The sequence below is a fragment of the Crassostrea angulata genome, chromosome 8 (assembly GCF_025612915.1).
Source record: "Crassostrea angulata isolate pt1a10 chromosome 8, ASM2561291v2, whole genome shotgun sequence".
Taxonomy (NCBI): Eukaryota; Metazoa; Mollusca; class Bivalvia; order Ostreida; family Ostreidae; genus Magallana; species Magallana angulata.
The window spans coordinates 49,338,332-49,391,059 of record NC_069118.1 but is presented as its reverse complement, the minus strand read 5'-3'; the positions used below and the strand labels follow the sequence as shown (position 1 = coordinate 49,391,059).

At 33.1% G+C, this 52,728-nt stretch overlaps 4 protein-coding genes across 7 annotated transcripts; 3 read left to right on the top strand and 1 right to left on the bottom strand.

The window, feature by feature from the left end:
• Window positions 1-5,766: 5,766 nt before the first annotated feature.
• On the bottom strand, window positions 5,767-22,123 carry LOC128159681 (uncharacterized). The gene is made up of 3 exons (XM_052822856.1): window positions 21,665-22,123; window positions 8,599-9,815; window positions 5,767-8,394 (listed from the first exon to the last, which is right to left on the bottom strand). Exons 2-3 carry the CDS (start codon window positions 9,805-9,807, stop codon window positions 6,361-6,363), a joined length of 3,243 nt encoding a protein of 1,080 aa, XP_052678816.1. The 5' UTR covers window positions 9,808-9,815; window positions 21,665-22,123; the 3' UTR covers window positions 5,767-6,360.
• LOC128159693 (uncharacterized) lies at window positions 10,885-18,995 on the top strand. 3 transcript variants are annotated; one of them, XM_052822871.1, is made up of 4 exons: window positions 10,885-11,152; window positions 11,510-11,642; window positions 17,047-17,133; window positions 17,382-18,995. In XM_052822871.1, exons 2-4 carry the CDS (start codon window positions 11,603-11,605, stop codon window positions 17,585-17,587), a joined length of 333 nt encoding a protein of 110 aa, XP_052678831.1. In that variant the 5' UTR covers window positions 10,885-11,152; window positions 11,510-11,602; the 3' UTR covers window positions 17,588-18,995. The 3 variants fall into 3 exon arrangements, with proteins under 3 accessions (XP_052678831.1, XP_052678828.1, XP_052678829.1); XM_052822868.1 differs by having other exon boundaries at window positions 10,887-11,152; window positions 11,492-11,642; XM_052822869.1 differs by lacking the exon at window positions 10,885-11,152 and adding an exon at window positions 11,165-11,247 and having other exon boundaries at window positions 11,492-11,642.
• Window positions 19,550-29,918, top strand: LOC128159683 (uncharacterized). Of its 2 annotated transcripts, XM_052822857.1 has the most exons (5): window positions 19,550-21,278; window positions 22,630-22,738; window positions 25,264-26,205; window positions 27,694-27,856; window positions 28,621-29,918. In XM_052822857.1, the coding sequence occupies exons 2-5, from the start codon at window positions 22,657-22,659 to the stop codon at window positions 29,477-29,479; spliced, it is 2,046 nt and encodes a 681-aa protein (XP_052678817.1). In that variant the 5' UTR covers window positions 19,550-21,278; window positions 22,630-22,656; the 3' UTR covers window positions 29,480-29,918. The 2 variants fall into 2 exon arrangements, with proteins under 2 accessions (XP_052678817.1, XP_052678818.1); XM_052822858.1 differs by lacking the exon at window positions 19,550-21,278 and having other exon boundaries at window positions 22,574-22,738.
• Window positions 29,919-35,264: 5,346 nt separating this feature from the next.
• LOC128159695 (uncharacterized) lies at window positions 35,265-48,640 on the top strand. The gene is made up of 7 exons (XM_052822872.1): window positions 35,265-36,062; window positions 37,770-37,873; window positions 40,158-40,166; window positions 43,032-43,098; window positions 47,042-47,211; window positions 47,560-47,632; window positions 48,104-48,640. Exons 1-7 carry the CDS (start codon window positions 35,753-35,755, stop codon window positions 48,118-48,120), a joined length of 750 nt encoding a protein of 249 aa, XP_052678832.1. The 5' UTR covers window positions 35,265-35,752; the 3' UTR covers window positions 48,121-48,640.
• Window positions 48,641-52,728: the final 4,088 nt, after the last annotated feature.

Here is a 52,728-nt window from a genome sequence, read left to right as displayed (position 1 = left end):
CCCGAGAAGAATCTTTTTCAGATCCACGCCCTAGCCAACATCAGGGAGTCTGACTTCTGTGTTTTCACTTAAGGTTGTATTTTCCTTGCCATGGTCCTAATGTCCTAAAGTTAGGTTGCCTCTTATCCCTTTCATCAACATTCATGCAGAGCTAAAGCGTTCTTCGATCTTTTCAAATTCACCTAAGCACTGTTTCTTGAAGGCCGGCCTTGAAACATGTTTTAGTTGTAGGAGTATATTCAAGCCTGAATTTCTTAATGTCAAAACAGACTTGGCCCCTGTGGAAGTGAACCAACCCCGTACACATGCCGACAAATCTTGCAGTATGAATACAAAACACTTTAGACACCAAGGTGTTTTTAAGTACATGTGCTGTGTGCACTATGAAGTCGCGGGGACAAAAAGCGCGTCAAAGACTATGAAATCTTTATGAACCAACATAAAACTACACCGAAACGGATGTTCCAGCCCGACACAAATTATGATACATACAATACACACTTAATTTATTTGGTTGTTTTACAAAACCAGTTTCCACATATATCTTGTCCTTGAAGCCTTTATTTTAACAATAAATTGCCTTCTTAACTTAGATTTCAGTCGTAAGAAATAGAGGGAATCATACTTAGTGGATGACATGGAATGTAGATACATTTGTATAACATGTTGATATGAAAGTATCTGAATGCAGTAGAGCATGAAAGTGCCCTTATTCTCATTAAGCGGTTATGAAGCATACTATTATTAATAACACAATGCTATTTTCAAAATGAGGTGTACAAATTACGTCATACAATTACAACATACACAATTAACGTATAACATACACAATATACTTATGATCAGTACCTTTCCAAAACAAAGACTGCCTTTAGAATTGGTATTGGTCTTCCTGAAAACCACCGAACCAAATTGGAGAATGTAAAAAAAAACCCATGGTAAACCGACTTTTATTCGCGTCCAAGAAATTTTTGCGAGAATTGCAAGAGTCTCCCCGTTGTGAAAATCTCTCACTGCGAATCAGTTTTTGAATGTATCTATGGTATATTTTTGTCGTAATATTCTTCATCTGAGTGCGAAAATAAGTTGCAAATATGATAAGCCCCCCCCCCCCCCCCAAACCTTATTTTCCTCCGTAATATTACCCTTCAGAGTATATGATTAGATTATACATGATTATGAAAATTGTAACATGTTTGTATTACCAGTACTTATATATTTTTTAAATTTTCTATTTTTTCAATTATAAGGACACACATCACAGTCACTGACCTATAATAGCCCAGCTCTTCTGGCTTTAGAAGCACAGGCACCTGACGTTATATATTTTTCTCATAATAAAAAAAATACTTCGCTTACCTAACTATACACGTGTATTATTAGGTAAGCGAAGTATGTTTTTATTATGAGAAAAATATATAACGTCAGGTGCCTGTGAGTAGAAGATCTCATTCTGAAAGTTCTTCCTTCGACGAAGATGTGATCTGAAGAATCTGTGGCAGTCATCAAGTTTCAATGGATCCAATTCTTGTTTGAATCTTGAGTAAAATGAACAATTCCCCCACCCCCCCCCCCCCCCCCCACCAAGAAAGATTGGAGGGAACACATATCCTTGAGTTTTCCCAAGGGGTGGTCATCTTAGGTAGATAGTCCTGTGGTAAGCAAAGAGACATAACTCTGTCATGAATTTTCAGCAAAAAGCTGAAAAAGATATTTTTTTTCATTAAGTGAAGTTTCAGATTAAGATTTCTGATAGCTTGGTCTGTCATTTTGGAAATATGTTAAAGTTTTTAAAATTGAAAAAAAAGTATGCATTACCATTTCATTTAGAGTTTTTTTTTAGTTTTAAAAAAATCAATTCTACGATATATAATCTCGTTTATTTTATTTTTGTGACATCAAAACTTAAAAATGATTGGCGAGATGCTTCAATTTAGGCATTTCTTTGAGAAGACGCATATCTGCCTGACACTTTTGCATACAATTTTACGGAAAACCTTGTCCTTTTAACAAAATATAGACTGTCCTCGCACATGCTTTGTGTAGAGCATTGTCGTTATAATGGAACTGTCAGATCGTTGCGTATCTGCAAATATTTTAATTTAGGTGAAGTCGAGGTGAATTCCATTTTATACTTATCTGTCCTTTTTATAAATGTCTACGTATATTGTATTTTAAAAGATAGTACCGGACTCGTCCTTCAATGTTTAAGTTAGTTCAACTCCTTGCCATTCATAATTGCAAACAATTGTGCCATATCGCAATGTATCTGCGTGAGGCTGGTAAAAAACGGGAATGTCAGACTATTCGTACATCCAATTAATGTATTACCACCATTATTTTTATTTAGTCAATACATAACTTTTTGATTTATTGATGTATAGGGTCTCTCCTCCTATGAATGAGCATTTATGAATAATATTCTTTGTAGAATATTGTATAACGTTTATACTAATAGTGACGTGTGCTTTGCTTAGAGTGTAAGGATTTGTTTATAATTATATGTATATGTTAAAACTGCTTATAATTCATATGAGTTTTAGCAAATAAAAGATACAATAAAATACTTTGTTTTGATACCTCTGTAAGATATTTAGTTTCATTTTACATATCACGTATTTTCATTTTTGCATGATATTTAGATGAACCCATACTTAAACATTGTATCATATTAGTGAATACTGTGTATAGTGCTAATTGCCACGCTTGCGCGTGATACCGTGTTTATAATACTTCACGAGTTGAATGTTAAAGGAAACTTTTATAAAGTTTCAAAACCAGTAACAGACTTGTAATATATGTTTATATCAAATATCGAAAGACCAAAAAAAAGGTCAAATGATGTGAGAATACTTAAATTCTAACCACTCAGAAACATGTTATAGACACTTTTGGTGTGATGCATGGAACGGAGGCAATCCCAGCAACTCCAGTGGCATGGAGCACTTTTTGTCGTTGTGTCACAATGGTCAATGGAATGGAATGATAATGCTTATTGGAGACCTTTTAAAGCCATATTTGAAAAAGACATGTTTGTTTGTTAATCATAAAAAAAATTAGTTATCTGTTAGTATTGATTATATGTTCTTTGAAACCACCTGCATCTACTGTCCTAGGAAATCTTGATGTACACTATACTCATAACAACATTATTAAAAACATATTTTACTTGTTTTTTTTAACTATATAAATACAGAGAGAGAGAGAGAGAGAGAGAGAGAGAGAGAGAGAGAGAGAGATGAGAGAGATAGAGAGATAACGCGTGCGATTCACCTTGAACACGGTGAATATAAAAAAGGAATCATCAATACATTCAATGATTTAGATAAAGCATTAGATTCAATCTCAAGATGGAAACTTTTTAAAGTAAAAATCTGAGACTTTTCAATAAATTACGCTAAACAATAAAAAATAATATAAAACTAAGGATTTGGCTTACTGAAGTTAAAATTAACATTAAGTGCGCTACACCCTTTTTAATTTGTTCAATTGTACGCAGAACAAACAGCATTTTTTAACTTTGCCAAAAGCATTGTTTTGTTTTGTTTTAATGAAATAAGGTTAATGAAACATAGCTTTCGAAATAATTTATGATAAGGCAAAAAACTTAATAGTCGGCTTCTCAAAAAATAACCGTAAGTAACTGTTAAAAAACTTAAAAAGGCTCGTTACATTATTGGAAAAAAATGACATAAATACCATGTACGTCCTTGAAAAGGTCCTGAAATACGAGGTTTGTTCGGAAATTATTGAGACATTTTCTCTTATTATTTAAGGAAATAAGATAAACCCTTGAAATTTCACAAAACGTAAATAAATATAGAGTTTGTCAATGTAAACAGTTTCTTGTCCAGGGCATGGTTAGTTCATTCCTGGTAAGCGGAATAACCCACCAGTGACCAGGAGGAACCCGCAAACTTTTCGCAGATTTATATAAGTATACTATTTTGTCTTTTACAATTTTTTTCAGTATATATGTATATACCATGTTTTATGACAATTGCAAATAACTTGTTTTAGGATGAGAGCCTAGTAAGTTGCAAGAACTTGTGTTCGAACCCTTTGTATATTATATATACAATAAAATATGTTCGAACCACCTTTTTAGCAACGTCATTTTAATGCTATACTCATTGCTTCATCTGTGTCTTAAACACCTTACAAACGCAGGGAAATAAGAGTTATTCTTTATTTCTCATCTTTTGTTTTCGGTTCAAGATGTCATAATTTACATCTTCTCTCATTCTTGATTTTTTTGTAAAAAAAAAAAAAAATAAAATTCGAGTTATTTGACACGAAAGTCAAATTGTTGTGAATGTCTCCTGCAGTCATTTTGTACATATTTTAAAACTGTTGACAACAGTTAGTGTGTAGAAGTACTTGATATTTACTCCCTTTGTCTTAATTCCAGTCAAATAATTTGTGAAAAAAGATGATGAGCTGATTTTTTTTATCCTTTATTATCGTATAGTTTTTAAGCAATTGCTTGTCCTTAAAAGGTCTTCTGGTGAGATTTTTACCAATTTGATGTATATTCGCGGCGCCGCCTTGACGTCAACATTCAGTGTAAAGTCGTTGTCAGATTTCTATTGCTTGGTAAAAATGTTTTTGTACCATATTCGTATTTCAACTCGAGCATTAGTGAAACTTGGTCGAAAAAAGCAGCAAAATGAACATATTTAATTTGATTTCTTATATCATTAACTGTAAGTATACGGACACTTAGAAAATAGATGTTTAAGTTTTTTAATCTCCGAGTTCATTCCTGCGCCGAGTACCCCGACCACCGACTTGTTTATCTACCGTCGTAAACAATATATTAAATTTTTATTGTTTAATTATTTTTTGGGGTGTCTTCAAGGTTCACGCCACTTTTCACCAAAGTTCGTCACTTAGAAAGGGAAGTTAAAGGGGAGTTGTCTCAATAATATCCGAACAACACTCGTTATCGCAAATGCTAATTTCAACTTGGTCATCTACATCAAGTTTGAGAATATTATAATTATCGCTTGCTAATTTGTGCAACTTCAATTGTTCAAGTTTTAAACAATGGAAACGCCGTGGGAGCGCAGTTTAGACGCTAATAAAAGCAGACGAAACGCCAAAAAGGCGCAATTATCGCAGCAACAGCTCTTTGGGATCGCTTTTTGAACGCAGAAAAATGAAAAAAAAGTTCAAACGCCGTGAATGCGCAATGAGAGCGTAATAGAGACACAGAAACATCGCTGTGAGAAGTCTCTGTGCAAGGGTATCGACTTATCACTGTGACAATACTGCTATGTGCGTTATGTCAGCGCGCCAACCTGGCCCTAGTGACGCTGTTGTAGACATTACGGCGCTGTCACGGTAACCCTATTTCGTTTCTACTCCGTGTTTATCAGAACGAAGAGCTATACTCTATACGCTATAGGTAGAGCGTACTTCATACATTCTCACAGTGCGAGCCGTCGCATGGCGTCGCATTACGATCCTACCACGACAAATGAAGATGCCTCTGCGTTGTTGCGACAATGTATGAGACTTTACTGCGTGCAGCTTAGCGTGTAACATTTTTTTAGGCCACAGCCTTAGTGTGACGTGTTAACATGTAACAGTGAATATTTTATATGAAACTGTTATCCATGAGCATCTGTCAGCATTATTTTTTTTCAAGGAATAATTTTTCTATGCGGATTCTGTTCAATCAAGGGTACAGAGTCAGAGTCCGCCATTTTGTCTATATTCGCGACCACTGAGAGGGAAATAAAATTCAAATAGAGACAATGGTATTTTGTAATTAACATTTATATTAGAATAAACATCAGTAAAATTTAAATCAAGTTAATCACAAAGCACTGAAACAATAACTATAATCATAACTGTATAAAGCTTTTAAAAATTTGTAAACTTAATAAACATCGACGGTCGACTAACACACGTGTAAAAATAAACAAATCTCTAAAATCGTCCGATTAAATATCATTCGATGATATGCTCATAATGTTAATACACTGGTAAATCAACAATTTGCTGGTCAACAAATTTATGTAAACTGTATTTTAAAATATAGAAAATACCATGTCTACATTATTACATCTCATTTCAAAACCCGTCAGTACCTAATATGTAGATGCATAACTAATGCCCTTTCTCCTATCGATCGTGTAAGCGTTGAATACTATATCTGTATTCATTATTTACATACGTTTTATCTACATGATTGAACGTTATTCTATACTTACAATGACTGTTGAAATTTACAACAAGTTAAACACATGGACAAAATGCACTGAAATATACGTTAGACTATTTCATTTACACAAATGACACAACCATATACAAAGTTAAGTTTCCTTCTCTAAGTACTCGGTCTACAATATTTTACGTTCCTTCATACACTTTGGTTCGCTTGAAGAACGGAAACGTTGTCATGCTGATAGGATACGCGATCCATTTCTTACCAACAATCAACTGATTGGTCTGAACGTTTCTCCAGATGCCTTCCGGGAAATAGATCTGCCTCGAGGTTTTACCTTCGCAGAGAATGGGCGCCGCCATATACTCATCTCCGATCAAAAAAGAATCGCCAACACTTCTTGCTATCTCGTCATCTGGATCCATCCACCAGATTGGTCGGATAATGGGTTCCCCCGCTTTGATTTCACTCATCATGGATTCGATGGCTGGAGCGACGTATTTCTGATGCATAAGACCGGCTCTCTTTGCAAATTTGATGATATCTTTGTCGTATTTCCAAGGAGGTATCGAATATTTCATTCCTGGGAAAAACGCAGCCATTTGTATCCATCGGACGTAGAGGTTCCTTGGAAGAAGTTCGTAAGTCTTGTCGTCAGGGTCAAACTTATAGTAGTCGATGCCATCCGCCATGACATACGGATATCCCATAAGTCCTAGCGCCAGTGCAATCGGGATTGTGCCAGTTAGACACAACCCTCCCTCTGTATCTTTCACTTTCGTTGGAACTGAAACAAAGTAAGGAAGGCTTTGGGTGTGCGAAGTTCCTTCAATTATATCTGCATTAAGTTCGTGGAAGGATACCAACATGTCTGTAAAATCTTTCTTAAGTTTATTGGGAGTTATGTCCCGTTTATAAAATGTCGGATGGAATGGAAGCCATGTAGGTTTACCGTACGTCATTTTGAAAGACTGGATCTTGTACCTATCAGTCAGTGTCATCATCTTCCCAGTGATCCACGACCTAGCGGACGGGTTGGTAACGTCCAACATTGCCATGACGTCATCATTCCACTGCACAAGAGCGGGAACTATTCCACTTGCGTCAAGGATGAAATGTTCTTTCGGGTGTCCGTCCGTAAAGCTCTCCGACTTGTAATCAAAGTAAGGGTTGAACGACACCGTCAGTGAACAGTTTGCCGTCGACATGACTGTGGCCAGGAGGGTTGAAATATTTGGAAACCTCTCCTCGTCGAATTGGAAATCGCCCTGAATATCTTCCCATTTCCCATCTATGACGATAGAACCACATGACATGTTGTTTTTCTTGATAGCATTAGCAATGTTTAAGACATCACTCTGTGCGACTTCACTGGAATCCCTGCCTCCTTTTGTTGACCATAGAGGGCTGGTGTAAAGGAATTTTTCTGGTAGACTCTCGGGTCCGGTTTCCAAATGAGTTCTGAAGTACCCATGCGCGACTTTGGGATCATTTCCGTTGCAGATCGTGTAGTTTAAGAAGCGCTTTTTATGTATGTTTGCCTTAAATCCATAGAAATCGCCAGTGTAATTTGAAGTAATGCACCAAGAATCTTTAATCATCGTATTCCAATGCATCACTAGTGGAATATCATCGCTAACCAAAATGCCGTTTCCATTTTCCGATAACCAGTAGTTTTCTACGGCTGAATTAAAGGTCCCTGCATCGAAGTTTTGAGAATAGGAGGCTGAAAAAATGAAATCCGTTTTCTGAGTGATGGGCCATTCCGGGTGAGTGTTGTTGGAAGGGCCAAACCAAGCTTGACTACCGATAGAAAAGCAGTCCAAGGGATATAACTCTGGCGTGAGCGATTCCCAGGAAATATTGTAGCATTTTACTCCAGGAGCCGTAAAGTAACTTATTCTCAAAATAGCACTGTCTTTCCATCGCAAGCATTGAAATTCTTGCGACTCTTCTTCGCCCAAACAGTGGGTCGGTTTCTTCCATGATGGTATTTGGTGTCCCAGGGTTCCGTACATTTGGTCGCGTCCATTTGGGTCAGAGAGGGTAAGTCGTTTCGAATTGGCTTCAAAGAATATTCTTTGGCTGATCATCTTTTCTTTGTTTGCTATGTGATGAAAATGCCAACCAACGCTAACTAATATTATGATGAATACAAATAGTGCCGCCACTCCCAGATGCAGTTTATATTTCTTCAGGATCTCCCGTTGTTTTCCAAACTAGAAAATTTTAAAAAAGTTGTATAATTCATTTAAGAATGAAAGTAACGTTAAGTGTAATATAAACAATTCTTTGTCCGCGCGAACTTGGTGGAACATTTGCAATATTTTCAGTTCACATATTGTATGGAAATCATGATTGATTTTTTTTGTCATGTGTTTAAAGAATGTACATTTTTAAAAATTCATTCAAATGAGTCTTACCCTTTTTGTCCTTATATGCTGTTGGGAATAATGTTTTTGAAGATCAAGAATTTGTCCAAGTTTTTCACTTGTCAGAGCAATAGAGTCTTTCCTAAGATGCTCTGCCAAATGCGAGTTTTTATCTTCAGGATTTTCAGAATTTCCAGCTATGTTAACCTGTCTCGATTTTCCTCCCTTTAAGATCCCTTTTGTTTCGTATCCATTGAATTCACCACTGGCGTCGCCATTTCCGTTAGCCCTCTTGTTAAACCCATTAAGGTCTTTTTCTTGAATATCTGGGTAAACTCGCTGCACTTGAAACGTAACATTGTCTAGGTAGGTGTCATTGTCGAAGCCACGGTTTATGTAGCCGATGTCCGAATGATCTCCTTCGAAACTCACTTTCCTTGGCGTGACACAGGGAGTATCGCTCGATGTTTCGAACATCACTGGAGGCGAATCTTCGTCATCTTCATTGCTTATCTGACGAATATGAAGCGTGCCTGACTCTTCATCAAAACTGATTTTTCGGATTGTATGGTCAGTTTTCGCTTCCGGATTTGAAGACTGCTTTTTTAGTTTCTTCCCGTACCCTGAATCGATGTTGATTCTTCGAATGTTATTCATATCAAGTCCTGTGTCTAAGCTAATTTTTCGGATGGGAAGATTATCATTTTTGTTTTGTCTGAGTGTTGGCATTGCTGTGTCGAAACTGACTTTTCTTTTTGGTTTTGTTTCGTCATAAATGACGTCAGATGCCTTCTGTCTTGGATGACATCTACGCGGCCTAGTTTCGTCGTAAATAACACCTAAGGAGTTTGGCTTCGGAAAAAGATTGGATATTTTATCCTCCATTTCCATCGATTCGTCTAGTTCGTCTATCGTTTCTTTCTCCTCGGCCTTATTGTCCGATTCTTGTGACGAATCAGACGATGACGAAAGCGAAAACTTGGCGTTAGCTTTTTCGTTGTCGTCGTCAGTTGTTCCAATTTTGTTGAGTTTCTCGGTGCTATTGATTACACCGGATCTTCGTTTTCTCGGCGAAGCATGCGGACTAGAGTTAATTGAAATCTCTTCCTCAAAGACCTCATCTTCGCTGCTCGGTATCTTCGGTCGCAGAACCACATTTTCGTATTCCTCTTCTTTGTCGGACCCGCTGTTTAGGATGTCTGGAATTGTGATGTTTGTGTATTCCGGATCCTGATTGAAACGGCCGTCATAAGACGCCATTATTAAACCTGTAAAAACAGAATTGGGCGATTTATTCTTCTTAAATTATATAATTACATATAAACATGTGCAATACATATGTATCTGATAGACTGAAATTTAAATCTTCACAAATCTCCCCCCCCCCCTTCCCACAATGAAGAAGGTACACTGTTAATACGTTTAACATAGTTAATTCGACTGCTTTATTTTGTGATATATCTAAAAAAAAAAGAAAAATTTACTGTGGCTGATTTTTTTGTTGGGGGGGGGGGGGGGGGGGGGGTAGTCGAAAAGGACCGGGCTTGATTTTTAAGCACATCTGTAACTTCTACGTAAACAAAGTCTCACGCCTTGCTGGATGCACGTGATTTTAGCAAGATAAATTAAAGAAGCGTTGTTTGAAAAGATGTCAAGAGGATTTTCCCGAGAGGTTCGTTTTGAATATACATGTATTGTAAAATTTAATACTGTAGTGACACCTGAATATTTATCTTGAGTTCTTAATGGTGTGCATGCATATTTATCTTCTTAATTGAGTGCTTAAATATTCACCTTCCTAATTTTGTACTTAAGACATTGTTTGATGTTGTCAAGGTATGATAAATAAAACGTTCTGCTTTAATATCACTTCAAACGTGACTCAATTCAAAAGTCTAAATCAATACATTACATCAAGATTTATTAATTTATTTACCAATAAATGCTAAAAACTTTACTTCTAATTTTTTTTCCTCAATTTTCTCTTCCTTTTATAAGGAAAGTTTTGTTCAGCCATTTTTCTCTTTCTTAATCAAGTTAATGATCAATCGTTAATAACCTCTAATTTATAAAATCAGCAAACTTTTTTATACGCGATGTGTTTACGCATTGAAAACATATGCATGCATCTGCATTTGAGCGCTATTTTCATTCCTATACTGTGGATCACCAGAGCAAAATTAAATATTTGTTTTGAAACCATTAAACACAGATGCATGTCTGTCTGATTGCACAAGACTGTCTCGAGAGGCCCAGCTGTTTGAACCGCCGCTATTTACTTTGTTGCTATGGCGGGCGGTCTACTGAAAACAGCAGAGGTGTTCCGAGAGCTTTAAAGTTTTATTCAGGTAAACTCGCTACAGGTACACAATGGGAATATAATGGGACACACGTATACGAGATGTATATCGTGCTGGGGTAGGGGATTATTTCATTGCAAAATCGGTCACCAATCTTGTATGAGTAAGGCCCTATTATTGTGAATGTAAACTTTAAAGTGAATAGTGTCAGCAAGCAAGGCAGTATCGATCCGGGCTTTCGATCGATTGGAAATCAATCACCAGCGGTTGATTCAGGAAGAAAAACAATTCACGCAGAAGAGTAGGTAAGTGAAAAACTGAGCAGTCAGGTAGAAGTTGTAAATCATTGAAATTACAGATAAAAGACGGGCGTGATTAGATCACCCAGTTCTGAATGAAGGTACATTATGTGTAGACGAATGTTTTGGTGTCATTTTAAGTTGTATACGAGACAGATTGTGGCCCGTAAATATCATCTTTCCTCGTTTTGAGTTTGTTCAATTGTAGATCGATTAGATCATTCAATTTTTGTTTCCTCTTCTGGCGTACGGTTCGAGTCTGTATTCTTTTAATATCAGTGGGTTATAAACTGTCTCGTGCTCGGAGATCTGTGGACAGATTAAATGTATTGTGTTTAATTCCAGACAATTACTATCCGGTAGTGTTTCCTGGCCTGGATTAACGACTTTTCCGCTAAAGGGAAATGCTGTGGGTGACGTGTAACTGAGGAGAGGGGTGGAGCCTGTCCCCCAGGCATGGGGGTCTACGTGGTCACGGATGACCCTGACGAGGAAGGTAAGACTATCAGACTGGGGGTGTAAACATTTCCTTAGGGTAGGGGAGATAGTTGTGGGTATAGGACTCAAAACATGTGGCTCGACTCTGAATTGGTTCATAATTTAAGCAAGGCGAATTTAAACTAAACCTAGGTCCCATTATCGGAAGGGGGTACATGTAGACCTGAATTTTTGTTTTCTTTTTCCTTTTATGGATAGGTAGGGGGGTGTGGCTGGTGAAGTTAGGGAGATCAGATGGTGTTTTGATTTTTAAATCAAACGAAATTTTTAAAAAGAATAAATAGACAGAATTTAACTGTTTGATTGTGAAGTGGATCGACCCCCCCCCCCCCCTTTTTTTCGTATACAACCTTGATATGGCGAAGATACATTGGTTATCTAGCAAACCAACTCAGATTATCAACTGAAGGTTAAAACTGTCCCCAAGGTAACGAAGGTATTTTAATTTTTTGCGCTTTTCAATCTCACTGTTTATACTTTAAATGTATGTACTCGTCCATGCATCGGAAATGAGATACGTGTAGTATATATAGATGCATAAACTACTACATGTGTGTGTACACGAACAAAAACAGCGTATAAAGGTGTATGCAGACTTTTATGTGTTCTATTTTATTGAATTCAACACGATTATCTGTAGTGTTCTATACCGTATCTTTAGAGGTAAATGTATTTTTGGTTCAGTAACTTGAAACTTTTTTTATTTATAAAAAGAAAACTAATACACTCGTGTAGGGTAACGATTTTGATAATTCCCCCCTTAAAATTCTTGGAAAATGTTATTTTTAACAGTTTAAACTGAGTCATACCAGTACATTGTAACCCCTTTCCTTTTCAGTAAAAAGTACGGGTTATAGAAATACGTGTAATTCATTTAGCAGCATTAAGATTCCTGCATCGTTTATTGCCGATTTTCAAATTCGCATGAATTCTTTGTGTACCTGAATACAATTATGAAATATCATCCTAATTTTTTTTTAGCATTGTATGTGGTATATATTAATCAACAGATCGAACAATATAATAGCAGGATGTTACAATCACCACAGAACAAGTCGATATTAACCAACATCCTCTGGGAATTTAGCGTGTTACGTCAGACTTGACAAGCGTAAAGTGGTCAATTCGTTATTCCTACGTCAGAGCATTATCTCTCGTCTGCTCGCCACCGCAAATTTATTAATGTTGATAAATGCTGGTCGTATTTGTTCGCGGATATCCGCGTTATTACCATTGTGTAGATTAAGCGATATGTACCTAGTTTTATAGATGGAAATAAATTTATACACATTGAGCAGTTGATCAGATGTGATTCTCATATAAAATTTTGGGGATTTATAAAATAGATTGGCATGTGTTAAATTCGAAACATTGTCAATACCTCATGATCTGTTTGATATTTATTTTTTTGCATTTAATTAACACACTCAGGCATGTTTATACTTGTAATTGCATTTTACATGTATATCTCAATTAGCGGTTTTTAATAACACTACGCTTTCGGTCAAGTATATACTTATTACAGGGGTTTTTAGGGCTTATAAATAACGATAATTGGCGGTAGAATTTTTTTTTCGATTTAACCAATAGGGGCAATGAAAACTCGAGATTTCTTCGATAATTGGTGTAGTTGCAATCGTTGAATACTAGCTTATAGTAATCCCTTCTTGACGTGAAAACGAAAATCGAAGACTTTTGAGTACCCTTATACAGATAAAATTCGACTTATTCTAGCATTAAGCATAGAAACTAATTAAAAAATGGCCTCATCTACTGAAGGGATATACCGGTATATAATCTGCTGTTCGGAGCCTGACTTAGAACCTGTTCGATATATTTGAAGCAGTCCTTGTGATATTTTGTTTGTAAGTCTTCTTTAATGGCCAAAAAGGTGCCATTAATAATTTGCATAAGATCTGATTAAAGTCTAAGGCTGAGAATCAATGGGCGAACAAAGACAGTTTGATGCACACATTTTATCGATCCATTAGCGTGTTTGAAAACTCCAGATTTCAAATATACTTGTGTAAGCAACAGACAGATTTGATATTTGCGAATCAGATTTCTGTAAAAACAATCTTTTGCTATCTTATCACAGAAAAATTGATTTTAATTAGTGATTGCCCCAACTCTTTAAAAAACGAAAACAATAACCTCAACCCCCCACTCCCCTAAAATACCGCACCCAAAATCTAAGCACATTTTGAAAAGTACATTTATTGCATAACTTATATGTATACAAGTAATTTGATACAGAAATAATTTCAGAAATTTATGTTTGTTGGGATTTTATTTGTTGTGGGTTTGTACTGTGGCTTACATCTGAAATAGGATTGACACGAATGCTCATCTTGTTTAAACAAAAGCACTGCTCTTGTTTAACTGAATTGTTAATGATATGAACGCAAGAATGGTTTTAACAAATTTATTTTCATTTTTCTCTTTGCGTTGTACATAATTATATAGTAGTAGAATTGGCCATTGTAGACTGCATTAGCTGTCAGCGATACGAGGTATTCCGTGCAAGGTTCCGGTATGAATAGTTTGTACGAGTAGTCGTATATCCATTTCGTCAATAGATTTTTTTATGATGAATGAGAGAGAGAGAGAGAGAGAGAGAGAGAGAGAGAGAGAGAGAGAGAGTCTGAGTCTTTACAATTTACGAACAATTAATGAAGAATTTTCTTATAAGAATAGTGAATAGTATTATATGTATAAAATTGCGGATGCAGCAAATACAGAGTAAAACATTTCAACTTTTAAAACTGAGAATAAAACTGCTTTATTCCACTTTCCATTATCATCTAAAGGTCAGACGAATCTAAGTGAATAGTTTTCTGTAAGAGTTTATATTAATTATTCATCGATCGATTCTGCGTGAATCTCTAGTAGTGTATTGGATTTCATTCAATAGTGTGATTTAATTAGCTACATTCAAGGTATACAATTTGAATGCCTTTGCTACTTCCATTCTCGACTGATCGATTTGCTTAAAAGAAGCATTTAAACAATGATGCTGATCATATAAATGTAAACAATATATTGATTGACTGTAAGTATATTGATATATTTATAACTGTACAGCACGGTTTTTTTTGCAAACATGGCTGAACACATATACATGCATGGTGTAAAACTTAGCAAATACGGCCGGAAGCTTCGTATTTCATTGAAATTGGGAGGAGTGTGTGTTCGAATAGCTTTTTAGATTTGAATGTCTTTTTAAATAATGCTGCACTTGAAAACGTTCAACGAATCAATGCCGTAAAACAATGGGCTGTAGCTGCAATAGCATGTCTTTACTGTGAAGATAACAAGATATTAACGACGAACCATTTTTTTCTTCAGTTTCCCTGGATTATTTTGAAATTTTTTGCAAGTTTTGCAAGAAGGCTTTGCTTTAATTGAATATACACGGCTCTTTTTGATGTATAATGATAGCTAAAATCAAGGAATAATTGTTGCAGAGAAGACAAAATATCATCAGTTCTAATGGCTGACAAGGGAATAAAAGCGATTGACATGGCCATAGATTATAAATCATTTCTACCTTAATTCTCGTTATGGGATATTATCACGTGTTAAATCGGCGAGATTTAACGCTGGAAAGTAAAGCGCTTTTTTTAGTGGACTGTTCTATCAACAACAGAAACGCAATAGCAATGATACACAAACGCTTGTTATTTATTGAAAATTATGTAATTTTACGACAAACAAAAACTGTAACCTGTTTAACAATTGGCCTTGTTTACGGTAATTGCCGTAAAAACGTGATTCATGAAAAGAAGCAACCGGAAGATAGACTGTATTAAAATTGGATTTTTTCAACAAGGCTGTTAAATTTTTGTTCATTTAATCAATCTTCAACGTGTCTTTCTTATCAAAAAGAAACTCAAGGTTAAAAAATTATTGATTTTTATTCTCACTGAATACATCCAATATTCAATTTCAAATACGAATTTCAAAACCCATGGTTGATATGAAGAACTCTATAAGCCCTTTGCTATCATTTTTGTTAATCTACTTGGTTCTTTTGTAATGCAAGAATTGAATACCCCAAAGGAACAGGCATAAAAGATTTCGATAGAATTCTGTTTTATATAAACTCCCAGAATCGATACAGGGTCAATATCTGCTTAATTAGGAACCGGGTACTTAAGCTACGAAATGAGGATCGATTTGAATTTTATTTCAAGGGTATCTAAACTCAAATCAATACTTTAGGCGTACTTAGTATGAAGTTTTAGATGGAGGGCAAAAAAATAGGACCATGCATTGTATTGGTCATACATGTATGTAGGAATAGTAGAACATGTAAATGTTCTCTTGATTATATTTGAAGTCATAATAAGGCTTTAAAAAATTATTACAATATCGTTTATTAGATATTGATATATAGATATCAATAGATATGAATATTATTGTTGATAATCGATACTAGTATTGTTGAAAATAATATTGTTGTTGATATTTAGAATACTAGTACTTTTTGTGTAAATATATAAGAAAAGTTGTTAAATGATTTGAATATTGTATTTAAACAATAACCCGCTGTCTCCTTCCACAACCAACCAACTAATTGCAAACAAAGACAATTGATCTTTTCTCAATAGAGTTAGAGAGGTGTCTATTTCTATGACTACAGTGCATCATGATTAAGTCAAAACAATTAAACTGTGTTTGTCCGAATCCGAGAAACCGTACTCAATTCTTCAATAAGCCCCAATACTCAGTAATCATATTTAATTTTACTTTCAACAATACTCTTCTTCAAGTTTCTCTCATTTTATCCAGTATTTTTTAAATAAATCTTTTAGCTTTTCATAATGTGTGGTGTTATTTGATAAGGCTAAAACAAAAGTAAACGGATTTTACTTTAAGGAATAGTTAAATCATATTAAGTAAATTTTACGAGATTAAGAAGTGGCAGAGGGATCAAATCGACCGAGCCCCCTCTTAATCGCCTTAATTTTACTTAATATGATATAACTTACTTAGAAGGTAACTAACTTTTTCATTGGCTGATCAATAGTTCTGCGCCAATCAGACATTATCTCTCTTTTTTCACGGCGCTCTTAGCTGTCAATCGAAATGTAACGTCGCAATTCTTAACGATTAAAAACATCACAATACAACATTAAGCGACTTCTGATTGGATGAACTGGTTGGTTATGTAAATTGTTCTAAACAATGTAAAAGCATTGAAACAATCTTGTTCTTGGGCACCAAATTTTAGATTTATTACGTCACAATTAACCCTCCCCAAATGAAACGTCAAAATCATCTCCTCAAAGTATGCGAACACGCTTATTAACACATTCAAACAAGGCCTGGCTAATATACGGGTATTTGATATATTTAATATAAAGCATTCTATGATGTATTTTCCGTCAACTTTTCAGATGAGCCCTCCTCCAGTATATGCTGTGTGGGAGGATGTCTGACCGGATGTGCATTCGCTCTATTGCTGCTCGTGATACTCCCTGCAGGTATATCAACATTATTTTTATGCTTTAACACCCCCTCCCCCACCCCCAACTCACGGAAAAAAAATATTTAATAAGCACGAACAGACAAATAAAATAATAACCATAATCATAAATGGTTTTTCATCAACGGTATTCAAATTGTGTTTGATACGAAACAAAACACCTGCATGAGATGACCTAATTTGCAACAAATACAATTTTCATGGATTTCGAATATTCATATCCTTAAATTTTTTTTTTGCTTTAAGGTGCTCTGATAACGTTTTATGCCGGAAACAACAACGACTATGGAATCCTGTCGGTAGGAATTTGCATGATCGTCATCCCAATCCTTGCTGTTCTGATGTCCATCTTTATATATATGAACCGGAGACGGATCCGTCGATTCCGGAAAACCAAGGTCAATGGGACCACCAAAACCACTGCGGGGAAAGACGGAAAAACTCGCTATTGATGACGTCATTATAGACATCGTCAATGACGATGATATAAAACGTCATGTTTCGTCTGGTTGTGATAAGGAGAATATACATGAATATTCATGAACCATAACAACGAGATTCCAATCTTACCGGAGGGCTTTCTCTCAGCAATATGTTTCTAGAAATGCTTCAACGAATTGAAGTCCAAAACAATTCCTATTTTAGTGACTTCATATTTGTACAATTACATGCCTGTTTTCACCATCATCATGTTTGAAAATATTCAATACATTAAACATATTGTTGATTCAGTAACAACAAATGATACCCCTCTCTTGACATGTATGTTGTTCCATTAAAACATGTATTCCATTTTCTGATAAAGAGAGGGTACCTCAAGTTGGAATTCAATTGCTTTTACTGTAGATATTATTACATTAATTCATACGCTATATTTTTCATATAACACCTGGAAAATACTGCATTTTGTCTTAAAGTGTCGTCTAAAGCTGCTAAAAACTCAATCCTATTGATATCATTTTGTTCAAGATTATGTACATGAGTTAGTCTCTAATTGTAAACACAAATAATATTTATGAGAATGTTCAATCTTTTGTTTGTATTTTTATTTGAAGTCTACTCTTCTGAATTAATCTGTTGATTATAATAAGAATATCTCGTCCAACCACTAAATCGCGTGTTCGAAATTCATGTAATGTCAAGTATTTACATCCCAATTTGTTGGTTATGGTGATGGTTCATTCTAGTATACTAGTACTAACTCTCACCAATCAACTTAATCAATCATGTTCTACAGTTTACTTAGCATATAAAAAATTAATATATGTGTACATGTACATGTAGCTACTATTAAACGAAATCCATTGTTTTCTGTTTGTGCCAAATAGCGTTTTCTATTTTTTATTTACTGATTTCCTTCGTTTTTTTGCAATTCTATTTTTGTAATTTTTTTCTGACTAACTAGGGCTTTGGCTCACATTTTGTGTTTGTTTCTGTTGATATAAACATGTATTTCCTATTAGCATTATGTTTGTTTATAACACTCTATGACTAACTGTTTGTTAACAGTGTCCGCCATGATCAATTGACATATCAGAGAGAGAGAGAGAGAGAGAGAGAGAGAGAGAGAGAGAGAGAGAGAGATGGAAGAGAGATGGAAGAGAGAGAGAGATGGAAGAGAGAGAGAGATGAGAGAGATTAATTTGTTGATATTCAAAGATTTATAATGATGATAAGATATTTAAAACTATTTTTTTATAATCCTTGGCTCTTCATATAATTCACAAACCAATGTTTGATACTCCGTTATTTTGTTCCTTAATTGTTTGAAAAATGTTTATTAATCTTACATGGTTCAGGAGGTATCTTTATATTGTATTGTTCTTTTTTTTATTGAAATAAACAATAACATTATCACGAGCTGCATTCTTAAACAATTTTTTTGCTACTTCTCTGTAATTTATGAGTTTGAAGCTCGCTAAGGCTCTTCAATTTTACCTTCCTTTCTTAGACTTAAAAATGCATTTTATCGTCAAATAATGTACATGTACGATTTGAAAATTTCAAACGGTGTATATATTTTGATTATAAATTGAATACAGTTTTATGAACGCGTAAGAAAAGGTAAAAAGCCCATGCATATTTCTTTCACTTCCAGGCCACCTAATGTGTATCGGACTTTGCTGTAGATTTTTTGTTACTCAGTCGGTGGAGTTATTCTTTTTAGATACTATGATTAACCATACAATCTGCTTTCGTTTGGGTAATAATCGCTTCAATGGAAATCAAAATGGAATAAAGATCGAAAATCCTTAAGGCAGGTTAAGAAGATGAAGATGTTTAGACTTTGTTTGAGACCGGTAAACCTGGATTTCTAAATCAAATGCACAGAGATTATTAGGATATTTAAACATTATTGGAGAAGTCCGGGGGGGGGGGGGGGGGGGGACTTGTTTTTAGTGGATTAAAAAAATCCTATGGGCGTTAACGTTTATATGACTATGGAGTGCTCAGTGGCACAACTACGGTAAAAGTCTTTTATCATGACTCTTCATCACGAGTTATCTCTCTTGTCAGTAGTAAGAAGGAAAATGTACCGTAAAGGAAAATAATTTCCAAGAACTGTAACAGAGTACCTGTTCTTTGTTTATATAATTTTATATTCATTCTACATGAATCCAAATGTACTATTATTTATGAAATATTAATCAATAGAAAAACTGCATTTGTATGAAAAAACAAACTGATTTCAATTTTTGGGGGGAGGTGATTAAAAATGATATTGTTTGCTGCCGGAGGTACATATAATATTTAATTGGAGAATTTTGTGAACCTAAGAAAACATTGGTTTTGCGAGGAGAAACCATTTTGAAAGTAACCGTCGCTTCAACGTAGCATACAACATACACACATTGTACTGAATGCTATGTGTATAAAATGTGTATAGAATCTTATTTTATTTTTAAATGCCGTCATGTCTACATCTTCTGAATCTAGGTTATTTACAATAAGATTGTAAAATTCCTTGTGTCAGTGGCTTCATTATTTTTGCACCCGGAATGATAAAGAATTATGGCAAATTCTATAATGAGTATGAACAAATTGATTTTGCACAGTCAATATTTTTGTTAACATCAATCGGAGATATGTAATAAAACTGATTTACAAATAAGCAAGTTTTTTTTCTGAATAATATTTAAAATATGGAATATATTTAGTAAAGAGATTAATGAGATAAGGTCAACATCATTAAGTCAGTTTCATATATTATTCTCGAAAAAATCGCAATTTTCAAAAAAGGTCGTACACGTGAATTAAAAACCTCACGTAATTTATAATAATGTCACGCTAACACCATTAAGAGCAAGTTATATTCATAAGACGTTCATCAGTTTGTTTGTTTTTGTTCCGTTCTATAAATTAAGGCTCCAGATGTCCCGTTCTATCTTAGCCTATAGATAGCTTTAATTCCTCCTACTGCTGTTAACGTTTCTGTCCAACTGAATAACTTAATTATTTTGCTATTTTATTTTATTATAATTATGATTATTTTTTTTTTTTTTTTTTTTTTGCTTTTTAGAATTAGCCCCTTCTACCACACACTTCGAAAATTTTCTTTACCGGTTTGATTCTAACAGAAATCGAATTTTAGGTTTTGATTAATTTTAATATCACCTGCTCCAAAATATGTCCGAAACATGTACATGTAGCTATAAATGAAATAATAAACATACACAGGAATGATAGAACATCCTGTCAATGTTATATTGTTTATGTCGAACAATTTGACACTGTCCGGTTGTCAAAACGCACGAGACGGAGAAAACGGGCATCTCTATGGAACAATGACCATATTTATTGTATGTCATAACCCCTACTTCCTACCCCCCCCCCCCCCCTTTCCTATTCCAGAAATGGCCGAATGCATATTTTATTTTTGTCCAACTCTATGATAAATTTAACTTTATTGTAAGATTATTATTTCGTATTATTACGTGCCCGATCCATTTTAATTTTACTGCTACCTTGTTAAGTCGTGTAAATTATAATGAAATATTTGTATGCTCCGCCGAGTTTTATCGCACAATGCTGTCGAACGCTGTCCTAGCATTGTGGTTTTTGAGGGTCGGTGTTGGCATGTGAATACAGCTTTACTGTTTCCTTGAATATAGTCTCCGCTACAACGCCCAATACATTATGCAGGTAAGCTCTTAATTCATTATAATGCCATATTTTATTTTTCAAAATACAGCAAAAATTATCAATTCAGTTTAACTAACATGGTCTATATGTCGTAATATTTATCCAGAATACTTAATAAAGGTCAAAAGATAATATGATGCTTAGAATTCCTGATTAATCTTTGGTATTTGATCAAAACCTACGTTACTTCGTGCTATTTCTACTAAGGTATTGTATAATGTTACAAAATGTGTATTGAATATGGCAATTAAATTTAGGATTTTGAAAAACATATTTATTGGCTGGTTAAAGTTATTCAGTTGAGCAAAACATAATATACATAGGCATTATGACGTCGACAACGACCACGAATTTCTCAGACAGAAGAAAAAAATTATCAGACATACCTTGGTTTTCTCTTTCACACACCTCTTCAAAAGTCAATTAACCACATCACTTAATTAACCAAAGATTGATTGTTGAAAAGATAACGAGTTAATCCATGATTTCTTGGTTATCTAATCTCTTAACACTATCAGCCAGATTTTAACAAGCCCGGTAACTAATAGGTAAGACTAGCAGTGCAAAGGACACACGTTGATTGATGTGCGTGCGCGAGAGCCTTCCCCCGGGGCTCTTGTCTAATTTAGAAGTAAAACAATGACAAGCTAAGGTGCCGTAGACTTAAATTGCTTATGTGACCATATCGTCATGTATTTTCAGGAGAAAATAAGATGTGTGTCGTTTTTATTTATATCCAACTGCATGTGCCAAGAAATAATGCTGGAAGTTATAACAAAGAGATGTTTTCAGCGGTGCATTGTTCATTCTAAATTTTCATGATTTGAAAACGCGTTAGAATTTCATTTTGTTGGAAAGTAATGTTTTTTCTCAGATGCATTCAAATATGCATATAATTCATGTTCTTTTTTTTATATCAAGTGATATCAAGTTATAACGAATGATACCGATTGCTTCATTGAAAATGCAATTAATTATCGTAGTCGATATATATATATATATATATATATATATATATATATATATATATATATATATATATATATATATATATATATATATATATATACTAGTATATATATATATATATATATATATATATATATATATATATATATATATATATATATATATATATATAAAAACTCAACTGGAACAACCCCCCCCCCCCAAAACCCACGTAAACAGGAAATAATTAATTCAGTATATCGCATACTTTTAATATATGCCATGACTACCTTTCTGCTTAGCTTTTTTTTTTTTTTTTTTTTTTTTTTACAGAAATTCATCTTTTTCACCACATGTAATTTTGATTTTAATTTTGAATAATTAAAAATCTCTTTTTATGTAGAGTGACCCCTGAAATAACCCAGAAACAATGAGATTGACCTTCAGACGAACAACATACACCTGTGTTTCCTTGATGACATGCCTTGTACTCTATAAAACATTGAAGGAAGGTAATCCAAGTGTCAATTGTCATGAAATGTGTGATATAGCGTGCGGTACGCATACCATCTCTAAGGTAAACTGGAGAGCGGTGTAAAGCTGGGGCCCGTTTCACAAAGCATACTTAGGACTAAGTTGTATCTTAGGAAAGAACTTTTTCCTAAGTTCATTACTTATCCGTTTCACTATTCCAATCTTATCTTATGAATTTCCTAAGTTGTGTCTTAACTTTAAGACAGGTAAATCGATGTCTTAGGAACAAACTTAACATGGCGACTGTCTATCTTAATTGATTAATATGCATATTAAGGTTGAACAAAGCTATTATCAAGATTTTTAATCTTTTCAAAAAGACGCAATATATGTTCCTTATAATGTAAAAATTAATGACTGGCCATAAAAATGCGAGATTTATATGGTATATGGTAAAAAATTATTCATTTCAAAGCTCCGTCGATAGATACATTACCCTAAACTGCAAACTTAAAAATTATCAAAATATACCTATATTTCTTCATGATCAGTTAAATTTGTGGTGTAGACTTCTAATTTTTACATTTTTTAGATTATCTGATCGCACACGCAGATTGATAGCGGGTATACTTACAGCTAGTGCACTGATGTTAATTAAACTATTCACGCCCGGGAATCACTGATCTCTTAAATCGTTTGATAAAATCAGGAATACATACTAAATAAATACCCAATTACAGATTGACTGGATGAATTGTCCTATCCCTCCAAGATATAAGCCTTTTTTTACGGGAGAAAATTTAGGTACTAGGTGTGTGTGTGGTTTTTTTTTTTTGGGGGGGGGTGTTAATTGATTTTTTTTTTGTTGGGGGATGGGGGTAGGAATGACCGGGGAGTGTTTTAGGAATGTCGATGCTAAATCCTTCATAGGGATGCTGTTTTACACAGTAACTGAAAATCTTGCCTTACATCTTCGTTTTGTCTATCAGCCGAGATGCATTTATTTGCGAATTTCGATTTTTTTTCTTTTTTTGTATAAAACTAAACAAAACACACCATTTTTATATCAATCATTACAAGAAAACTAGCGTTATATAAAACTTAGTTTAAAAGTTCCACATATGTCCATTCCAAATCCTACTTGTCACTGCATATGATTATTGTATTCCATTTGGAACATACCCTATGAAACAGTAAAATCATCTGGATATTTCAACGATCGTTTTCAGATTTAGGAATAAGCATACAATGTATTAGTATACGTTAACACAAGCTGTTTAAAATGGACCAACTAGACAAAAAAACTCACACTCGAACATTTATAAAAATAACAGAAATTATAGCAGTGACCAATGTTTTCCATTAATTTATGCGGTCCAAAAAATAATATTAAACTATAAATAACGAAATACATGTATATATAGCTAAAAAATATAGTACGATCTATCCATTCAAATAAAATAAAATAAAATAAACTATACGAATTTATTACGTAATTTTGTTCTACTCTTTTATGCATGTGAATGTAAAAATATCATACAAAATTTTAGTACATGTACATAGACAGTACACTACTTACATTCTATTTACACGTTTTACTCTTTTTTCTAAGATGTTTCTAGGTGAATAAGGGAATGAATTTTTACATTCATTGAAAAAGTATATATACATTCGTCTCATATTGAAATTTAAAGAATTTAAATAAACGGTATCAATTAACAATTACCAATATGATATGAAAGTGGCTTACATTGTATCTTAAGATAAGTCAACTGCGATATGCTAAGAAAGTTTTGTGAAACAGCTACGACAATTCTTAGGAACTTCCTAAGTTATAACTTAGGCATATCTTAAGTTCTATCTTAGGAAACATCTTAGGAAATCTTTGTGAAACGGGCCCCTGTTTTCTAGAGAGGGTTACAAATTATGTGAGCCGCGGCATGCATGTGACAACTTTGAATTTTGGCAAAAAATTGACATATTCTAATTTTCAAGTGGTTGACAAATTTACCATCATATCTACCTTAAATTTTCATATATGATTTAATTGTTAAGCTATAACCTATCATTTAGTAAAGAAAACTTCATAAATTTTAGCTTTTAATTTTGAGTAATATCTTGTATCTTTATACATGTACAGAGCCCTTTTTTGAAGGAGATCAACGCAGTTTAAAAATGGCTCGTCCATACAGCCCTCTTAATTTTGTTTTTATGTTTTGTGTTCACAAGAAATTTAATTTACTATTGGTCTATACTGTGTTACATATTAATGGAATTAAAACGCATTTTGTGAGTAACTGGTACATGTATGAAATTTTCCGCATCACCCATTTCTGCAAAATTGCATATAAACGATTTAGTCCTTAAAATCAACATTATTTTATCTGCTTTTGATTATAATTGTCTTTGGAATATCTTAATTATTTTATGATTGAAGATGCATGTACATTAAAGTATTTTGATCCCTATTGAGCGAAGGAATATACCGTTATGTACAATACTTTTTTAACGATTTATTAATATCTAATTATATTTACAATTAATTATTAATGTACATTTTCAGACTTTGACGTAAGAAACAAAGATGTGAAGGATTCTAATAAGCCCCAGAAAACTAAACATGGTTCATCAAAGAACTTTGAGACGAACTACAAAAAAGAAGACACGGACCAAAACGGATTTCCAATATCAGGGTCATACAGTGATATAGACAATCTGAAAGACAATTTTATTATGAAGTCGAGATTAAATTCAAACAGTGAAAAAGATTTCAAGATACACTCAAAATTCCTTAAAAAACAGACATTTAAAATGACTAATGATATAATTTTACCCGACAAGGCCTGGAATGGACTCGGAAATGTTCCAAAAATAAATGTCCTTCCGGATGTAAATTTTATTCCGGATATTTATGTTAAGAGAAATGCGTTTTATCCAATATATAAGCCGGCACCAGTTCCAAAACAGCAGATAATGCCGGAAAGATTTCAGAATGTCCCTCCCGTGAATTCGTGGAATTCTTTCATTGGACAAAACAAAAATATCCTCCCTGGTCCACCGCGTGAAATCAACAAAAATATGGTCCTCATGCCTCTACCGGGCAAACTAGATCTCCCAATTGTGAACAAGGCACCGCTCAACGTTCGACATTCGAACCCGTATCCAATAGAAGGCAATTTACACTTGAAGACTCAGCGCTCGAACCCGAATCTTGTAGCACACAATTTACCACTGAAGTCTCCGTTTGCTATGAAAGTGGCTGATAGAAGAATGGGTATAATACCACAGAATCCCTTGCCCGCAGGTTTAAAGCAAAACGTGGTTGAAATCTTTCCAAGAAAGAACGAACCGATCAGAGTGAACATGTACATGGACCACAAAGGAAACGTGTCGTACCACCACGTGAACTTGCTGTGGGAGGACGGTCAGGGGAGACCATCCGCCCCGATAAAACACAACAATATCAAGCAGGTAGATGAGGCGCAGACTCTGACAAAGGAAGACGGTTGGTAGATACTACACAATGTCCAAAATCAAAAATACCATCCATTTTGTGTGACAATGTACAACAACTATCCACAGTTGGTTTTGTTCTGGGTTTTATTTATTTCTTTGGAAATACCTGCATGAGCGGATCCAGAAATTTTTCCCTTGGCGGGTCCGAGAGGAAATAATGTTATTGTGTTTGCGGGGGCATATTTGATTTATTGACTGTGAAAGTTAAAAAAAGTAAATCCCCCCCCCCGACTCTAATCTAGATCCGAACATGACGTACACATGGCCAGAATCATTGTTAAACTTGTACGATATTTCCCAGCATTTTAGTCACGCCAGGTCACCCTTGCCCTCCCGAGTTCTGGCATATCAGTATATATTTATTTAGTTATGTTTAAAGTGCTCTAGAGATTATCTTTTATTTTAAACCATTTAACTTTTATCAAAGAAATTCTACCTTCTGTAGTGTAGTTATCTTACAACATAACATCAAATGTCAGAGAACAAAGTTAGGACACGTTAAAACAACGATACGAATATAACCACTCAAAGACAAAAGAATAAGCACTACGGTGGCTGCCATAGGACATATGCTTCAGATATCTTTTTTTAAATTTTGTTGTAACTAAATGAGAATTGAATGGGTTTAACAAGTAATATATTAAGTACTTCGTGTAATATACTACTTTTATGTATTTCACTTTTTTAGATGGTCAATATACAAGTTATTTGTTTATTATGACTTGTATTTATAACTGTTAGAACTTCAGATAGGAAATAAAAGTTTGTTAAAAATATACTAAATCCCCAGTTTTATCCATAGACGAATCCATATTTGATGTGACCCGTAAAACACATAAAAAATCAACTAATTCTTGTTAATTTTTAGCCCAGCTGACTTTATCAAATCAATATACATCCCACTGAAATAAGAAAAAAGTGCTATATAAAATGTAAGGTATAGACAAGGCTGTAAGATCTTACAGTAACTGAAACGTGAGCACAACTTGTTCATGTTTATTTTGCTATTATCTGCTATTAATTTATTTGCAATTAGACAATGAAAATCATAGGTTCTGTTTTTGTTACAAAAATGTGTTACCTCTTTAGATAACATTTTTTTAAAAGAAATTATAAAATACTAAAGATGAAACTTTTGACATATTATTCGATAAACTTCTTTAATTCTAATTTCATTTAAAATTATTTATTACGTGGGAACGACTTTTATTTCGTGGCCACGACTTTTATTTCGTGCAACGACTTTTATTTCGTCGCCACGACTTTTATTTCGTCGCCACGACTTTTATTTCGTCGCCACGACTTTTATTTATTTCGTGGCCATGACTTTTATTTTGTGGCTAAGAATTAATAAAAAAATATCTCAAACATATTTCCTATGGCAGCCACTGTAGAACCCACATTCTTTCATTGTAAAATAATTTCAAAATTTTAGAATCTATGAAATACACGTCAAAACCCTTTTGTTCTTTTGCAGAGGTAAAGTATACGTTGATTATGACGTATATGAGGAGCGGATCCACCATTACTTCTCGCCTCCTGAAGACCAACGATACTTTCTTTTTCTTTGAGCCGTTCCAGGGTCTTCTTCGGGACCACAGGACCAACCAACACGTCTGCTACCCTCACGGATACTGCAGGTTTGTCTGGCAGGGGTAAACAGCTTAACGCCTCGTGTCCATTTTAGCGGGAAATATTGTCAGCGGTTTCAGTAATATTTTCGTAATTTTAGAAAAACCTTTTAAGAATGCGTAAATGTGTATCAATACAGTATTACTAGCATTAAAAATTGCATAAAAAAATAAACTTTGATTTTTTGGTCCAACTTTACAAAGCACTACACGCTAATTTGAATTTGATGAATCTTGAAGAAACCACGCCTCATGTTCAAAATTTCAACTACCTGTACATACATTTATGTAAGATTTTACATCAATAAAACTTCGCAGGATTTTAAGGTCCAGTTATTTCGTAAAATTAATGATAACCAATATTATGAAGCACAATTATGAAGAATAAATGTATAATTTGTTTTGGAGGGATGGGAGGTTTGCAGGTTCACGTGTTCGGAAAATTGAATCCTAAGTTTCAGATTAGTTCTAGTTTCCATTGGTTGAATTATTTTTCCATTTGTAGACAGCTTTGGTAATTATCATTCTTTGGTATTCATTACCTATGACGTTTTAATCATTTGATTACGTTTGATTGATTTCTGAGGTAAAATAAGTTCAATCACTCAACTTTCACATGGTTGATGTAAGTTATTCAATGCAAATTAATTTCTTGTCAGGTTATTTTATCGACAGTTTTCATAAAATTAAGCTTATTCTTTGAAAGAATTCAGAACCGTATGTGGTCTCATTACTTCGTCATTCCAGCTTTTGAATTATTTTTTTTTTCACAGGAAACCCGATGGATTCTGGGAAAGTTCAAACGGTACAGTTCTCCTTATCAAGAATCTCTTAAGCTGTAACTTCATGGATGTTCCCGTTGGAGCCATTGAGCCATTACGAACATTCTCAGCTAGCAGCTATCAGCAAGAGTTCAAGAGTTGTTTTCCTGTTAATAAAACGGACTGGAACCACAGACTATACACATTGTCGGAATACCCCGAACAATACAACAAAACATGCATAGAGAGGCTTCAACAGCTCTGTTTACAGTCATCTCACCGTTTAATAAAGACTATAAGAATGCCAGGATCATTTGCAGAAATGTTTTTGAGCTATATTCCGAATTTGAAAATTGTTCATTTAGTACGAGACCCTAGAGGTATACTGAACTCAAGGGCGCAGGCCCATTTAATCAAATATGAAGACAAAGAAATAAGTATTGTTTCTAATCACCTGTGCAGCAGAATTTGGTTAGATATGCAAGCCATTAAAAGACTACAGCAGGATTATCCGACGCGAGTGTACCACGTGACCTATGAATGTTTAGCTCTTTACCCAGAAGACACCGCGAGAATGTTGTATAAAGATTTGTCTTTAGACTTTACTCCCGAATTACACGATTGGTTGCAAATGGCTTTCAGGAGTAACGCAGAGCAAGAGTTCAGTCTCTACAAGTATGGACAATCCTCCAGTATTTCACAGAACTGGAGGTCTAATATCCCTGTTAATGCCAACGCAAAAATTAATCAAATGTGCATTAAGGTGTTTTTGGAATTAGGATTAAAGAAATTTTCAACTATGGCGGATTTAAGGGATCTGAGGAATCCAGTGTTTCATAACAGTCGAAGAGCCTGCTTAAATCGTGCATAATATACCAAATATATATTTGAATTAACACTACACTTGTATATATTCTTCCTTACTATCAAATAATATGTATTTATGTTGATTCATTTTAACAAGGCCTTGGGCTATCGGTAGGAGGAAACAATCTTCTTGCATTCATAAAGTTGAAAGTAACGGAAATTGATACAGATTACGTCCGTACGAGCAATAGAGTCTGGCAAAGCTTTTTGATGTCACTGAGCCAAGATAATGAAATAGACAGGCCTACGTCATATTGCTGTCTGACACAGCTACCCTAAGTCCAAGGTCTTATTAAAAGTGTCTCAATTTTGTGACTTCCAAATGTCTCATTTTTCAAATAAAAAAATCCGAAAAGATCTTTCAAATGATTGTGAGACGGTAATTTCAAACATTAATCCATTTATTATAAGTGCAAATGTAACAGCTTAACTGTTATGAACAAGTAAACAGTATGCTTTAAAAAATAATGATTTTTTTTCTGTGAATATATCTTGTCTGCTTATTTGGGTAAAAGGAAAAAAGAAATAAAAAGTATGCCTTTGCAAAACTATTATTAAAATAGATTTGAATTAAAAACAATCAATGGGCGTGTATGTCATCTTATTTCCACACTTGTTTCATCCATCCAACAGCAGACAACCGTCACATAGAAAATCTAGATTTAGAGTATAAAACCGCTCTGCCCATTAAACAATAATTGCATGGTAAAATGCATCACAAAGATGAATCGCTTGTCTATTTACTAGACGTTGTAAACAACTTCATAGGTCTTTGAAAGAAACTAAGTCTCGTGGATTATCAAGATCTCTAAAAAAAAATCGAACACACTTTTTATCCTCTGTGACAAATGAAGCATGTAAATTGCTAGATACTTCTAATGCTCATTATCTTATTTTTGGCACAATCTACTTTTCCATCTTTCCCAACTTGAACAGTAAATAAGATTCGACGAGTTATGAACTATATTGTGAAACGTAGCTACAAAGAAACATTCTTTCCTCAAAAAGAATTATTCACTTCTCACCTACATTAAAGAAAAGAGAGATAAATTGATAACTTTCCAATCACTTAACTAGAAACGCTTTCTTATTAGAGAGTGAGGCGTTCAGTTGAGGTCATTGACGCAAAATGACGAATTGTTGGTGGCATATTTTTGCAACGACCTGTACTGATAATTTTGCAACGACCTTTACTGTATCATGCTATGTTAATGAGCCATGCCTTACAATTTCATGATTGCTTTGCATGTGACATCCCCCAAAGAGAAATACAAGGGGGAGACTACACACATTACCCTATCATATCACAAAAATCCAGGGATAACGAATTTTAGTAAATAAGAAAAAAAAAAGTTTAAAACAGATTTTAAGTTATGCCTTTAGTTATATAACTGTATAAATCATTTAGTGTTTTTTTTCTATTGTTAACACGCAGACAAAATGTTCTAGACACATGTCGAAAATCACATTCATTTGGTTAGATTCCAACCATTTGTTAATTACCGGTAGTTATATTTTACTCTTTAACTCTTTAACAACCCTTGAATATAACTATTAGAAATCCCTTAATATCGAGTATCTAAGTAAAAAAAAAAATAGGGAAAATACGAGGGTCAATAAAAAATACGAAGACTTTTGCCATAACTATGTTATTTAACGTTTTATAATAACTAAAAAAAATTAGTAGACATAATTCAGCAATTGTTTTAAACAAATTGAAATTAAAAAAAGTTCATATATTCCTTTATTTCTAAGGATTATTTAGAATCTAATACTGCAAAAATGTGGTTACTGCGCACGGTCTAACTTTGTGTCTTGTCAACAATAAACCATATTAAGTTGAGAGTAATATAGAATTTGAAGATAGTATATTTCTATTAACTGTGCGTTTGTCATTTTGACGTCATGTTTTCATCGTTGCTGTGCGCCGTGGTGACAAAATATATTGATTTTAAAACCGGGTAACAAAAATACCTTTTCATCAAATGGAATGAAACTTCTTTTATCAATAAAATGTGTGTTGTTACGTAACTTAATCTGTTAGTTATGACTTTTATGAAAAGTATATGATAGACAGTACAATTGTCCTCGTATTTTTTGTTTGACCCTCGTATACTCATTAGATGTAAATGCTATCAGTTATATTTATCTGTAAAGTACAATGTCGTGTTTATTTTACTGCAAGCCTGGTGTCCCAGAATATCTGATACCATTAGACATTCATGTAAATTAATTAATACTTGGCCAAAACTTGTAGATTGTGACTCAAATGAAAAGTAGAAAAGTTAAATTTTCACGTCGGAAAAGCTTAGGAGAAAAAATCATTGAAATATGATGTCTAAAAATTGTACCATATTTCTTTGGTTGAATTGAATGTTTTTTCAAGACGAATCGGACATGACAGCAGGTACATGTATCTTCCATTTTAAAACTTGATTTTCAAACACAGACTCCGGGTTTAGTTGAATGAATTATTAAATAAGAAAATCCTGGTAAAAAACAATAAAACAATCAACATATTTTTTAAATAGTAAGAAGATGGGTTCCGTGCAGGTTGTTGTAGAAAATTTTACTAATCCAATGACGTTATGATTGATGAAATTTTTCGGAAACCTATAAATGTTTGTGAAATTTGTTGAGTTAAAATTTACATCACATGCCGTTATGAATATGCCTTTGATTTTTTGTTAAATAAAGTTAATCAAAAGTTTTTTTAAAAGAGAAAACGGGATCATATATTTTGGGGCACCCTGTACAATGTCGTATTTTATTGAACTGCTCTCCTAATTAATTTTAAGCATCAAAAGTCCTGATAAAAATCATAAAAGTTCTGAACATGCAAATATTTTTTGTGTAGTACAGTGTACCATAGAGCGTAATCTGGTGTTTTGGATAATTGCAAATTATGGCGCTCCTACTATATAAAGTTGGATTCATCACCCCTGCGAATGTGTTCGGAATGTTTCCTTTATCGTAGCTAAGTATGTAATAAATCCAGAGATGCTCGAATGAAAGTTCACGAGACTTCACCGAGATTCAGTTCCTGTGAAATTTTGAGCGGAAGTGTAAGTGTTCGGATAATATTCTCAAAATACGTACGTTCTGGTCATTTTTCATATCATATCCTACTTTGATTTATGTTAAAACATAAAAATCTGTTAAGATATATGTTTTGTTTCATCCTCTAGAGGTTATTTAAACTAAACGATAATATTTAGAACAGAGTTATCGTTCGTGTTCAACCACCTTACACGTGGTTGAAAGTATAAACATTGGTTGCCTAATAAAATCATAGCCATGTTTGATGCTTTTAGCGTGCAATACCATGCTTTTTAAAAAAAGAATGGGTGCCTGGTTTGCATAAAAACTTAAGCTTAAGATATCGAGCTATGTTCAAGGAATATTCTGCATGAAATATTATAGTCTGTTTTACAATTGATGCTATTACTAGGTCAGGCGCGGATCAAACATTAATCCTAAAAGGGGAACAGTTACTAAGCATGTTAATTGTTGCAATAGCAGAAAAAAATTATAATTTCTATATCTATTTCTAGAACTCGTTTTATCCTCTAATTAATGAAGATAAAGTTTAAAATCAATAAATGCCTAGATTTTACATTTGACTACAAGTACCTATAAATTCTAAGAAATAGACTATCATCATGAGGCACAATTTTTACTGCGAAACTAAAAGGGTCAAATAAAACCACGTGGTCTAAATTTAAATGACAATAACATTCGCAGGGGTGTTCATGAAATATTCAGAAACTCATAATCTGACGTAGCTTTGATCAACTATTCTCACTGATTGAAGAAAAGATTAATACTTTATTTGACTGGATCTTTATACACTTTAATTATTCATTAGAGAACGATGGAAAATATCGGTGTTTTTTTGTTTGACGCACAAGATTTATCATTTTCCCTGTTCTTATTCATACTTCGTATCAACAGAAGAGTAATTAAAATCTTTCAAATAATTCAAAAGATCGTGTTTTCATGAAGTTGTATAAAGCCTTTATGTAAAATATTAAGCCTTATAAATAAAGACCATGTGTTCTCTTTACATGAAAACAAACTAGGAACATTGTTTTATATTGTTGGAGCAAAGAATGAAAAATTGATGCTAATAAATCAAGCAATGATAAAAAACGTTGCACGATTACTTAAGACACGTTGAACAACCGTCTCATTCCCGAAAAACACACAAATAGACAGCTGCAATTCATTTTACGACCTTTAAAAATCGTGCATCACTCGTGCGAGTGCACAAAACGTTGTAAGACGTTCGTATTGATGTTCGAGCGTTACATTGGGATAATTTGAATCGCATTATTTTTTTTTTGGTCGCGTCTGAACAGTATGGACGTCTACTAAATCTAGGATACTTGATGCAACCACTAAAACGCACGCAATGAATGCGATACATCGTGCATTGTATGCGAAAGCTTATGCGAAGCTAGCACGTTCCGATTGCAAAGTGTTGTAAAATGCTCGTGTACCTAATTATGAAAGGGTCTTTAGACATTGAAGGGAAGATTTACAATACGCAGAAATATTGTTTGTTGTTATTATTATGAAAACAGGATCTGTCTAAAGACAAATAGCCGTCTGCCTCTCTCAGATGCATGCCATATCGCTATGACGTTGATCTAAGGTCAGGGACATGTAAGTTTCGTCGGCCAGAGAAACCTTTATGTCTTGTTTAAACTTCTGCTAGAGTAACGTATTGTATGCGCAACTTGCGGTCAGCAGTATAGGTTCTTTATCAAACCACTTCCTTTATCATTGCTATATTATACACCTATTTCGTATACTGAAGCCTCATCCAAGAATCAGCGACCGGTTTGCCAGCGTTTAAAAGAGGCATGGTAACGATTTTGGTCAAATTCTTATTTTTAGATTTTATTATTTACAGTGCTTTAAAAATGAATTTTTAATGATTAAATGAAATTTGAGAGCCATTCATGGAGATATTAGAAAGATACAGAGCTCACAATTCTTTGTCATGTAAACATGGCTCGTGCCCTGTTTTTGTTTAATACATAGGTTCAATATACCAATTAAAATATTTTTAAGCTGATTTGTTTATCTTTTTATTCATTTTAATCAGAGATAATCAGTTCCTAGCGTTTAACACATTTTTGTTCTAAAACTGAAATTTTCACTTCATCATTCAAAATGTAAACAACCGCTTTTTTTACATAACAAAAAATTTAAGCTCTGTAACTCGCATTTAACTCAACTAATGACACTCAAATTTTAGTTGACTATTAGAACTGCCTTAATGAAGCATTGTTAAAATTAAAATCGGAAAAATGATATTTGACTAAAATCGTGACATGCCCCTTTGAACGATCATCATAATCATACACGAGATCAGAAAACCCAACCTTAGGACTTCAAGAAAACGAACCGGTCATCAACATTACCCTTAGAAGTGAGTAGACCCAAAAATTGCTGACCAAGGGGTGATTATACCGCGGCGACCGAGTGAAACCGGAAATCATTCTCACGGCGAGGACCCTGATGAATTGATATCCGTGGAAAATTGTAAATTTACGAGTGGTTTAAACTGGATCATCACGTAACTTCAACGAAATTAGTCATTAATCAATTAATATTATGATATGAGCATTTGCCAGAATGAATATATATGTTTCAAGTATTATTTACTTTAATAATGTTTTTCTCTTTAAAAAATAATGAAAGAAAAAGAGAAAGAAAATGGAAAAATTTTACCACAGGACTACGTACAATGGTCTGGGTACCGCTTTATATCAAACAAAACGAGATCGACCAATCATTTAACGCAAAAGCTATGACGCTTTTCGATACAATTAAAGAGCATTGATTATTGAATTATCGTATAAACTCAGGGAGATAAAACGCCCTGGCTTTACGCAAGTTTTTAGAAGAGTTGCAGTCGATGCAGTTATTCATAATCTTAATGTGGTTGAAAATTAGAGGGCTCCTTTTCAACTTCAAGGTTGTTTACTTTTATAACTTCCTTCCGTTTTTTAGGCATCATCTGGGTATATCCCAGTTGTGCCGTTGATCATTTGTTGTTCAAATCGCCATGGAGTAGAAAATCACCCAGAAGATTATAATAGCCTGAAAAGTTCGATCCCCGTACGAGATTTATGGCTTTATTAGTTCTAGGCATACTTTTAGAAGCTTAGTTTGATCTTCTTCATTTAAAACTGGAAGAAACAAGTGAAGGTTTGTCTGTTGAACCTCTGCCTTTTTTTGCACGGATAGGTGCATAGCAAATGACATGGCGTCTGTGAAATGGCTGCAGTGGATTTTCTTGGAATTCTTCAGTTTTACGATGTGTTTAGCCAAATACTTTACCCTGGTTCTCCCCCATGCCGACAAAAGCAGCACAGTAATTCCCATAGGAGTCCTAACATCACAGACCAAACTTCATTGCGCCACTCTGTGTGACCTGGTGCCGTCCTGTTATAGTTTCACGTACTCCATAGACTCTTTGGCAGACAATTGTCGTCTGCTTCCATCTACCGCCAAATCGTCGACCTTTACAGTATCGGCTGCTGGAAACAAGCATTATGAGAGAAAAGTTGATTGTAAGTGTATTGTTATTCATTTATCTTAAATTTTCATTTCAACATTTGTCATTATACGTAATATTAAGTAAACTCAATGTTCTTTTGTTTTTGTTCGTTTGAAATTTAACAATTAGTAGATTTTTATTCTCTTGCTGCATGGGATATAAATTTTGAAAAAAGGACAAGAACTATTATATTTAATTGGTAGAGATCTCAATTTCATAGAGATAATACCATGTTTACATTTATATGAATTTATAATTTTTTTTACGTCTAATTAAGATAATGTTACTCTTATTTATTTTGGTGAGGTTTGTTTTTATCTATATATTTTCAAACTTTATATTTGAAAGTAAGATGCGTTTTACAGATTCCATTAAGCCACAAATGGTTGGAGTCTAGACAGCCAAGTAACCCTGGAAGATAAAATATATATCATAATTTATTTCTAAAGAATACAAATATGTAGAGCGTCTTTTTTATTCATTAATACAATTTTAATACTATACAAACATACGAACAAAATTATAAACATATAAAATGTTATATCATCAATAAAGGTGACATAAAAAAACAAGAATACTTTTATGTTGGCATATGTTTATGATCTGATACATGTACAAGTACATACCGCATTGTTATCACGAATAATGCCATCAAATATATAACAGTTTCAAACGTTCCCAAAGCCATATCGTAATATTATTTCTCGTAGGTGTTTGGAGTATTTCTATTTGAAATGTCCAGATGATCAACCACTTGGCAATATTTTCATCATATTATTTTCTTTTAATAGCTTGCGTATCAATTTTCTAAAAAAAAAAACCCCAAAAAACGTTCACTAATTTTATGTCTTGTACATATACCGTATATTATATATATGTATTTTTAATATCTTTGATATTTGACATTGATTTGGAAAAAAAAATCCTTTTGTCATGTGGTGTAATGAATAGTTCATAAACGAAAAATACTAGTGATACATTCTCAAATACATTAACTTTAAAACGATTGCATACTTTGAGCTATATATCTCATTTCATTTTTTCTCAAATAAAATTTAAGCATGTTTAAAGTGAAAGAAAATAAAAAATACCGATCTCTCATGCAATTTACTTTTATTTATCTAACAGTTCTAATGAATAATTTACAATGAATAATATAGTAATGCTGATATACTAAACATGATTAGCTATTCATGCATTCAATTTGATGTTGTTTGAAAATTGTTACAATAACGTATGGAATTAATCAATTTATACTCTTATCTTTAATAGACAATTGCAAAAAACTGGATGGAAAAGTTAAAAGATTGAATAGAGACTTTTTAATCTTCTGTTAAAAAATACCTTTCTAAAATACATTTAGACCTTTTGATCGATTACCTCTTCAATTAGTGTGGTTTCATTAATATTCAAGGGCATCAGTTATCGTGGATAAAGTGAAAATCACAGTTTCAAGGATACGTAAATTCGTGGCCAATGATCATATCAATACAAAATGTTAGTAGAGATTGCACTTCAATGAACATTAAATTTCATGGATCAACTTCACAACGAAATCCACGAAAATTGGTGTTCAACGAATATTGGTGAAACTAAGTAATTTAATATTACAGGTGATGCATTTTTTAAATTTTCTCGATCAACAAAGCATTAGGTCATTTGTTGAATTAATATTTATTACTTTCAATTAATAAAATTTTTAATAATTTATATCTTGCAGGCGGTGCGTGTAGTACAGCAAACTACACTTTGGCGATGACGAATACCTTCAGCTGTCAGTTACAGCAGGAGACGCCTCACCCAAGTGGATGGGTGAAGAGTGACGTAAGTACAGGGGGGACACACCCGGGAGGGAGGCAGTGAGTGATAGATGGCAAGAGATGAGAAAGAAAAGGAACGACTAAGAGATAGAAATACTTTCAGTAAGAGAGTTGAGCGGGCAGGCCTTGGGGACACCTCAGCAGAGTGGATGGGTGTAGAGGGACGTAAGTACAGGGAGACACAACCGGGAGGGCAGTAAGTGATAGATAGTAAGAGATTCGAGAGAAAAAGAACGACTAAGAGATAGAAATATTTTCAGTAAAAGAGTTCAGAGGGCAGTCCTTTGGGACACCTCACACGAGTGGATGGATGTAGAGGTGCGTATGCACACGCGTACAGGCAGACAGAAAGAGAGCTGGGAGTGATAGTGAGGAAAAGATTAAGACAAAAATACATCATTGATTGAACATTACACGCTGAGAGTAACAGTATAAAAGGCATAGGAATAAACGCGTTTTATTAAAAATGTTATTAATGTTTTTATTTGTTTGAGAGAGAGAGAGAGAGAGAGAGAGAGAGAGAGAGAGAGAGAGAGAATGAGAGAGAGAATGCGAGAATGAGAGAGAATGAGAAAAATGAGAGAGAAAGAGAGAGATATATATACTCGTTGATATTATTTTCAACGTGAAAATGTTTTAATTTAGCTAGTTTTTAAGTTTTAAAGTCACTAAAAGGCTACTTTAAAAAGAACATTTTTTTTAAACGTGTATAAATTCTTCCTTTTAAATTGCTCTCTAAAGGTGGTTTAAAGAAAGTATGATATTTGGCACTTAAAATATTAAACTAATTGATGACTTAAAGTGTGGGTTCACATTTTAACACGTAACTTGTATAAGCTACCATAAGCCATCTTCCTGGAGCTTCCTAAAGGGAGGTGGGGGGGGGGGGGGTACTCCAAGTCTTTCGACCGGGATGTCTAATCTGGTGAGGCCGTTTTGTTAAAATGAACAATTATATTTGGTTAACCACAACTACGACATGCACAAATACAAGACAATTGAAAGGACGTTCATAACATCATTGTTAGATCACAGAGCCAGCGCATTGGTATGATTAACCGAAATTGAGGGAAGGTTACAGGTGTTTTTCTGTGATTGTTCAATAGAATTTCCCTTGTGAAATGAACTTAATCTCTTGTTAGATGACTACAGGGACATGTTATTTTATTGTTCGAATTATCCAGATCATCAAAGCATTAGGTGTTGAATGTTGTAATCTGGATTTTTGAAAGTGTGCAATCTTGTAAAAAATGCATCCGTCCCCCTTTCAAGTTTTAGAACCTTCCTACTCAAAATTACTCTGGAAATCACGAACCACTGCAGTAATCAAATGCTACATAGCTAAAAGCTGGATATGAAATTATTAGTGCAAGCACTGATCTTCCTTTTCGTGCTAATCTACCTTAAATTATGCAATGCTACATATTAATGGAGGAATTATAAATGTTATAAATGAATTTAGCGATCGATTTGAGTTTTATTCTGTTCTTTGCGCAACGGATATTTTTTTATTTTCCTTTGTTCAAGTTTTCTTTTTGGATTTAACATAAATAGCTAATATGAAAAATATATAAGGCAGTAGGCGTTAAAGAGCTCTATTAAAATGTCGGTAAATGTGTGTGTGGAGAGAGAGAGAGAGAGAGATCTGAGAGAGAGGAGAGAGAGAGAGAGATCGAGAGAGAGAGAGAGAGAGAGATCTGAAGGGATAGCTCGATGAAAAGAGAGATCAATCTCTATTTCTTTTTCATTGTTCCTTTTGTTTTTAAGAAAAAGAGATATTTGCATTCAATCTAAACAGTTCGTTCTGTAAAGGACTTAAAGAAAAATGATTTAAAGTAAGGAAATGTTTTAGAGCTTGATTGCTAAAATCTGAGGAGATTCGTGTATCCTCTAGGCTTGTGATACATTCTTTAATACAACTCCTTAATGAGAAACCTGATAGATAAGAAAGTAGAAAAACCGAATTTTATGAACAAAAAAATTTTCAGCAGTAATAGAAGAAATTCTGGGTACATGTATATTTTTGTATGTACATAATTTAATTATCAAACATACAATTATCAAATATTTCTTTTTCATAATACGCAGTATGATACATGCAGATTTGTTTTTATTTAAAAAAAAAATTAATGATCAAATGCATTTTCAATAAATTAAATGCTTTTTGTCTTTTGAAAATTTGCTCTACTTTGTATTTTTATTTCAGCGTTTCCTTGTGTATTGTTTTTGCAATAATCAACCAAACGAATATCAATAATATAAGTTTTCAAAATAATTTTGCTTTTCAGTTTATTGAGGTAAGTACATATTAAACTTATTATCCCAATTTATTGAAGTTAAAGACACAAATACATTAGAATTTTTTTCATAAAAAAGTCCTTTGTATATGGGCGCTGTAAAGCTTTTTTTATAACCCTTTTTTTTATCTCGACCTTTATTTTGAAATGTGTTTATATATATATATATATATATATATATATATATATATATATATATATATATGCTGGATTTTTCTTTTCCTTTCATTCTCTCGTTCATTATCTTTTTTAATGCAAAGCATTCTTTTTCTTAATTTGACTAAACTTAAAAAACAACATTTTACAGATAACCCAGAAATATATTATCAATCTGAAATTACGCAACTTTGAAATATGAAACAATTTAAAAAAAAAAAACCTGTTTGTTTAAATTAGCTGCATTGGCAAATTTAAAAAAAAAATCAACTTGCGTCAACCACATCAAAAGGACTGGCAACAGCATTTTGCAAAGAACCTCTTTTCTTCGTAATTTTGATATCATCAAATATTGATTATTGTTTCCCATGATAGGAAGTATAATTTTAATTTTACACAAGGGAATCCTAGTTTTAGAAAAAAAAATCAGAACTACGAATCATTTAATGTATTATTAACCAAAACGTGATTAAACTAGGATTTTTGAGAGGTTCTAGCCTTTGTGCCTCAAATCATTGCTATCCTTCGCCTTCATATTTACAATTATATGTTCAGTTGTCTACATATTGACAAATTCTCATCGTTGAAATCTGAATGTAAATGTAAGGAGAAGTGTTTTCTATTTTTTTTTACTTAATGGGAGCGCCACGGTTTAACCGTATAGCTAATTGATATGTTATATCAAATACATAACAACATTATATCATAAAAAGCGCGACACTTTATCTCCTTACCATACGAACATTTTAGCTTATAATTTTGCATTCGATATAACCGGTCTTTATCTTGTGCTATCTGTGACGTGCCGCTATTTAAATCAACTGATCTCAACCGTAAGTGCCAACAAATAAGATATGTATCTAACATCTATTATTGTCTTTTTTAAACGATCAGATAACTAGTTTTAAAAGAAAGAATTCGACTTCCAGTTTTCAATTCAAATAAGTGGCGGACGTAGCGCACCATCTTGATTCTATACTATTTCCTATAATTTTTACAAACATTATATAAAATTCTACTTGTAATATTTTATTTAGACAGTGATCGAACATTATTATATACGTATTTGTTTGTTTGTTTATAATATGTATTTTTTCCGACGACATGAAACTTAACGTGTCTCGCACAGTCGTCAAAATGGACACACATTTGAACAAGTTATTCATATTTTATTATTCTTATCTCGGAACAAGAATAGGCCATAGTATGTAGTTAAGGTATCAGAATGACGTAACGACAATCTGTTTCCACTTATTTAACAAAAAGAAATTAAAAAGAAAATCGGAAAAGTGAAACGTTAATCCAAAGTCTTCGAATTACTTTTATTTAAGTTCTATTTTTTTGTATCTGATAAAAAAAAGTTTGACACTCTAAGATTTCTTTGTTAAAACTCGTGTTTCAATGGAGTCAGCTATCTGTCAAACACAGAAATAACAAACGTCATTTCTGCCAAGATACAGCCCGAGTCGGAAGAAAAACAGACGTATCTCTCTGTTCTTCCGTCTTTCTATCCCGGTCTCTCGACTCGGAGTCATTCTGCAGTTTAATAACAGACAATTAAGTTATTGATATTTTTGCCGACATATTAGATTCATACACCGACTAGGTTAGTGCGGTGACATATTTCTGCCTTTGACACTCCGTATCAAAGTTTGTATCGTCTCTTAGGCAATCATTATTATTGATTCGATGATTGTCACGTAATTTGAACTGAATCACTGAATGGGAAATTGTCGGTCTGGATTTAGTGTGAAGGTAACATTTTAAATATAATTTCGTTCGTTGTGAATTTATTAGATATTGTGCTATCAAATTATTTCGCAATAAACTATAGCTATTCAACTTAAAATTAACAAAAAAGGAACTAATTATCTACATGTATTAGCATCATCATCTTGTTGTCAAAAACGTCATTGCCTTTAAAAAAAACCCACTTTTAAAACATGTATTTCGAACAGGCTGAGTTCATGGTATGGTTCTAGGTATCACACTAGTATCATGTACCTGAAACGTTTGATCGCATACTAATTGTATTCCAATTATACTGATGGGTTTTGTAAGATATATACCTGTGAAAGTTGATCCATTTCAAAATGTAAGGCATGTTGCCCCTAAATTACCTTGATTCATTGATTATGACTGCATATGAGACATGTGCTTTTTCATTTCTTGATATAATAAGGAATGGTTATCATTTATTATATTAATACCATTATAGAACGACTGGTTGAGTCCAACTTCTGACCTTAACCTGTCCTTGAAAAATTGTTATTTTTTGATTTGATGAGTAAAGTTACCCTCAACAGATTTCATTTGATGAACAAACGTTCGATGAAATGATTTAAAATTAATGGATCATGGTTTTTATTAGTGTTCTTTGTATCAAAGTTGTTTGTTTTAAAAAAATCTATAGTATAGATTACAATGCAATGTTTCTATACTAATTACTGCTTTAGTAAATACTTTTTTGTGCGGTTGCTTGTTTCGTATCTAAAATGTTTCAAAGAAATAACAGACTATTCTAATGATACTCACTAACTATAATGGACAGTTATGTCCAATATTACCAAAATGTAGAAAAAGTTACTCATATTTAATTAATTTTGATGAACTGATTACCAATTTAAATTTATGTCCCGCACTGAATATACCATTTTTCTGACAAAAACATAATGATGCATAATTCATATATATATTTTGATTAAATAGTCTGGTATTGTCCTCAACGGAAATAACCAAGACCACGTGGCGACATCTAGTGGCTGTAACACAAACCGTGAGTATCCAGTGCTAAACATACCAGGAAATGAATATCAATGTATTTTATATTTTCGTGATGTAAAGGATCATACTGTTTCTGGTTTATTTACAAAATATTGCATAAAGCGCGTTAGTCTGCCTGAGACATTGTCATGGTTTATACAACAAATCTTGCTGTTTTGTGTCAAAAGATATAATGATATTTCTTTAGTTGTCGTATGGCCTGTATCCAATAGGAGCATGCTGTTCCAATAATATACTCTCAGTGTGTACTAATACAAAAAGCGATCTAGAAAATCATATTATACATATTACTTATTATGTAAAATCAATGCTTCTATAAGAAGCACTGTTTATTAATTAAGGACTTTCATATAGTGTATTGATTGTTTAAAAAATGGAGGTTTTTTAACTTTAATTTAAATAACCTGATGTGTTCTCTGTGGTCACGTTTTCTTTCTTTAAAAAATAAAATCAGTTTTTTCTTAAAATGTTCTCGCGTATTAATATATAAAAACTATAATGATGTATATATAATTATTGATATACGCATTCATTTCTCATATGTTTTATGCTTATATGAAAAGAAAAGTTAACATTGTATTCAGGAAGCTTATTGCATCTTTACGATAATAATTCACCTCTTCGCATTTTGTTCTTGTTAGATTGAGTTCCCCGCTATCAGTAAGTGTTCTCCCCCAATAGAGTAACCAAAACCTCTGATTCAGTATAAGTGTTAATGTAGCAGTGGCTTAATGTATCTGACAAGATACAAAATTTTGTTCTGATAATATGCACTGTGTTTTTACATCATACATAATCTCATATGCTTTCATGTATTTCAAAAGGTTTTACACGACCTGCAGTTACTTGTATACATGTGTTCTTTATTGACGACATAACATAGATATACAATGTAACATATACTGCATAATGTCCACTGGTGTGCGTGTGTCATGCTCCTTATAAAGATTAAGAAATTATTTTATAGATGCCGCTATCTCTCTGTTTACTGTTTACAAATTGCAGTCTTTTTTGTCTTTCGATTGATAGTCAGTTAATAAGGTGTGTTGTTATACTTTCATGTTAAATACTGAAATCTGATTGGTTAAGACGCAGTTAATAATATTTTCTATTACACTCAGCGTTAGCAACGCACTTAGCAACGGGTAACATTAAAAAATGTTACATGCGCGAAAATTATGCGCGTACGGTTCGCTGTATATTTCACATTATTCCTATATAAAAGCAGTAAAATTTTCTTAAAAATTAAAACATTCAGTATAACAAAATAAATAGTGCCTGTTTGGGAGGATGACAGTTGAAATTGACACCCCGAGAAATTTCAATTTCAACTGTTACCCTCCCAAACAGGCACTATTTATATAATGTAAAAAAGTGAAATACACTATGTTGAATCAATAATTTTCTTTCAGTTTAATCTAAATGGTACAAACTATCCTGGACAATATAAACAAAACAAAAAGACATTTTATTTCTCTGTTTTGAAAATTGATATTCACAATCTTTCCATTTTCATCACATGAAATTCACACAGACATGAATACAAATTCTAATCTAATACAACTTTGTACAGCTTTGTTAAACAGACTATTTGATTAGTTCATACTATAATTCGGAAAATGATTTCATTCGAGCTTTTGAGGTTAAATGTAACAAAACATTAATTAATACAATCTATATGTACCACTTTGTGTATTATAAAGAGCTTTTGATTGCAAAAAAACTTATCAATTTCATATCTAAGGATTATGTAACAGAATATTATTTCAGTTTTGCATGCAACCCTGACCTGTCATTTCTGTATTTGGTGATGGTATTGAAATTAAATACAATAAGTTACATTGTATGCATGATTTAATATTTCTTTTTGCAGAGAATTGAGTTTAGATGATCAGTCGTTGATTATATTTTTCGGAGTGCTTATAATTTTCCAAAAACATCACAGTGATTGTGGGACACTAACACACAAACCAAAAACTTGATATGAAATTAATCTAAGAAATATTTTGATGATCGAAGTTTTATCTCTTTGCTTTCTGTTGCATTTCTTCTATATAGTAATTGCAGTGTTTTTTTTCTTTCTTTTTTCCTTTTTTCCTTTTTTGTCGACAGAATTTCTCAGAGATGGCTGTATATATTTTACTGAAATTGTCAGGAATGGTAGAACATAATAATACCTCGGAGCCATTATCTATTTTCTTTTTCTTTCAATTTATTTAAGGTCGCCCGTTTCGGAAGAAAAGAATAATACTCGATGCTTTTTTCTATTTTTGTTTCCAAATTTATTTCTGGTCGTCCGTTTCTGGTCAGGTGACAAGCAAATCTCCCCAACGAGATCTCAGATTTGGCAGAGACTTAATTATAAAAAAACTTAACTTTATAGAAAGATATACATTTATTAATGTTACTTGTTTTCTTTAAATTATCGTAACTTCCAGTCGTCAGAAGAAGTTTTCCAAAACTTGATTTTTCATTTTTAATTTTCGTTGTTTTACATCGAAGTAAGTTCTTAAATTTTATTTAAAGTAAATTTTTTATCCATTACTTTTTTAACATGAAAAAAATTTACTGATTGAATTGATACATGTATTTAAGAATTGAAGGTCTTTTTGTTGCTAAAGCAACGAGAGTGTCATTATAAAATTAGTAAAATTGAAAAAAAAAAATCTTACTTTAATAATAACTTTATTAACCTGTGCTTTAAACATTACTGTTCTTATCTTTTCAATATATAAAAAAGTGTCTTTTAGTCTAATAGACAACATCCTAACACACCTGAAAACCTTACATATTCGATATAAATCCGCTTTTGAGAAAAAAAAATGTTTTATCAATTTGAAATTTTCATTAAAATCCCATCGATAAAATTCTTCTAGTTTTATATCATTACATTTCATTGTTAGCTAACATTAGTTTCATACTGAGTTGAAAATTCAACGAGGAGTGTTGTCTAAATCACAGTAGGTAACTTCTTACTGAGTTGAAAATTCTACGAGGAGTGTTGTCTAATTCACAGTAGGTAACTTGTTATTGTTGACGCACTTTATCTTGGTATGAATCTAAATGCACTAAAAAAACAATATGATCGTTTGTTTAAAATTGAGTAAAAGTCGGATCAATATTTATGGTATGATGTTTTGCATAAAAAGGACAGCGATTTCATCCGAGAAGCATGCTGAGAAATTCATCCGACTATTTTAATGACGTTTGCTGCCTCCGTTATGAAATAATTCTCCCTAAGAATTAACAAAGAATAGTTGTCATATTTATATTGAACTTTTTGTTACTGACTTCAGCACTTGTACTTCGATATTATGATAACGAAAACGGTACGCCGATTAAATATTAATATTCTTTTCAGCACGACTAGAATAGATTTTTTGGGGGGTAATTCTTAAGGAAGAATTACGTACCACTACTGTACGTTAAAAATAAACCCATCTGGTCAAATACCGACCGGTTTTGCTGATCATGAATTTCATTCCATATACAAATTAATTATCCTCATCGCTTTTGCTGAAAAACTTAGTTACTTTGAAGTAATTATTCAAGAATAGTAAAAAATCTATAGATTGAATTTCCATCATGATAATTAGCATGTTCATCGTGAACTAAGTAGAAATTTTACTTACGTTTTTACGTGCCATTTTCTGATAGTATATGATTTGTTTTCACAACCTACAAAACCTTTTTATAAGCATCAATGTTTCAAGATGTTTATGTTTCTAACAAATATTCACAACAAGTAGATTAATTACTGAAAAATAGAGTATATATTATACAAGTAAGAATGCAATTGCAAATGAAAAAAATTTTTTTAGTTTTAGTTACATTGTACCTATCAAAGTAATAAACACACCAGAGATATATTTTAAACTGTTCTAAAACGTGTGTTTTAATAATCTTATTTCACCAAACATCGCTTGTTTTTCTAGCTATTTACCAGTGTTTACAATTTGGTTGGTATGGAACTGGTCCCTTGACTTTGACAGTTTCTGGGGGGTCAGGTGTGTGGCCCACAACCTATTTCAGCAAGTCTGCTGAGGAAGGTCAATATTTACAAGAACTAGTCAAATTAGACATTGGACCGCAGGACAGCACTGTGGTAAGTTATTTGTAGGTACCTGTAACCTTTTTCTTAACTTTGCAATCAATTTAGTCAATAATGAAGACAACGCAAGCAATACTAGACGTATTCCATGAGTTTCAGGTGTGCAATCAGGTGTAACGAAATCTAAAAGGTTTATATACTTTGGTGATGGTACCTAAAAATATTTATGAGCTGTGTCCAACTTGAGTTCAAACAATTTTTTTAAACTTCTAAACATTAAATAATCGGTCGATCATATCATGATGTTAGCATATATATATATATATATATATATATATATATATATATATATATATATATATATATATATATATATATATATATATATATATATATATTCAGATTCGGTTTATTGGACACAAGAACACCCCTAGTTCCCTCGGTCTCTTCTTTATAAGAATGACCAACTGTCCATGTGAGTATCATTGTTGTCCTCATTAAGAACTTTAAATACAATTCAAAATTTAATTCTTTTTAATATAATAATACTCAAATTAATTTTTTTTAAAATACATGTGCATTTGCAATTTTCATTTTATAAATTGTAAAATATTTTGACACACAATCCATGCAATTAGATCTAGGCAAACAATGATTTAGATACATATGTTGAAGAGAAATTGTAATTTAATTTTAGGAACATTCAGCATCAATATTTGACAGATATCTATTTTTCACTTTCACGCAATGTTGAATACAGTTCTAACGTATTACTTATAAGATAACGAATGCAAAGATTAAAATTAATAGAATAAAAAAAATCAACACTTTTATAACCTTTGTTTTGTGATATTTTTAATTCAGCTACGCTTGTCTCTTTATATTTTTTTAAATGGATTTTGTTGTATTCATATTTTTAATAAACGTTCTTTTCTTTGATTTTCAGGCTCATGCGTAACGTAAAAAAACAACCACTTTTTGTTTTACTTGTACTGTTAACTTGGCGTTATCATCAAAGTGACTAAGCAATATTATCTACAGTATAAAATGTATTATATATGCTTAAGGACCTAATTTAATGAATACAATTCTAAAATTTGTATCTGAAAATACATGTATACAGACATCATGGAAAAATAAATAAAAATATTGAGTTATGATATGAAAAATAGATGCAAAAAAAAAAATCTGTGTTATTAGCAATAGCGATGTATGCAAATGCTTAGAAGGAAACATATTTGTTTTAACAATTAATATCATGCTGTATAATCGCTGTTGTAGATATCTTAATTTTTAATATTAATTGAAATAAAAAGTGAGAACTCTACCTTTACTGAAATAACATTATTCGATGCAGCAGAAGGAACAAATCTACAAAAAAGTGAATAAATGTTATGTACAATTCTTATTGCTTTATTACATTGCGTTTTTGCTTATCATGATCACATTAGAGACATTGTCAGAAGTCAATACGCGCTTTAAGGTACACATATCTTATATCCAACAGTGTTTTAAAGATATTGGTTTCTTGAAATTGATTATGGGATTCAAGTAAATTGGAGCAAAGCCACACAACGTTTGGGAGATCAAAGATAAAATTTCATCGGCAAATAGGGAAAAATAGACCATTTTTATCGCTTGCATAAGGTTCAAGTACTTTATTTTAATAAAGAAACTTGCCCATTGTCCCTTGTCGTCGTCATCCGTGAAAGAGCTGTTACCACGGAAGCTGGACGAGTTAAAATTTTTATAAAATGTACATTGAAACACTTCTTCTGGGGAAAAAATGAGCCAGTTTTTTTTGTAACAACTATATGAATACAAGCTAACTTTGAATTTTAAAACTCATTAATACCATAACCGAAAGGGTCTATAATAGAAGGCAATATCAAGAAAGATGTTGTAACAAGTTTCATATTAAACAAAACAGAATTCGAAGGTTGGTTTTTATTTTGACATAAAGTTAATGTAAAATATTGGGCATTGTAATCCATGTCCCTGATTGGGCACCTAGAAGATTGACATAAACATCTATTGAAAATGTAATACATATTAATTACATTTCTCATGCGTGTGTTTTTCACGCGATTGATATAATATTGTTTATCAAATTCATAAATTTCAAACGTTTTCGGCTGTTCGCTGTCCATTGTCAGGATTAAGAGTGCTTTAACACTGTTAAGAAAGATTGTAAAAGAAATTTGAAAGTATTTCAGTGTAGTAATTTTATCTGTAATGATGGACATCTTACAACGTCTTGTGACTCGATCGCAATAAAATTAATGAATTAATTATCCAAGCAAAGGAGAATATAACATCATCTATACAGGTCTACGCATATTTCACAAACAGTAATGCACATGGAATGAACGCACACGCATACACACACACACATACACCCACACACACCCACCCACCCACACACACACACACACACACACACACACACATATATATATATATATATATATATATATATATATATATATATATATATATATATATATATATAGTCAGATTCGGTTTATTGGACACAAGAACAACCCTAGTCCTCTCAGTCTCTACTATTGGTCGGAGATGAAGAATAAAACTGATTTACAAATAAGCAGGTTTTTCACAATAATATTAAAAAATATGGCATATATTTTAGCAAAGAGATTAATGAGGTTACACGTTTGTCTGCATCATTAAGTCAGTTTCATGTTATTCTGGTAAAGGTGCCTTTTTCAAAAAAGTCGTTCACGTAAATTAAAAAAACCTCACGTTATTCATAACGTGAGCTGACACCATTTATAGCATTTTATATTAATTAGACGTTCGTTTGTTTATTTTTGTTCCGTTCTATAGATAAAGACTCCAGATTTTCCGTTCTATTTTAACCAATAAATAGCTGTATTGTAATTCCTCCTACCGCTGTTCACATTTATTTCTATCTAAATGCATAACTTAATTTTTTGCCATTTTTCTTTTGCTTATTAGAAATAGCCCCTTCTACTTCACATTTCGAAATTCTTCAATACCGATTTAATTTTAACAGAGATCGATTTTTAGCTCACCTGAACCGAAGGTTCAAGTGAGCTTTTCTGATCACCCGTTGTCCGTCGTCCGTCCGTCCGTCCGTCCGTCCGTCTGTCTGTCCGTCCGTCTGTAAACTTTTCACATTTTCAACTTCTTCTCAAAAACCACTGGGCCAAATTTAACCAAATTTGGTACAAAGCATCCTCATGGAAAGGGGGTTATAAATTGTAAAAATAAAGGGCACAGCCCTTTTCAAAAGGGAGATAATTGCGAAACAGTAAGTATAGGGTGCATGTCTTTAAAAATCTTCTTCTCAAGAACCACTGCACCAGAAATGCCAATATTTACACAAAAGCTTGTATATATAGTGAAGATTCTAAATTGTAAAAATCGTGACCCTCGGACCAAAACTGGGGCCCCAGGCGGGGTTCAAAGTTTAACATAGAAAAAGATAGGAAAATGTTTTAAAAATCTTCTTCTCAAGAACCACTGCACCAGAAATGCCAATATTTACACAAAAACTTGTATATATAGTGAAGATTCTAAATTGTAAAAATCGTGACCCTCGGACCAAAACTGGGGCCCCAGGCGGGGTTCAAAGTTTAACATAGAAATACATAGGAAAATGTTTAAAAAATCTTCTTCTCAAGAACCACTGCACCAGAAATGCCAATATTTACACATAAGCTTGTATACATAGTGAAGATTCTAAATTGTAAAAATCGTGACCCTCGGACCAAAACTGGGGCCCCAGGCGGGGTTCAAATTTAACATAGATATACCTTAGGAAAATGTTTAAAAAATCTTCTTCTCAAGAACCACTGCACCAGAAATGCCAATATTTACACAAAAGCTTGTATACATAGTGAAGATTCTAAATTGTAACAATCGTGACCCTCGGACCAAAACTGGGGCCCCAGGCGGGGTTCAAAGTTTAACATAGATATACCTTAGGAAAATGTTTAAAAAATCTTCTTCTCAAGAACCACTGCACCAGAAATGCCAATATTTACACAAAAGCTTGTATGTATAATGAAGATTCTAAATTGTAGAAATCGTGACCCTCAAATCAAAACTGCAGCCCCAGGCGGGGTTCAAAGTTTAACATAGAACTACATATGAAAAATGTTTAAAAATTTTCTTCTCAAAAACCACTTCACAAAAAATGCCAATACATACACAAACGGTTGTATATATAGTGAAGATTGTAAAAATAGTGACCCCTGAACAAAAAGTGGGGCCCCAGTAGGGGTTTAGATTTTAACATATATAGGAAAATGTTTTAAAATCTTCTTCTCAAGAACTATAGTGCAACTGTTTAGGATATTACTATGCATACATGTACATCCTTAAATAATGTAGATTCAAAAAATTGTAACTCCCGGACAATTGATGGGCACCAAGAGGGGTTCAAAATTTAAACATTTTAAAAAACATAAAGGAAAAGTTTAAAAATTTTCTTCTCAAGAACTACAATGTTTTAGTTTGTGGAATTTCTATGCCTTCGCTCATATAGATTCCTAATTGGTAAAATCGTGACCCCCGGACCAATACTGGGGTCCCAAGATGGGGTCAAAGTTTATTATAGAAATATAAAGGTAACGTTAAAATATCTTCTTCTCGAGAACTACAATGCCTCAATTTGTGAGATTACTATCATGCATACAACCTTGGATAATGAAGGTTCGACAGTTTTAAAATAGTGACCCCTGGACTAATACTAGGGACCCAAGATGGGTTTAAAGTTAAATGTAGAAGTACCGGTATATATGGAAAATGTTTAAAAATCTTCTTTTCGAGAACTACAATGCATCAATTTGTCAGACAACTACGTAAGCACCCTCAAATAGTGTAGATTCGAAATTATAAAAGCTGTGACCTCAATCTAATACTGGGGCCCCAAGAGGTGTTCAAAGTTTAGCATAGAAATATAGAGGGAAAATGTTTTTCTAGGGAACTATAATGCTTCAGCTTGTGAGATAACTATGCAAGCATCCTTAAATAATGTAGATTCCAAATAATTAAAACTTTAGCCCTGGACTTATACTGTGGCCCCAAGAGGGGTTCAAAGTTTAACATAGAAAGATATATTGAAAATGTTTTTAAAAAGTTTTTCTTGAGAACTATAATGCTACAGTTTGTGAGATTATTATGCAAGGATCCTCAAATTGTGTAAACTCTAATGTAGTGGAACCAAGAGTTATCTTTCTTGATGTTCTGTACAGTCTGAGAGTTATTTCTCTTGAAGTGGAACTCTGCTACGTTCAGTTTTTCAGGTTGTGTACGTGCGGTCCTACCGCAGTGCTACACATTTTCATTCCTATGTTACTGTTTATGTTGTTCAAGCCAACCATAAACCTCGGACCATAACTGGGTCCCCAGAAAGGGGTTCAATGTTTAAAATAGAAAAAGCATATGCTACGAAATGTAATGTTACAAGGAACTGCTATTCAGGTGAGCGATGTGGCCCATGGGCCTCTTGTTAGATTTTGATTTATTTTAATATCACCTACTCAGACACATGTCCGAAACATGTAATTATTTATAAAATAA

What these genes read in the sequence shown, in the direction of transcription:
- LOC128159693 (XM_052822871.1), top strand. Translation starts at nt 11,603, where the DNA reads ATGGGGGTCTACGTGGTCACGGATGACCCTGACGAGGAAG. An exon ending in GGATGACCCTGACGAGGAAG is followed by an intron (nt 11,643 to 17,046) that starts GTAAGACTATCA and finishes TCAACTTTTCAG; the next exon opens with ATGAGCCCTCCTCCAGTATA. An exon ending in GCTCGTGATACTCCCTGCAG is followed by an intron (nt 17,134 to 17,381) that starts GTATATCAACAT and finishes TTTTGCTTTAAG; the next exon opens with GTGCTCTGATAACGTTTTAT.
- LOC128159681 (XM_052822856.1), bottom strand. Translation starts at nt 9,807, where the DNA reads ATGGCGTCTTATGACGGCCGTTTCAATCAGGATCCGGAATACACAAAC. An exon ending in AGCATATAAGGACAAAAAGG is followed by an intron (nt 8,395 to 8,598) that starts GTAAGACTCATT and finishes AAAATTTTCTAG; the next exon opens with TTTGGAAAACAACGGGAGAT.
- LOC128159695 (XM_052822872.1), top strand. Translation starts at nt 35,753, where the DNA reads ATGGCGTCTGTGAAATGGCTGCAGTGGATTTTCTTGGAATTCTTCAGT. An exon ending in TTATGAGAGAAAAGTTGATT is followed by an intron (nt 36,063 to 37,769) that starts GTAAGTGTATTG and finishes TATATCTTGCAG; the next exon opens with GCGGTGCGTGTAGTACAGCA. An exon ending in TAGTGGCTGTAACACAAACC is followed by an intron (nt 43,099 to 47,041) that starts GTGAGTATCCAG and finishes TTGTTTTTCTAG; the next exon opens with CTATTTACCAGTGTTTACAA.
- LOC128159683 (XM_052822857.1), top strand. Translation starts at nt 22,657, where the DNA reads ATGAGATTGACCTTCAGACGAACAACATACACCTGTGTTTCCTTGATG. An exon ending in CTATAAAACATTGAAGGAAG is followed by an intron (nt 22,739 to 25,263) that starts GTAATCCAAGTG and finishes GTACATTTTCAG; the next exon opens with ACTTTGACGTAAGAAACAAA. An exon ending in GACTCTGACAAAGGAAGACG is followed by an intron (nt 26,206 to 27,693) that starts GTTGGTAGATAC and finishes GTTCTTTTGCAG; the next exon opens with AGGTAAAGTATACGTTGATT.